The sequence below is a fragment of the Thunnus albacares genome, chromosome 5 (genome assembly GCF_914725855.1).
Source record: "Thunnus albacares chromosome 5, fThuAlb1.1, whole genome shotgun sequence".
NCBI classification, from domain to species: Eukaryota; Metazoa; Chordata; class Actinopteri; order Scombriformes; family Scombridae; genus Thunnus; species Thunnus albacares.
Window position 1 is genome coordinate 30,523,385 of NC_058110.1, and position 72,089 is coordinate 30,595,473.

Consider the following 72,089-nt stretch of genomic DNA (forward strand, 5'->3'; position numbering starts at 1 on the left):
TAACTGCGGTAATGGAAATATACTGTATAGATCTATTGCAAATTCTTTTTTTTAAATATCATTTGCATTATATAAGCAGGATAATTGTATTAATGAAATAAAAAACCTTCATCATCCACATCTATGAGTCAGATTTGCAACATTAAAGCAAAAGACAAAAACAAGATACAAGTAATATTTCACTATTCTGCACACCACACCCATTTCAAGTTCTTTACATTGTCTGTTCTTTCCAGAACTGTTACACATCACTGTTAATATAGTGATGTTTTATGATGTGACAACACTATGGTCAAGGTCTGGTAAGGTTTAGGGAAAGATGATGGGTTGGGTTAAAATAATCAGTTTGTTAAACATTGAAAACTGGTTCTAGGGACGTGGAACATCATCTCACTGGTAGGGAAGGAGGGATCAACTAGATATAGTTGGGCTCACCTCTATGCACAGCACCAGCTCTGGAACCAAACTCCTGCTGCTGGGCAGGGGTGGGGATACTCACAAGTCCCCAGCTGAGCACCACAGTGTTGGCGTTCTCACCGCGGAATGAAAGGGTCACCTCCTTGCGGCTACTGGATGGGGTGTGGTCTGGTGAATCCACAGTTCTGCTGGGGAACTTCAATGCTCACATGGGCAATAATGCCTAGGCCCAGAACCTTTGCCTCTACTTGAGTCGGGCTAATTTCATAGCTGGTGTCTGCTGCCAGAGCGACTTTAGCCTGTGCCGGACCTTTAGAGGCTGAAGCTCTGACCAGCTCTGCTTTGGCAAACACTCTGGCACTGTCAGACGACCCAGAGGCTGCGAATCCTACATTGGACCCTTTCACCTCAGCTTTAACATCAGCAACCTCATTGTGAGCATAAGGCTGAAGGCTGACTGTTGAGCCTCAAAAAGTTCAATTACTGATATATTCTGCTGGAGAACTTTTACTGAAGTGGCATATATATGAAACTGTCCCCCAGCCAGTGTGTGTGTGTGAGTGTGAGTGTGTGTGAGTGCAAAGTAAAAACTGAAAGTATGAAACCAACTGTAAGAACAAAGACCAGAGTGTCACAGAAAAAGGTGGATTTCCTCACCACATAGTTTAACGTTCAAAGATGCAGATTTTCTACTGTTATACTGACTTTATTATAAACTAGAGACTTAGTTTGTCAGGAATTTGCACAAGTAACACATTACGTTAAATAATAAAAAAGATGGTTCTGGTGAGATTAAAACAAGACTAAAAGAGTCTACAGCCATGCTGCTCACACACTCTGTGAGTCTGTACCCAGGGACATTGAGCTAAATGATAATGTCAGCATGTTAACATGCTAATCTTTAGCAATATAATGCTTACCAAGTTCACCATCTAAGTTTAGTGTTTTAGAATGCTAACATTTGCTAATTTAGTACAGCTGAGGCTGATGGGGATGCCATTTGTTTTGCAGGTATTTAGCCATACGGTTAAGGGCTCAACAAAGTTACAATTCATTCTATGGGGGGCATCAATGTCTGAATGTCTAATTCCCAAAGAAATATGGTACCTGTTTCTGAAATTAGGATTCCTGTTGGCCTCCCTGTTTATTATAACCTGTTCTGAAAGTTGTTCACTGAAGAGGTCATTGAAGAGGTCAAGTAAAAACTTCTATTAACATTTTATTCTTCCTCTGAAATATACAAACCAGGTTGAGACTCTTTTATTTCATTACATGTTTTATTTTATACCATTGTCAGTTATATTTTATATTATTATCACCACATTCCTTTCAAAAGTGTTGAAAAATCATGAAACAATCTGCCCCATTGTGCCAACAAAAGGTTGACATGGTTTTTTTAGTTGGGTATGCCTTTGTCATATCTCAACTAACATTAGATGAATTGTCATGAAAAACAACATTCTCATCAATCTCAACTGACTTCAAATAACAAAATGTCACGTGCTTTTCATTCTTTTTCTTATCTACATAGAAAGATATTTTTTCATTAAAACAAATACTCAACATTGCCCACACAACAAAGAAAAAAACTGTTGATCAGAAATAGCACATACATTACCTGTAACAACTAATCCAATGAGACTAAATATGAGGAAAAATGGACGAGCCCCCAATCCATGTTATGATCTGTCAGTTTTGCTTCATTGTCTGAGTTTTGTCCTCTTTTCTAGTTAATTGCAGTGAGGCCATACTGAGGGAGGCAGTTGTATATTTGTAATTAATGATCAGTTCTACACACAGACATAAGGGCTTGGTGGTGTGGTTCATATACGCTGTGATGTTGTTCTTTATAGTGTACATGTTGCAGTAGGAAATGTTTGGAGAGGTAAACATCACCTGAGTATGAGGTTTCAGTGGGTGGAACAGGAAGTTGTTGGCAGGAAATGGAACAATCATGGTGGACATGTTGGCCTCTGACAAGTAAAAGTACAGTCTTTATTTGTGCACTTTGCTCAATATGATAAAAGCTGGTATATGTGGTTCTAACATATTAATATGTTCACTCTCCATTATTTAAAAGCAGTAGACACAGAACATAGACACACATAAATACTGGAGAAAAGAAATATATCTCAGTGGAGGTTTAAAATGTCATGTTTTATTTATAATGCAGAAAACTTCAAACGCTACTAAAAAGGTGTCATTGTTGGAATAGAAGGAACAAGACAAAGTAAGAGAGAGCTGCATTTGGAATGAAGCCTCACTCTACCACAACTCAAATTGAAACCCAATCAGGAATTTGCACAAGTAACACATTACGTTAAATAATAATACCTCGCCTGGACGAGGGATGGAAGATGTCCCCTACTTCACTGTGAAGTCCATTCTCAGTGTTTATGCACTGGAGGCTTTAAGTTTTCACATCACACATTTATAAGTTTCAATTTAAGCAGAACTTTTCTTTTCACCTACACTGTATGACAGTAATACACACATGTCTGTATGTTTGTTTAAACACTTCAACATGACTTAAATGCAAGTAGAACAGGTGCCAAAAGTCCCACAGACATGGTCAGCGCCTGTCTGGAATCAGGATTCCTGTTGGCCTTCCTGTTTTTATAAGTTGCTCTGAAAGTTGTTTCCTGAAGTGGAAAGTTTTGATTTGAGTCACACGTCTTCACCCTGTTGAACAGAGAGAAAAAGTTAAAACTGCTGATTACACTCTATTCTTCCTCTGAAATATACAAACTAGGTTGAGACACTTTTATTTCATTACATTTTTTATTTTATACCATTGTCAGTTATATTTTATATTATTATCACCACATTCCTTTCAAAAGTGTTGAAAACTCATGAAACAATCTGCCCAAAATATCAACTTTAAAACAAAGGCAGGTCAAGGAGGAGAAGGGAGTTTGATGGTAACAACAACAATGAAACAAAAATAAAAAAAAACAAGCAAAAAACTGAACAAAACACAAATTCATTTAAGACAACTTTGCTATTGATAAAGTATTTTTTATGCAGTGCACATGTTTTTCTTGTGGCCTCTGTTTTTTCTCATAAAATATTAAAATGTATATATTTAAATACAAAATGTAAACTTTCAGTCATAAATCAGTATATTTTCTTTGTATTAAAAAAAACTATATTGTTTAAGACAGAAAATGTAACCTTTGGAGAAAAGAGAATTACATTGTAAAGTCATGTTTCAAAAGTGAAATTTTGAGAAAATGTTATTGTTTAGAAATTAATTACCAAAATATCCCACTTTATGACTTTATAAAAGGTTGCTCCTCTCCTTTTTCACTGGGTCCTGGTACCCAACATTACATGTGTTTTTTGTGTTAAATTACTCATTTCAATCCAATGTTTCTGTTAATTTATCAGCCGTATTACACAAATATTGGAATATTGGTTTCAGTTGAGTAGTTTTTTTTCACAATGTTATTATTGTTGAAGGACTTCAGTCCTGCTATGATGAGTTTCTGTTTTTGAAGGAGTTTTGTGATGGTTGAGCAGATTACTTCCTAAATCGGTGATAGTGACAACACGTGTGTGTGCTGTGTGAAGTTGAAATGGGAAGGATAAAACCGTTCTGTAGTAAATGACATTCTGTATAATTCGGTAGGTAATTGTGGCTGTCAGTCTGTTTTAAAAAACAGTGAAGTGAAGTTAGACATTTACTAAAAGCAACACAAGGCAATATAAAAAGGCATTTAAATACAGTTAAAAAAGTATTAGATTGGAAATAAATATAAGCTAAATTAGAATAAGACAGATAAAACAGGAGAATAAAAGTTACAGTGCAGTATAAGATATGAATCAAAAGTCTCAAATTTGACTGACATTGTTTTGATGAAATGAAGCAACTCTGGCTCCTAGAAATTACATTTATATACTATAAATTTGTTTTCCTTTCATATGTTTAAAATTTAACATAGGGAAACATTTGACTATCGTCACTGGCAATGTTTTTTCTTGTAAAAAAAAGTGCTATGTTTTTATACTCTGTGGAAGTCATAGGAAGGTGGTCAGGGTGGATCATGATCACACAAAGCAGGACTCCGACACTGGAGACCAAGATTTGCATTCTGAGATCCAAGTGTGATGGAAACTACCTTCCCATGATCAAACGGATGTGCCAGTGAGTGTGCAAAGATAACATTATGTCAATAAGAGAAAGTTCCCAGAGAGTTAGCAAGAAGGCTAATTTGTGGTGTAGCATTTTGGTTTTCTGTGTGAGATGATTTAAGGACGCCAGGTCGTTTTTATTTTGAGAAAAAGGCGAAAGTTGCTGAGACAGTATTATTTCCAACATAAATCATACTTGTATTATCACCAAAGCGTCAAGGTCACTCATGAACTCAGCAATAATGACCAAATGGTTGAATATGATTGAAAAAAACAAGGTGGAGTCTAAAAAATAAGCTACACAATATGAGGGGTTATGAAGTGTATATAATATCATGTTTTATGATTTTGCATTAGGTTTTTTATCCCAGGATAAAGGCCTCGTTTTGCTTTGTATTGCTCTTTATGCACAGTAAACCTTTTCACACTGAACTCTACCAGCTTCAAGTGTATTTTTTTTTAGTCTTTCTCTTATAAGTTTTGAGTTTAATGCTAAGTTGTGAGTGACCTGAAGATTTATTGGCCCATTTGAAGATTTTTCCACCACACAAGTGTGGTTAAAGGTTTAGGCTACAGAGACACTTTGGTTTACATCAGTGAAAAATTGTGGTTTTGGTGAAATGTTAATAAAGTAAACATATTGCGTCTCGTGACTGAGTTTTTTGGTAGTGCCGTGGCTCTGGTGATGTCAGACCAGACTGAAATATCTCAACAACTATTGGAAACATTGATATGAAATTTTGTTCAGACTTTCGTTGTGTCTAGACGATGAATCCCACTGCTTTTGGTGCTACCCTGTCATTTCCTCTAGTGCCAGCATGAATTTCACATGAAAGGTTTTGAGTGAAATGTCTCGTCAGCTATTGGATGGATTGCCATGGAATTTGGTGCACACAATCATGTGACCTACAGGATGAATTGTCACAACTTGGATGATCCCTTAAAGTGTAAGGCTGATGTTATTCTTAATTATTTTCAACAAATCCCATAAATAGACCAAAACCAACAATGCTGTGGTAGCAGTGAGTAGTAACAGTAGCAGGATGATGTGTCTGGGATTGATTCAAATAAACTACAGTGCCCATATTTGTGGTGATGAAGGAACACGCTGTGACTCACTGATGTGTTTTTAATAGTCTTTGGACAACAATGCAGTTCTGTGGTATAGAGATCATGGAGCCATAGGCATAGCACTTAGTAGAATTGATTGATTATTGATTTGGTATTTTCATGGGATTTTTTGATTATAGGAAAAACGTAGAGTAGGATGAGCTTTATCCTTGAACTTTTCCTCTAAGTACAGTCAGACAGAATCACTAGCAGGGATGTTGACTCTTTGTCTTGTTCAGTATTGAACCTATAGACCAGGATCTTTCTCTAATCTTAACCAAGTGCTGCAAGTGTGTAACCATAACCAAAAGTTCAATCATACTTTAGTTACTACAAGCGGATAGTGTAGGGAAAACAAATGTCAGTACATTGTCAGTGAATATTTTACAAATTTTGCAACCTGCCTGATACGTTTCCTTATAATGTTGATAAAAACATGACTCAAATGAACTGAAAACCTGTTAAAACATGACTTTAGATGTGTCTAAGATGTCATGTTAATATCACATCTTACATGTATCATTTTTTGCATAATTTATCTGCATTTTACATCATTACATTTTTTAAGATTCAAATATTATGCTTTAATATAATTTGCAGCAGGGCCATTCAACACCTTGTAGACAAATAGGAGGAATTTAAAGTCTATTCTAGCATTTAATGGAAGCCAATGCAAGGATTTAAGAACAGGTGTGATGTGTGCACTTTTCTTAGTCCTGGTCAAAATACGTACAGCAGCATTCTGTATAAGCTGCAGGAGAACTGCCTCTGTCTGTCTGATCAATCAGGAAGCTGAAGATGCCCAATTTAATGTATCCCTCCCCCTCTGAATTTGAGGGGTAGAAGTGTGTATCTTAATGTTTTTCCTACATATCTTTTTCCATAAAGACATGTTAGCACATAAATGACACCCTTTGTTTAGCATGAAATTTTAGTTATAGTATCTAAGGCTCAGAGAAGGAACTGGTCACAAAACGTAATTCTCTAGGATTTACTCTGAGCCAGCAGACTAAAAACCCTGTTATCTGTCTTAAAGCAACAGCCATATGTTTCCCTGTTGAGCTGCGGCGGAAGTGTAGTAACAAAAACAGGAACTTTGGCACTACAAAGATTGTAACGTTGAAAGATATCTACTTGATTTGACTCATTTGGATGACTAAGGCTTCATATTAGCTTTAGATAAAAGGGAATTTAAATGCATCCATCACTTACATTGAAACATTATGAAGGGATCTTCTAATGGCCAGTATGAACAGGAGGAATGAGTACAGCAAGAAAAACATATTTCAATGTTCATTTGACACCTGACTTGTTTTAAGGCTGACTTGAAAAACTGTGAACACGTCCTTCAGCCCTTACATACTGTTCAGGTCACATTTGACCCATTTTTCATTTGAGAGCAGTAAAAACACCCTTTTATTTTAGCCTGAAATGTTGTGAGTTTTCCTAAAGTGACCCAGAAACCTTTTTATCTTTGTGCATCTGATGCACATTTTTTTTACTGAACATTTATACAAAAATTCAAAATCAACATTAAATAACGCTGTTGCATTCATACAATAACATTCATTAAAAACATGACAGTTGATATGTTCTCCCGTTTTAGGTAACGAAGAACCAGAATGTTGTGTGATTGTAAATGTTTTTTCTCCATAAACACATAAAGAATGCTGCTCTCTAAAAGCTTCATTAAGGACTGATCAGCCATTTATTGGTGACTGATATGTGTGAAAGAATAATAGATTTGTGGTTCAGACGTTTGGTATAGAGACTAATTATGAGGGGATTCTGTGCAGGGTCAGAATATGAACAATATGTAAGAGTTAAAAAATGTGAACCAGTGGTTTAAATAGAGATGCAGGGGTTAGTCTTCATATTTTTTCCATCTTTACAAAAGCATAATTCTTACCTCGATGTGTCTTGTCCAACTATGTTTTTTAATTCTTCCCTTGTTGTTTGAAAAACTGTTATTGACTCCTCCTCTCTCCTCCTCTTCAGCCTCCCGAGCACACAGGAGCTGGACTTTATTCCATATTTGTACATCTTCTTTTGATGAAATTTGAGACGAAGAAGAAGTCAACTCAACAAAATGGTCTTGACAGCCAAAAGTGTTGCTAGAACAAACAAGTTTAGCTGCTGTCTTATCAGCAAATTTAACTCCTGGAGCAGATTTTCACAAAAAGAAAAAAAAAGCACATGTGCTCCGCGAGTCACAATCTTTATTTATAGGGAATTTTTTAAAACAAATGTTGCAAAGTGCCTCACAAGGCATTCAAAGTTATTTGTTATTTTATATAAAAAAAAAAATAAAAAATAAAAAATATATATATATATATATATATATATATATATATATATATAGCACTTGTCAGGTTACAAAGTGTGTTACAAAGATATAAAATGCCAGATTAACATACTATAAAGTAGTTCAACAAGACTTTCAAAATGTGTTTGCAACACAGAATAAAAATATAAAACAAAAAATAATTAAAGAAAATGCAGTTCTTAAAGAATGTGTTTTTTTTATAATAAAAATGAACTTTATTCATATTCATTTTCTTAACAAAGTTGCAACATGCTTTCATGTTTTGTACAAGCAGTTTTGTCAGTGGTGAAAGTATTTTAGATAAATAAAAGATATTTTACTTAAATAAAAGTAGCAATACCACCGTGTAGAAGTACTTTGTCACAAGTAAAAATCCTGCATTCAAAATGTTACATTAAATAAAAGAACAAGTGTATTAATCACACTGCATTGTTAAAGATCCCATCCAGATATGTTTTAGAACATACAAAAATCCTCTGCTTGGAATGATAATTTGTGTCTGACACGTTTTTTTCCACAAAAAAATGTTCAGTTACCACATGAAAATAAATAACATCTCCTCCTTCTCACTCAATGAAAAATCCAGAGTAAATGAATATGCAAATATATTTCATTTCACAAGTAACTGCTGGACACAAGATGTCTCCTACTTCACTGTAAAGTCCATTCTCAGTGTTTGTGTACTGGAGGCTTCAAGTTTCCACATCACACTTGTATAAATGAAATTGGACCAGGACTGGCTTCCAAACTAGTCGTGGTATCACAAATCCTGCACATAGGCCCGCCCCTTATAATCAGACTTTCAATGAGCACACAGAAACTTTCCTCTTTCAGCAGATGAATGTCAAAACATTCTTCTAGTGTCAAACTCTGGAAATACATCATTCTGCACAGTGAAGCTCAAACATCCAAGTGTAGGAACAAGAAGAAAAACATTTTTGAGTGGAGGGGGCCTTTAAAGTTACTAAGTCCTTAATATTAGGTGACCTTTGTTGTCATGGCTACAATAATAACCATGGGGTTAAGGTTAGGGGAAGATTGTAGTCACGTTGTTTTAAATACTGTCCCAACTTGTGGTTAGAAACGGGAAACGAAAGCGTTCCACTGTTGGGTTAATACCTCTCACCATCCCTCTTCCTCCCAGTGAGAGAAATTTGTTGATATATGTTGACATCATTTGAACTTCATCACTGCTCTGGGTCAAAACTACTTCGGCCACTAGATGGCATCTTTTACTCAAAAATGTTGTTTTTGGGCAACTGACATTATGACCTATTGTGTTGTTTTTCTTAGGAGGACAGACTCTAATCCAACCAACAGCTTTTCTACTTGATTTGCACAATTATATATTCTATATTACAGTATATTACTGTTATTGTACAGTGTAAATTCAATACAAAATAGAGTTACAGCAATAACCTTTGTCTCTGTTCTCAGTTTTGTTTTTATTTTACTCTATATTATATTTTTATATGGTATTTAAACCTGCAGTTTGGAGCTTTTGTCTCCTCCTTCTTGCAGTGAGAGTAAATACTTAAATACTCATGTTAGTGCAAGGCTAAACTGGGAGTGAGCCAACTCAGCCAGTGGAAGTCTCTGGTGCACATGCTCTATGAGCCCAGTATTTGTATTTGTATCTATATTTGTTGAGGCAGCAAAATTATTTATTTTTGTATTTTTATTCAAATAAAAGAGGAAATAGGTGTAAAAATCCTGTTTTTGATTTTATCACACTTTTAATTTTAGTGTTGCAGACAGACCTTTACTTATTTAGGCTATACACCCATAACACAGAGACAGCACAGTGTGTAACATGTAGAGAAGAACTTCAAAGGTGATTCTTGCTTTGTACGTGTCATTTATTGCCTATTTTCTACAACCTAACTTTGTGGAAAGAACAACAGGTTATGGAGAGTCCCTTGGGAGCACTTAGCGTGTGTCAGTAGCTCAGCTTTATCTCTGGAGAGCACCAGGAGTGATGTCCAAATAATGAAATGTGGTCATCTAGCAGGTGGATGTGACTCCCCTCGTTGAGACCTGCTGATAGACGTAACAGCAGAGCAGAGGAGAGAGTCTGAGATAGCGATTTAACCGACTTGCGTGCTGGTAATTAACTTTTTTTTCCTCACTCGAAAACAAGTAAATATTTGTACGAAATAAATGTTCATAAATAACCCACTATATGTGCTTTGCCGAATAACGTATTAGTATTCAGGCACACCCTATTAACCACAGTTCTAAATCACTGCTTATGATGTATTAGACAAACGACATGTAATCATAGAATGCATTTGAATTTAATAAATGAATTTAAATTTAACATGTTCATGATCATTTTCTGATTATTACTCCTTAAATTGTGTTTCAGCTAATCCAAGAAAAATAGCCAGTGCCCCATAATAAACCAGAACTATGTGGAAAAATAAGAATAAATAAACAAACACCTAAAAAGTAAATAATAATCTATTTCCATAGCTGTAGCCTATCTATCCTGGTGAACTCGTCACTGCTACAATAAACGGCAGGCTGTTTGTGTAAACAGAAAGGTGCAGAATTCTGGGAGAAGAGCAGGATGGATGTAGGCCGCACTATTCAACGATAGCGCATCTTTTCAAAGTCTTTGGTTGATTTTTACCTTCACCAGAGGAAAAGAATGTGTGCTTTTGTTGATTACAAAAAAGCATTTGATCTCGTAGACCAATCCTCTTCTGGTATTTTACTTTATGTCTGTTTCTTTTGTTTTTTCATGTGTAACTATATTCATATTCCTCCTTGATGGGTCATCGTGGAATGAAGTCCAAAGTCTAAAAAATAAAAAAAGAAAGAAAAAAGTCTTCTGTCTCTACACGGTACTACTCAGACTGGACGTCCACACTACATGTTGTTGACAGAGGTCATGTTCCAAGGCTTTGATTTTAGTTGTGTTGTGACAACATTAACGTCTACATCTACTGTATTTATTTATTTTTTCTTATTTCTGGAACAACCAAGAAGTTCCAGTTTCACTTTGGCCCCATTAATGGATATAATTTTTCTTTTGTACCTCACAGTTCAGGAGTGATGAGCAAAACTATAAAGTAATTTATACATGGCCACATGGTGACCATAAATACGTCACTTCTTCCTTGGCTTGGGTCCTAGAACAAACATCTTTTGATAGTTTTAAATGCAAGGCAATAGTTAAAAAAACATAAATGATGTGCATATGCGTGTGTGTGTGTGTATGTAAAGAAATACTTTTTCATATAAAGCAGTGTATCAATCTCAGGATGAAGAGTAGGGACACTGAACAGGAGTGAAGGAAACATTTTTTTAATACCAAGCCACAGTCCCATGAAATGCATGTGCATATCCATGTTTGGAACAAACATTTCGCCACTTTTATACTACCTACAGGGAGTTTGTGAGGAGAAGAAAGCTGCACTTTTAAAAACATTTTAGATTAAATCAGTTTATTATTTCCTGCTCTTCAGCCATTAAAAATGAATTGGACTGTTTCAGGGTATCCAAATCTAGTTCAGTGTAAGTTCCTGAAAAAGCATTGACTGTGACCTTTGAACTCTTGGTTGAACAGTGAAACATGTCAGGATTTCCATCTTTTTATTGGGTTTAGTCTTAATATGACACTTTTATTTTTAGTTCAGTTGATACCGAATCACATCTTTGTTCTTGAGTGGCATAAATCATAAACATACATTCATGAAATAAATGCTTTGATGACAAACAAAATTAAAACTAAATCAAAGACAAGTTATAATACAAACCAGTAAACCAGAGTGACCACAGAGAAGAAATGAGTAGATTCTGATGGAAATATTAATTCTACACCCAGTAAGTGGCGCCACATCAAAAGTAATCATCCATCAGAGGAGGGTGAGAACGTTTTCTATTCATGGATATCTCTGCAGAACAAAACACAACAAGTACGGTGGTTAAATGAGAATATAAATGTAAAGACACACTTAAATGACAGCATTTAATACTGTCAAATGTTAACGCACACTAAATATCTCTTAAGGCCATTTTCAAAAATATATGTGAAGAGAGAAAGAAGACGTACAACCATGATATGATGAGTGACTAAGCCTTACTAATCTACAGTAGAGCTCTACCTCAACAAATACAATGAGCTTAATCATTCATATAGATAAATGAGTGTGTAGGGGCTTCAGGAGTTTTTCTTTAGATTAACTGCCTGAATATGGGACCACTCAAAATTAGAATAAACTCTTAAAAAACTCTCTAACATGGCAACCAATTTTACTCAGATGATACAGTGGATTAGACCTCTCAGCTTCCTCTCTGACCTCAACTTCATGCGTTTGCTGCAAACTTTCTCTTTCCTCTTGGTTTTGTCTTTCAAGCTTTTCCTCTAATTCGTTTAACTTCTTCATCTCCCTTTCTTTCTCTTCTTTTTCTCTCTTTTTCTCTCCCTCCATCTCCTCCTTCTCCCTCTTCCTCTCCTCCTCAAGATCCTCCTTCTCTCTCTTCCTCTGCACTTCCATCTCCTCCTTCTCCCTCTTCCTCTGCTCTTCCATCTCCTCCCTCTCTCTCTTCCTCTCCTCCTCTCTCTGTTTCCTCTCCCTCTCTCTCTCAGCCTCAAATATGGCACGCATTTTCTTAATCTCTTTTTCAAGTTTTTCCTGTTGTTTTTTCTTCAGTTCCTCTTGTTCTCTGCGTATTTGTTCTTCTTTCTGTTTGAGGATCCGTTGTTTCTCTGCCTCGACTGCCCTCTCGGCCTCTTGGAACATCTCGTTGGTGTAGTGGCTTCCTCCGTTCTTCTGGACTATATTTCTGATCTTCTGGAGCAGCTCGGTGACCTGAGCGTCATCCTTCACCTTGTTATTGAAGACATGGTACTGGCCGTTACATCTGGCTACGAGTTCCTGCAGGTCTGGACTTTCTTCCAAGAACTCCTCAATAGTGGTATCGTCAAGGTCATCACCACGAGTAAAGAGCACCATGCTGTATTTGTCTGCAGCTTGGCCAAAGATTTCTTGAATCCTCTGCACTGAATTCATTTCCTCCTCTGTGAATCTTCCTATCCCGATGACCACCAGGAAGACATGGGGTCCAGGAGCAGCATAACAGATGCACTGGCTTATGTCTTTAGTTGTTTTATCCTTGTCGTATCTGGTGTCGCACAGGCCGGGGGTGTCGATAACAGCAACCTTTTGTCCGTGCACCACAGCAGCGACCTTAGAACAGTATTCAGTCATAGACTGAGCACTGCATTTTGATTCAAAGCACTTTTTTCCCAGGATGCTGTTTCCAGTGGCACTCTTTCCAATTCCAGTCTTTCCCACCATCACTATCCTCATCACCTCATGATTGTGTACTGTATGGAAGAATAAATAATATTACATGAGAATGGTATTCTAGGTATTCCAAAGCTTTCATAAACTGCATCAACATCAGGTTTTTTACAGTTTTCAGCCTGTGAATAAGAATGTATTATTTCACACATTGTTGGCAAAATATTCCTTCAACTCTCTGTTTCTCATTTCAAAAGTAATGGGTACTTTTCCCAGGAGCAGTAACTGAATGCATATTGTTGTGCACAGTACCTTACACTCTTAAAAAGGAAGTACACAAATTCATAATGATCTATCTTAGGTGCAGTGGGTGAAGTTAGTTCATATAAATACTTTATAATTCTATTTTTACACACTATGAATCTTAAGTTATTTGTCACTTTGCAGGTGCATTTTGTGTTTTTTTAAAATCATGGTTGTCAATTTTGTGTAATTTTGGAGAGGTGTAATGTATCTACACTAAGAATATAGTGTAGTAGTGAGTTATTGTAGTATTTCTTAGGTTTGATTGTGTAAAACCTAAAGCTAAGTTACACATACTGTCAGTCCCCATCAAGAAATAACGTCTCTAATAAAACTCAAAATTAGTTTCCTCATCAAATTTTGTCATGTATTAGATATGACAAATAATTTTACTATGAAATGGCAACCAGGTAGAAAACTAATGTTACAAAATGTGTTTTTAACCTCTTAAGCTGTTGGGTTAATACCTCTCACCATCCCTCTTCCTCCCAATGAGAGAAATTTGTTGATATATGTTGACATCATTTGAACTTCATCACTGCTCCGGGTCAAAACTACTTCGGCCACTAGATGGCATCTTTTACTCAAAAATGTTGTTTTTGGGCAACTGACATTATGATGATTGTGTAAACACTTATTGTAACATGTACATTTTCTAAAATTAAAAGTGTGATAAAATCAAAAACAGGATTTTTACACCTATTTCCTCTTTTATTTGAATAAAAATACAAATATAAATAATTTTGCTGCCTCAACAAATATAGATACAAATACAAATACTGGGCTCATAGAGCATGTGCACCAGAGACTTCCACTGGCTGAGTTGGCTCACTCTCAGTTTAGCCTTGCACTAACATGAGTATTTAAGTATTTACTCTCACTGCAAGAAGGAGGAGACAAAAGCTCCACACTGCAGGTTTAAATACCATATAGAAATACACAATGTGTTTTTAACCTCTTAAGCCCTAGGCCTCTGGCTCAGACCCCTGCTTGTTAATGGCATACTCATAATGAATACAGTATATCTCTGCAACTACAAGGTTTATATGAACACTTTCTATATCATAATAAAGGTAACACTTATGAGATTTCTGCAGAGGTGTAATCATCAGTATAGATGTTACTGGGTCAGAGTAAATGAAGATGGAACATGGCATAAATGAAAGATTTCATTTGAGCCTAAAAAAAATTAACAGTATTATTATATAAATATCCCCTTTGAAATTATGCAGTTGCAGCCCAAAACCTCTAGCAAACCATAAAATGACATCTGAACATTACTTGTCCCAAAAATTATTCTAACAAAGTGAAGCAGAGCAAAGTTAGAGAAGTTTTAGTGGAGAAAAAATTCTGAATTAGCTATTTGTAATTACATCAAATGTTATGTAATCCTAATGTAATCTGAGTAACGATCTCAGCTAACCTGAGAAATAATATCTCTGGAAACCATTGGTCGATTTGGATGCTTCAGGCCTCTAATCAAAGCTCACAAACTCTGCTATCGATTGCTTTTGACTAAATCTGGGTCAGTACTACGATTCGCATGGAAGGCTTAGACCATGGCTGACTCTTTAACATGAAAGTGGATACAGAAAGGCTGTAACTGACTCAAAATGACCCAGAGACATTGGACCAGCCATTACTAGTGGTTATATGTGGTCAGACGCAACTTTTGATTACAAAAACAGCAAAGGTCAGATGCAATTTGTAGTTGTAAATGTAAAAACGGAAGTTTGTTTCTATTTTTCTTCTACATTTTTTTCAGTGAGTCATTGAGAGCACACTTATAATGTTCATATGCATATTTTATGTCATATTATTAGTTAGCACAACTATACTAGATACTAACTACAACGTTTATAAATGTTTTACATGATCAGTAAAACAATGGTATTTGCCACCTTATGCTCTGCTTTACTTTAAAGATGCCTTGTGGAGTTGTCTTGTAAACATCCATATTTACTAACCGGTTACAGTATTGTAAGTTTCTGTTACATCAGCCAATACAGCAGAGAAAAAGTTAAGCTGAGAGCACAACTTCATTTTAAAGCACATCTTTTTAACCTCACTCCAAAAGGCATAAACAGCATGACAATACCAAAAAATATTAACGTTTCCTCAGATTCCATAGAGCTCAAATGGCAGTCATATGACTGAAAAATGCCACACATCTATAAATTTTCCTAGTGACTAAGAAATTGATAGTTAGAATTATTTTAACTGAACTAACTAAAAGTACTCCAGAATTTTCAGTCTGATTATAATCAAGGAACTAGAGGTTAGGTCAGAAATACAAACTAATAAATGTCTTAATGTCTTTGCAGTTCTATCCAGTATAAGTCTATAGAAGTATTAGTGTATTGGAGCTACAATAGTACACTACATAAAATTAGATTCAGCAGTGATCACTGTTATACCACCATCAAATAATGGTAGTATGTAAAACATGGATACAGTAGTATTATGACTTACTTAAGTTGCTGGTCATGTTTAGGTTCAAGTAGATGCTGCAGCTGAAGTGAAGATGCAGAGTTCAGATTGTATCTGCTGCAGCTGCTTATAAGTGTCGCTATGCACCAGACCACTCCCACAAGCTGCACTGGTGAAACTAAATCAAGTCAATGATTCACTCTGCATACAGTCATGATAATAGCTTAATATGTGTCAAACTGATCAGTAAAAAGTAAAGGTCTTTCCAATGGCAATGTCTGTGTTTCCTACTGCCGGGTGACAAATTAAAGGAAAAACCGCTACAGGTCTGAATACTTGACCCCTACAGTGAGGGGATCTGGTGGCTCTGTTATGCTTTGAGGGGCATTTTGCTGGCATGGTTTGGGTCCACATGTCCCCTTAAAGGGAAGGGTCACTGCAAATCAATACAAAGTTATTCTGACTGATCATCTTTATCCTATGATAAAACATTTCTATCCTGATGGGAGTGGTCTCTTCCAGGATGACAATGCCCCAACTCACAGGGCACGAGGGGTCAGTGAATGCTTTGATGAGTATGAAAATGATGTGAATCATATGCTATGGCCTTCACAGTCACCAGATGTCAACCCAATTTAACACTCTCCACCATCAAAACACCAAATGAGGGAATATCTTTTTGAAGAATGGTGTTCATCCCTCCAGAAAAGTTAAGAGACTTGAGTGTTGAAGCTGTTCTGGTGGCACATGGTGGCCCAACACCTTACTGAGACACTTAATGTTGGTTTTGTCCTTTAATTTGTCATCCATCTGTATTTCATTGTGTTAATTTTAATCTTCTGAGCTTTCTCGTGTAAGTTCCCACTGCTGTTTTACTTTTAGTTTCTGTTTGAATACAGCCCTGAGGTAAAATAGTCTGCCTGTTCAGCACTGTCAGTTGACATCAGTTTGTGTAGAGCTTATTAAACATTAACGTTTGTCCTTTGTTACATGTATGTCTTCTGTAACCACTCCCCTTCATTTCCAGATACTCCATATATTAACTGTAAACCTCAAACCTTGCTCTCCCCCCGGCCACTTACAAGAAATGGCAGCACTTTTTCAAAACTGCAGACAATGACTATTTGAATAAATGAGTAAATAGAATAAAATATATAAATGCACCAGAAATTGAAAACAATTCAATCGCTTGCTAAAACTCAACTTGTTGTGAAATGTTTATTCTTTTTTTTTTTTTTTCAATTTTCACTCTTCATGCATATTTTTTTTTTTTTTTTACCTCTTTCACACAATATAAGTTAGGCTGTAGTCTCCTGGTCGATTAGTTGGTCGATATGCTCTCGTCTGACTAAATTCTCATTGGTCGAATAATCTCCGTGTTACTTTCTTGAGGAGAGAAGCGCTACATCATTAGCCTTCCAGGATTAATCCATTATTCCCTGCGGCGGGAGGGACAGACTAACAAATTACCTGTTAAAACGTGGGTGTATTCAAAACCAACGCTGCTTGCAGCTTTAATTTTATTTTTTACTTTTATTTTAACCCAAACCATGATCTTTTCCTAATCCTAACCAAGTGGTCTTTGTGCCTAAACCTAACTAGACTTTCACCACGGCATTGTCACACCATAAAACATCATTATTCAACAGGTAGAAATGTTAATATGCTACGTTTGTAGAAATGTTGATATGATACATAATTAATGTGTTGAAACGTATATATTCAACGTTTCTGTGGTTTGCAGAAACATTCAATGCCAACGTTTTCTTCTGGCGACTGGGTTGGTTAAAGTCCATCAAATGATAACATTTATGTTTAACACTGTTTATGGTCCCAATTAATAAATAAGTCAAGCCTCTCATTGGAAACACAGTGAAACACCTTATTAGGGCCCGAGCATGAAAGTGCCAGGGACCAATATTATTTCCCCACACCATTGCATTTTTGAGGGTCTTAGGATGTTCAAAAAAGCCATGTCAACCGACCTCCAGTAGTGATTCCATGGCTGCTGCTCCCTTTGAAGCCTGTGAGGTGCGAGGGTCTGTTCATCGCTGCTTGCAGCTTTAATTTTCTTTTAAAATTCATAAAATTCCTATGAAACATGTCAAAATCACAATTACTCCATAAACATTTAGGCTTTTTATAGTGTGCACTACACATGTGGTTTGTATAACACAAAGTTACTTTAACGCTCCACATACTTTGTTAGATAAAACACAAAATCAGGTATTTTTGTTTCATCTGACAGCTTTTAGTTTCACATTCAGTCACTGAAGTTAGAAATTTACTAAAAGTTTATGAAAAAGGTAAACTGTCTCCTAGGACATCCTCAATATACAATTTTTATTTGAGGAAAATATTAACTGCTGCAGGACATTATTCCTCTAGATGGTGTTTGCCTACCTGACATCTTCAGGCCAACTGGTGCAATCTGAAAGAAAAAGGAAATGTAACCAGCAGATTAGGACTGATAATAAACCGTCTTGAGTGGAGTAAAAATAACTGCAGTAATGGAAATATACTGTATAGATCTATTGCAAATTCTTTTTTTTAAATATCATTTGCATTATATAAGCAGGATAATTGTATTAATGAAATAAAAAACCTCCATCATCCACATCTGTGAGTCAGATTTGCAACATTAAAGCAAAAGACAAAGACAAGATACAAGTAATATTTCACTATTCTGCACAGCACACCCATTTCAAGTTCTTTACATTGTCTGTTCTTTCCAGAACCGTTACACATCACTGTTAATATAGTGATGTTTTATGATGTGACAACACTATGGTCAAGGTCTGGTAAGGTTTAGGGAAAGATGATGGGTTGGGTTAAAATAATCAGTTTGTTAAACATTGAAAACTGGTTCTAGGGACGTGGAACATCATCTCACTGGTATGGAAGGAGGGACCAACTAGATATAGTTGGGCTCACCTCTATGCACAGCACCAGCTCTGGAACCAAACTCCTGCTGCTGGGCAGGGGTGGGGATACTCACGAGTCCCCAGCTGAGCACCACAGTGTTGGCGTTCTCACCGCGGAATGAGAGGGTCACCTCCTTGCGGCTACTGGATGGGGTGTGGTCTGGTGAGTCCACAGTTCTGCTGGGGAACTTCAATGCTCACATGGGCAATAATGCCTAGGCCCAGAACCTTTGCCTCTACTTGAGTCGGGCTAATTTCATAGCCGGTGTCTGCTGCCAGAGCGACTTTAGCCTGTGCCGGACCTTTAGAGGCTGAAGCTCTGACCAGCTCTGCTTTGGCAAACACTCTGGCACTGTCAGACGACCCAGAGGCTGCGAATCCTACATTGGACCCTTTCACCTCAGCTTTAACATCAGCAACCTCATTGTGAGCATAAGGCTGAAGGCTGACTGTTGAGCCTCAAAAAGTTCAATTACTGATATATTCTGCTGGAGAACTTTTACTGAGGTGGCATATATATGAAACTGTCCCCCAGCCAGTGTGTGTGTGAGTGTGAGTGTGTGCGAGTGCAAAGTAAAAACTGAAAGTATGAAACCAACTGTAAGAACAAAGACCAGAGTGTCACAGAAAAAGTGGGATTTCCTCACCACATAGTTTAACGTTCAAAGATGCAGATTTTCTACTGTTATACTGACTTTATTATAAACTAGAGACTTAGTTTGTCAGGAATTTGCACAAGTAACACATTACGTTAAATAATAAAAAAGATGGTTCTGGTGAGATTAAAACAAGACTAAAAGAGTCTACAGCCATGCTGCTCACGCACTCTGTGAGTCTGTACTCAGGGACATTGAGCTAAATGATAATGTCAGCATGTTAACATGCTAATCTTTAGCAATATAATGCTTACCAAGTTCACCATCTAAGTTTAGTGTTTTAGAATGCTAACATTTGCTAATTTAGTACAGCTGAGGCTGATGGGGATGTCATTTGTTTTGCAGGTATTTAGCCATACGGTTAAGGGATCAACAAAGTTACAATTCATTCTATGGGGGGCATCAATGTCTGAATGTCTAATTCCCAAAGAAATATGGTACCTGTTTCTGAAATTAAGATTCCTGTTTGCCTCCCTGTTTATTATAACCTGTTCTGAAAGTTGTTCACTGAAGAGGTCATTGAAGAGGTCAAGTAAAAACTTCTAATAACATTTTATTCTTCCTCTGACATATACAAACCAGGTTGAGACTCTTTTATTTCATTACATGTTTTATTTTATACCATTGTCAGTTATATTTTATATTATTATCACCACATTCCTTTCAAATGTGTTGAAAAATCATGAAACAATCTGCCCCATTGTGCCAACAAAAGGTTGACATGGTTTTTTTAGTTTGGTATGCTTTTGTCATATCTCTCAACTAACATTAGATGAATTGTCATGAAAAACAACATTCTCATCAGTCTCAACTGACTTCAAATAACAAAATGTCACGTGCTTTTCATTCTTTTTCTTATCTACATAGAAAGATATTTTTTCATTAAAACAAATACTCAACATTGCCCACACAACAAAGAAAAAAACTGTTAATCAGAAATAGCACATACATTACCTGTAACAACTAATCCAATGAGACTAAATATGAGGAAAAACGGATGAGCCCCCAATCCATGTTATGATCTGTCAGTTTTGCTTCATTGTCTGAGTTTTGTCCTCTTTTCTGGTTAATTGCAGTGAGGCCATACTGAGGGAGGTGGTTGTATATTTGTAATTAATAATCAGTTCTACACACAGACATAAGGGCTTGGTGGTGTGGTTCATATACGCTGTGATGTTGTTCTTTATAGTGTACATGTTGCAGTAGGAAGTGTTCAGAGAGATAAACATCACTTGAGTATGAGGTTTCAGTGGGTGGAACAGGAAGTTGTTGGCAGGAAATGGAACAATCATGGTGGACATGTTGGCCTCTGACAAGTAAAAGTACAGTCTTTATTTGTGCACTTTGCTCAATATGATAAAAGCTGGTATATGTGGTTCTAACATATTAATATGTTCACTCTCCATTATTTAAAAGCAGTAGACACAGAACATAGACACACATAAATACTGGAGAAAAGAAATATATCTCAGTGGAGGTTTAAAATGTCATGTTTTATTTATAATGCAGAAAACTTCAAATGCTACTAAAAAGGTGTCATTGTTGGAATAGAAGGAACAAGACAAAGTAAGAGAGAGCTGCATTTGGCTTGAAGCCTCACTCTACCACAACTCAAATTGAAACCCAATCAGGAATTTGTACAAGTAACACATTACGTTAAATAATAATACCTCGCCTGGACGAGGGATGGAAGATGTCCCCTACTTCACTGTGAAGTCCATTCTCAGTGTTTGTGCACTGGAGGCTTTAAGTTTTCACATCACACATTTATAAGTTTCAATTTAAGCAGAACTTTTCTTTTCTCCTACACTGTATGACAGTAATACACACATTTCCATATGTCTGTATGTTTGTTTAAACACTTCAACATGACTTAAATGCAAGTAGAACAGGCGCCAAAAGTCCCACAGGGATGGTCGGTACCTGTCTGGAATCAGGATTCCTGTTGGCCTTCCTGTTTTTATAACTTGCTCTGAAAGTTGTTTCCTGAAGTGGAAAGTTTCGATTTGAGTCACACGTCTCTACCTTGTTGAACAGAAAGAAAAAGTTAAAACTGCTGATTACACTCTATTCTTCCTCTGAAATATACAAACTAGGTTGAGACACTTTTATTTCATTACATTTTTTATTTTATACCATTGTCAGTTATATTTTATATTATTATCACCACATTCCTTTCAAAAGTGTTGAAAACTCATGAAACAATCTGCCCAAAATATCAACTTTAAAACAAAGGCAGGTCAAGGAGGAGGAGGGAGTTTGATGGTAACAACAATGAAAGAAAAATAAAAAAACAAGCAAAAACTGAACAAAACACAAATTCATTTAATACAACTTTGCTATTGATAAAGTATTTTTTATGCAGTGCACATGTTTTTCTTGTGGCCTCTGTTTTTTCTCATAAAATATTAAAATGTATATATTTAAATACAAAATGTAAACTTGGTTTCAGTCATAAATCAGTATATTTTCCTTGTATTAAAAAAACTATATTGTTTAAGACAGAAAATGTAACCTTTGGAGAAAAGAGAATTACATTGTAAAGTCATGTTTCAAAAGTGAAATTTTGAGAAAATGTTATTGTTTAGAAATTAATTACCAAAATATCCCACTTTATGACTTTATAAAAAGTTGCTCCTCTCCTTTTTCACTGGGTCCTGGTACCCAACATTACATGTGTTTTTTGTGTTAAATTACTCATTTCAATCCAATGTTTCTGTTAATTTATCAGCCGTATTACACAAATATTGGAATATTGGTTTCAGTTGAGTAGTTTTTTTTCACAATGTTATTATTGTTGAAGGACTTCAGTCCTGCTATGATGAGTTTCTGTTTTTGAAGGAGTTTTGTGATGGTTGAGCAGATTACTTCCTAAATCGGTGATAGTGACAACACGTGTGTGTGCTGTGTGAAGTTGAAATGGGAAGGATAAAACCGTTCTGTAGTAAATGACATTCTGTATAATTCGGTAGGTAATTGTGGCTGTCAGTCTGTTTTAAAAAACAGTCAAGTGAAGTTAGACATTTACTAAAAGCAACACAAGGCAATATAAAAAGGCATTTAAATACAGTTAAAAAAGTATTAAATTGGAAATAAATATAAGCTAAATTAGAATAAGACAGATAAAACAGGAGAATGAAAGTTACAGTGCAATATAAGATATGAATCAAAAGTCTCAAATTTGACTGACATTGTTTTGATGAAATGAAGCAACTCTGGCTCCTAGAAATTACATTTATATACTATAAATTTTTCTTGTAAAAAAAAGTGCTATGTTTTTATTCTCTGTGGAAGTCATAGGAAGGTGGTCGGGGTGGATCATGATCACACAAAGTAGGACTCCGACACTGGAGACCAAGATTTGCATTCTGAGATCCAAGTGTGATGGAAAATGCCTTCCCATGATCAAACGGATGTGCCAGTGAGTGTGCAAAGATAACATTTTGTCAATAAGAGAAAGTTCCCAGAGAGTTAGCAAGAAGGCTAATTTGTGGTGTAGCATTTTGGTTTTCTGTGTGAGATGATTTAAGGTCGCCAGGTCGTTTTTATTTTGAGAAAAAGGCGAAAGATGCTGAGACAGTATTATTTCCAACATAAATCATACTTGTATTATCACCAAAGCGTCAAGGTCGCTCATGAACTCAGCAATAATGACCAAATGGTTGAATATGATTGAAAAAAACAAGGTGGAGTCTAAAAAATAAGCTACACAGTATGAGGGGTTATGAAGGGTATATAATATCATGTTTTATGATTTTGCATTAGGTTTTTTATCCCAGGATAAAGGCCTCGTTTTGCTTTGTATTGCTCTTTATGCACAGTAAACCTTTTCACACTGAACTCTACCAGCTTCAAGTGTATTTTTTTTTAGTCTTTCTCTTATAAGTTTTGAGTTTAATGCTAAGTTGTGGGCGACCTGAAGATTTATTGGCCCATTTGAAGATTTTTCCACCACACAAGTGTGGTTAAAGTTTTAGGCTACAGAGACACTTTGGTTTACATCAGTAAGATTGTGGCTTTGGTGAAATGTTAATAAAGTAAACATATTGCGTCTCGTGACTGAGTTTTTTGGTAGTGCCGTGGCTCTGGTGATGTCAGTCTGTCAGTCCAGACTGAAATATCTCAACAACTATTGGAAACATTGATATGAAATTTTGTTCAGACTTTCGTTGTGTCTAGACGATGAATCCCACTGATTTTGGTGCTCCCCTGTCATTTCCTCTTGTGCCAGCATGAATTTCACATGAAAGGTTTGGAGTGAAATATCTCGTGGAATTTGGTGCACACAATCATGTGACCTACAGGATGAATTGTCACAACTTGGATGATCCCTTAAAGTGTAAGGCTGATGTTATTCTTAATTATTTTCAACAAATCCCATAAATAGACCAAACCAACAATGCTGTGGTAGCAGTGAGTAATAACAGTAGCAGGACGATGTGTCTGGGATTGATTCAAATAAACTACAGTGCCCATATTTGTGGTGATGAAGGAACACGCTGTGACTCACTGATGTGTTTTTAATAGTCTTTGGACAACAATGCAGTTCTGTGGTATAGAGATCATGGAGTCATAGGCATAGCACTTAGTAGAATTGATTGATTATTGATTTGGTCTTTTCATGGGATTTTTTGAGTATAGGAAAAACGTAGAGTAGGATGAGCTTTATCCTTTAACTTTTCCTCTAAGTACAGTCAGACAGAATCACTAGCAGGGATGTTGACTCTTTGTCTTGTTCAGTATTGAACCTATAGACCAGGATCTTTCCCTGATCTTAACCAAGTGCTGCAAGTGCGTAACCATAACCAAAAGTTCAATCATACTTTAGTTACTACAAGCAGATAGTGTAGGGAAAACAAATGTCAGTACATTGTCAGTGAATATTTTACAAATTTTGCAACCTGCCTGATACGTTTCCTTATAATGTTGATAAAAACATGACTCAAATGAACTGAAAACCTGTTAAAACATGACTTTAGATGTGTCTAAGATGTCATGTTAATATCACATCTTACATGTATCATTTATTTTTGCATAATTTATCTGCATTTTACATCATTACGTTTTTTAAGATTCAAATATTATGCTTTAATATAATTTGCAGCAGGGCCATTCAGCACCTTGTAGACAAATAGGAGGATTTTAAAGTCTATTCTAGCATCTACTGGGAGCCAATGCAAGGATTTAAGAACAGGTGTGATGTGTGTGCTTTTCTTAGTCCTGGTTTAAATATGTACAGCAGCATTCTGCAGTCTCTTAACAGTTTTTTGGGGGCATCCAGAAAAGAGACCTTTGCAATAGTTGAGTCTGCTTGTGACAAATACATGTACTAGCTTTTCATCGTCTGAATTAGACAGAAAGCCTCTGATTTTTGAGATATTTTTGAGGTGATAGAAAGCTGATCGTGTGGTATTATTGATAGTATAGTGAAAGTTAAGATTATTATCTATGATAACACCAAGATTTCTGGCATGTTATTTGCTCTCAAGTGAAAAGGAACTGAGTTGGGCTGCAATTTCCTTTCTCTTTGCTTTTGCACCTATAATAATAACTTTTTTATCCTGTTGTTTTACCATCATTTAATATAATTAAAATATTTTAATAACATAAGTTCAAAGTATATTTTTGCAAAATACATTTAAGTAAAAGATGAAATTTAAAAATTTTCACTGCAAAAAAATAAAAGATTAGAGGTTACAGTAGATTTTGTCCTGATTCCTGCTGGATGCATCTACAGCTGGAGAAGTGGAGTTTGCACATTCATCATTGGTGGAAAACTGGGTCAAGTATTTTATCATGGAGACAAAGACAGTACACATGAATCTGGATCCAAAAGGTGAAGGCCTGATGTAAGTCGCCCTCATGTTTCTGTTGTAAGACTGCCCCCCTATGTTCAAATCTGTGAAGCACAAACTACAATGATCATGTTTCTTTTTTTCCTTGTTTTTCCCCCTGCAGCATAGTGACACAGAACATCAGAAAACAATCAGATATTTAAACAAGAAGCAACAGAACAGTCAGGATCAACACTTCAAAGATTTGTGACAGTGCAGTAATCAGTCCTCAACTGATAAGAAGCAGAAGACGAAAGCATGGTGGATATTCATACTGGATTTGATTCTGATGGAGAAAAACCATTAAACTGCAGGAGAACTGCCTCTGTCTGTCTGATCAATCAGGAAGCTGAAGATGCCCAATTTAATGTATCCCTCCCCCTCTGTGTTTTGGACAGTGTATAGCTTTATCTACACCCACAATATGATGATGATGATGATGAATTTGAGGGGTGGAAGTGTGTGAACTTGTTTGAACATCAATAGCATCATGATATTGCTGTAAGCCTCTTTGAAACTAACTGCACTGAAGTGCTAAAGAAATAAACATGATTTCAGTCACTTCCTTTTAACCAGAACAGTCTTTTTACACTGAGGAAGACACAACATTTTACACAAAAATTTGTTATTGGCCTGATGCATTTTCCTCAGTTGTAAACCTAAACTGGCCGAGGTTGTTGACATTCACTGAACTTTCACATTGCTTTTCAATTTAAAATGACTGAAGATTTAGGATCTTAAAGCATTTTGAAAGTTTTTAAGGATTTTCAAACACACTGACAACGGCTATTACACCCATTGTATGAATAGTAACAACGGAATCTCAAGTTTATCTAAGAACAAAATATATTTTTATTTGAAAACAAATATAATCCAGTAAACAGTAAACACCTCCCTCTTCAGGATGAACGTCTCCAAATCTCCCCCTCTCTTTGACAAACATACTTTCTCAGTTCCCACAGGTTAAAGGAGGAGAGGCCGGATGATTCATTTCGATTAAATGTGCTGCAATTTTTTTGCATCTCATGGTACTTTTATGTTCCACTATTCTTTGTTTGAGATCTCTTAATGTTTTTCCTGCATATCTCTTTCCATAAAGACATGTTAGCACATAAATGACAACCTTTGTTTAGCATGAAATTTTAGTTTTAGTATCTAAGGCTCAGAGAAGGAACTGGTCACAAAATGTAATTCTCTAGGATTTACTCTGAGCCAGCAGACTAAAAACCTTGTTATCTGTCTTAAAGCAACAGCCATATGAACTCTGAGAGAGGTCCTCCTCGCTGTAATCATTCCTGTTCATATTGACTATTAAAAGATTCCCTTCAAATATGCTTTCAATGTAAGTGATGTGGGCCAAAATCCACAGTGTGTCCAAACAGTCATTTTGTGCATTTAAAAGTTGATCTGAAGCTTATATGAGGCTTCAGCAGTCTGAGTTAGTCATATCAAGTAGATATCTGCCACATTTACAGTCTTTTTAGCATCAAATTCCCTCTTTGTGTTTACTCAGACAGTGTTTCCCTGTTGAGCTGTGGTGGAAGTATAGTAACAAAAAGAGGAACTTTGGCACTAAAAAGACTGTAACGTTGAAAGATATCTACTTGATTTGACTCATTTGGACGACTGAGGCTTCATATTAGCTTCAGATAAAAGGGAATTTAAATGCATCCATCACTTACATTGAAAGCATTATGAAGGGATCTTCTAATGGCCAGTATGAACAGGAGGAAGAAGAAAGACATATTTCAATGTTCATTTGACACCTGACTGTTGTTTTAAGGCTGACTTAAAAAACTGTGAACACGTCCTTCAGCCCTTACATACTGTTCAGGTCACATTTGACCCATTTTTCATTTGAGAGCAGTAAAAACACCCTTTTATTTTAGCCTGAAATGTTATGAGTTTTCCTAAAGTGACTCAGAAACCTTTTTATCTTTGTGCATCTGATGCACATTTTTTTTTACTGAACATAAACACAAAGCATTCCAGGTTACATTTGACCCTTATTTATACAAAAATTCAAAATCAACATTAAATAACGCTGTTGCATTCATACAATAACATTCATTAAAAACATGACAGTTGATATGTTCTCCCGTTTAGGTAACGAAGAACCAAAATGTAGTGTGATTGTAAATGTTTTTTCTCCATAAACACATAAAGAATGCTGCTCTCTAAAAGCTTCATTAAGGACTGATCAGCCATTTGTTGGTGACTGATATGTGTGAAAGAATAATAGATTTGTGGTTCAGACGTTTGGTATAGAGACTAATTATGAGGGGATTCTGTGCAGGGTCAGAATATGAACAATATGTAAGAGTTAAAAAATGTGAACCAGTGGTTTAAATAGAGATGCAGGGGTTAGTCTTCATATTTTTTCCATCTTTACAAAAGCATAATTCTCACCTTGATATGTCTTGTCCAACTATGTCTTTTAATTCTTCCCTTGTTGTTTGAAAAACTGTTATTGACTCTTCCTCTCTCCTCCTCTTCAGCCTCCTGAGCACACAGGAGCTGGACTTTATTCCATATTTGTACATCTTCTTTTGATGAAATGAGACGAAGAAGAAGTCAACTCAACAAAATGGTCTTGACAACCAAAAGTGTTGCTAGAACAAACAAGTTTAGCTGCTGTCTTATCAGCAAATTTAACTCCTGGAGCAGATTTTCACAAAAAGAAAAAAAGAGCATATGTGTTCCACGAGTCACAATCTTTATTTATAGGGAATTTTTTAAAACAAATGTTGCAAAGTGCCTCACAAGGCATTCAAAGTTATTTGTTATTTTATATTTAAAAAAAAAAAAAAAAAAAAAAAAAAAATATATATATATATATATATATATATATATATATATATATAGCACTTGTCAGGTTACAAAGTGTGTTACAAAGATATAAAATGCCAGATTAACATACTATAAAGTAGTTCAACAAGACTTTCAAAATGTGTTTGCAACACAGAATAAAAATATAAAACAAAAAATAATTCAAGAAAATGCAGTTCTTAAATAATGTTTTTTTTTTTTTTATAATAAAAATGAACTTTATTCATATTCATTTTCTTAACAAAGTTGCAACATGCTTTCATGTTTTGTACAAGCAGTTTTGTCAGTAGTGAAAGTATTTTAGATAAATAAAAGATATTTTACTTAAATAAAAGTAGCAATACCACCGTGTAGAAGTACTTTGTCACAAGTAAAAATCCTGCATTCAAAATGTTACATTAAATAAAAGAACAAGTGTATTAATCACACTGCATTGTTAAAGATCCCATCCAGACATGTTTTAGAACATACAAAAATCCTCTGCTTGGAATAATAATTTGTGTCTGACACGTTTTTTTTCCACTAAAAAATGTTCAGTTACCACATTAAAATAAATAACATCTCCTCCTTCTCACTCAATGAAAAATCCAGAGTAAATGAATATGCAAATATATTTCATTTCACAAGTAACTGCTGGACACAAGATGTCTCCTACTTCACTGTAAAGTCCTCTCAGTGTTTGTGTACTGGAGGCTTCAAGTTTCCACATCACACTTGTATAAATTAAATATTGGACCAGGACTGGCTTCCAAACTAGTCGTGGTATCACAAATCCTGCACATAGGCCCGCTCCTTATAATCAGACTTTCAATGAGCACACAGAAACTTTTCTCTTTCAGCAGATGAAAGTCAAAACATTCTTCTAGTGTCAAACTCTGGAAATACATCATTCTGCACAGTGAAGCTCAAACATGCAAGTGTAGGAACAAGAAGAAAAACATTTTTGAGTGGAGGGGGCCTTTAAAGTTACTAAGTCCTTAAAATTAGGTGACCTTTGTTGTCATGGCTACAATAATAACCATGGGGTTAAGGTTAGGGGAAGATTGTAGTTACGTTATTTTAAAAACTGTCCCAACTTGTGGTTAGAAACGGGAAACGAAAGCGTTCCACTGTTGGGTTAATACCTCTCACCATCTTTCTTCCTCCCAATGAGAGAAATTTGTTGATATATGTTGACATCATTTGAACTTCATCACTGCTCCGGGTCAAAACTACTACGGCCACTAGATGGCATCTTTTACTCAAAAATGTTGTTTTTGGGCAACTGACATTATGATCTATTGTGTTGTTTTTCTTAGGAGGACAGACTCTAATCCAACCAACAGCTTTTCTACTTGATTTGCACAATTATATATTCTATATTACAGTATATTACTGTTATTGTACAGTGTAAATTCAATACATAATAGAGTTATAGTGATAACCTTTGTCTCTGTTCTCAGTTTTGTTTTTATTTTACTCTATATTATATTTTTATATGGTATTTAATGGTGCAGTGTGGAGCTTTTGTCTCCTCCTTCTTGCAGTGAGAGTAAATACTTAAATACTAATGTTAGTGCAAGGCTAAACTGGGAGTGAGCCAACTCAGCCAGTGGAAGTCTCTGGTGCACATGCTCTATGAGCCCAGTATTTGTATTTGTATCTATATTTGTTGAGGCAGCAAAATTATTTATATTTGTATTTTTATTCAAATAAAAGAGGAAATAGGTGTAAAAATCCTGTTTTTGATTATATCACACTTTTAATTTTAGTGTTACAATAAGTGTTTATGAATAAACTACCTTACGAAGGAGGTCCCCACATCGGGTCTCCAACTGGAGTCTCCCAGATCATAGATGACTGCGCTGACTACTGAACTAAAACAGAGTGTATCACAGACGCGCAGACAGACCTTTACTTATTTATACACCCATAACACAGAGACAGCACAGTGTGTAACATGTAGAGAAGAACTTCAAAGGCGATTCTTGCTTTGTACGTGTCATTTATTGCCTATTTTCTACAACCTTACTTTGTGGAAAGAACAACAGGTTATGGAGAGTCCCTTGGGAGCACTTAGCGTGTGTCAGTAGCTCAGCTTTATCTCTGGAGAGCACCGGGAGTGATGTCCAAATAATGAAATGTGGTCATCTAGCAGGTGGATGTGACTCCCCTCGTTGAGACCTGCCGATAGACGTAACAGCAGAGCAGAGGAGAGAGTCTGAGATAGCGATTTAACTGACTTGCGTGCTGGTAATTAACTTTTTTTTCTCACTCGAAAACAAGTAAATATTTGTACGAAATAAATGTTCATAAAAAACCCACTGTATGTGCTTTGCCGAATAACGTATTAGTATTCAGGCACACCCTATTAACCACAGTTCTAAATCACTGCTTATGATGTATTAGACAAACGACATGTAATCATAGAATGCATTTGAATTTAATAAATGAATTTAAATTTAACGTGTTCATGATCATTTTCTGATTATTACTCCTTAAATTGTGTTTCAGCTAATCCAAGAAAAATAGCCAGTGCCTCATAATAAACCAGAACTATGTGGAAAAATAAGAATAAATAAACAAACACCTAAAAAGTAAATAATAATCTATTTCCATAGCTGTAGCCTATCTATCCTGGTGACCTCGTCCCTGCTACAATAAACGGCAGGCTGTTTGTGTAAACAGAAAGGTGCAGAATTCTGGGAGAAGAGCAGGATGGATGTAGGCAGCACTATTCAACGATAGCGCATCTTTTCAAAGTCTTTGGTTGATTTTTACCTTCACCAGAGGAAAAGAATGTGTGCTTTTGTTGATTACAAAAAAGCATTTGATCTCGTAGACCAATCCTCTTCTGGTATTTTACTTTAGGTCTGTTTCTTTTGTTTTTTCATGTGTAACTATATTCATATTCCTCCTTGATGGGTCATCGTGGAATGAAGTCCAAAGTTTAAAAAATAGAAAAAGAGGGAAAAAAGTCTTCTGTCTCTACACAGTACTACTCAGACTGGACGTCCACACTACATGTTGTTGACAGAGGTCATGTTCCAAGGCTTTGATTTTAGTTGTGTTGTGACAACATTAACGTCTACATCTACTGTATTTATTTATTTTTTCTTATTTCTGGAACAACCAAGAAGTTCCAGTTTCACTTTGGCCCCATTAATGGATATAATTTTTCTTTTGTACCTCACAGTTCAGGAGTGATGAGCAAAACTATAAAGTAATTTATACATGGCCACATGGTGACCATAAATACGTCACTTCTTCCTTGGCTTGCATCCTAGAACAAACATCTTTTGATAGTTTTAAATGCATGGCAATAGTTAAAAAAACATAAATGACGTGCATATGCGTGTGTGTGTGTGTGTGTGTGTGTGTGTGTGTGTGTGTGTGTGTGTGTGTGTGTGTGTGTGTGTAAAGAAATACTTTTTCATATAAAGCAGTGTATCAATCTCAGGATGAAGAGTAGGGACACTGAACAGGAGTGAAGGAAACATTTTTTTAATACCAAGCCACGGTCCCATGAAATGCATGTGCATATCCATGTTTGGAACAAACATTTCGCCACTTTTATACTCCCTACAGGGAGTTTGTGAGGAGAAGAAAGCTGCACTTTTAAAAACATTTTAGATTAAATCAGTTTATTATTTCCTGCTCTTCAGCCATTAAAAATGAATTGGACTGTTTCAGGGTATCCAAATCTAGTTCAGTGTAAGTTCCTGAAAAAGCATTGACTGTGACCTTTGAACTCTTGATTGAACAGTGAAACATGTCAGGATTTCCATCTTTTTATTGGGTTTAGTCTTAATATGACACTTTTATTTTTAGTTCAGTTGGTACAGAATCACATCTTTGTTCTTGAGTGGTATAAATCATAACATACATTCATGAAATAAATGCTTTGATGACAAACAAAATTAAAACTAAATCAAAGACAAGTTATAATACAAACCAGTGAACCAGAGTGACCACAGAGAAGAAATGAATAGATTCTGATGGAAATATTAATTCTACACCCACTAAGTGGCGCCACATCAAAAGTAATCATCCATCAGAGGAGTGTGAGAACGTTTTCTATTCATGGATATCTCTGCAGAACAAAACACAACAAGTACGGTGGTTAAATGAGAATATAAATGTAAAGACACACTTAAATGACAGCATTTAATACTGTCAAATGTTAACGCACACTAAATATCTCTTAAGGCCATTTTCAAAAATATATGTGAAGAGAGAAAGAAGACGTACAACCATGATATGATGAGTGACTAAGCCTTACTAATCTACAGTAGAGCTCTACCTCAACAAATACAATGAGCTTAATCATTCATATAGATAAATGAGTGTGTAAGGGCTTCAGGAGTTTTTCTTTAGATTAACTGCCTGAATATGGGACCACTCCAAATTAGAATAAGCTCTTAAAAAACCCTACAACATGGTGACCAATTTTATTCAAATGATACAGTGGATTAGACTTCTCAGCTTCCTCTCTGGCCTCAGCTTCATGCTTTTGCTGCAACCTTTCTCTTTCCTCTTTGTTTTGTCTTTCAAGCTTTTCCTCTAATTCTTTTATCTTCTTCATCTCCCTTTCTTTCTCTTCTTTTTCTCTCTTTTTCTCTGCCTCCCTCTCCTCCTTATCCCTCTTCCTCTCCTCCTCTCTCTGTTTACTCTCCCTCTTCCTCTGCACTTCCATCTCCTCCCTCTCTCTCTTCCTCTCCTCCCTCTCTCTCTTCCTCTCCTCCTCTCTCTGTTTACTCTCCCTCTTCCTCTGCACTTCCATCTCCTCCTCCTTCCTCCTCCACTCCTCCCTCTCCTTCTTCCTCTGCTCTTCCATCTCCTCCTTCTCTCTCTTCCTCTGCACTTCCATCTCCTCCTTCTCCCTCTTCCTCTGCTCTTCCATCTCCTCCCTCTCTCTCTTCCTCTCCTCCTCTCTCTGTTTCCTCTCCCTCTCTCTCTCAGCCTCAAATATGGCACGCATTTTCTTAATCTCTTTTTCAAGTTTTTCCTGTTGTTTTTTCTCCAGTTCCTCTTGTTCTCTGCGTATTTGTTCTTCTTTCTCTTTGAGGATCCGTTGTTTCTCTGCCTCGACTGCCCTCTCGGCCTCTTGGAACATCTCGTTGGTGTAGTGGCTTCCTCCGTTCTTCTGGACTATATTTCTGATCTTCTGGAGCAGCTCGGTGACCTGGGCGTCATCCTTCACCTTGTTATTGAAGACATGGTACTGGCCGTTACATCTGGCTACGAGTTCCTGCAGGTCTGGACTTTCATCCAAGAACTTTTCAATAGTATCGTCAAGGTCATCACCACGAGTGAAGAGCACCATGCTGTATTTGTCTGCAGCTTGGCCAAAGATTTCTTGAATCCTCTGCACTGTATTCATTTCCTCCTCTGTGAATCTTCCTATCCTGATGACCACCAGGAAGACATGGGGTCCAGGAGCAGCATAAGAGATGCACTGGCTTATGTCTTTAGTTGTTTTATCCTTGTCGTATCTGGTGTCGCACAGGCCGGGGGTGTCGATAACAGCAACCTGTTGTCCGTGCACAACAGCAGTGACCTTAGAACAGTATTCAGTCATAGACTGAGCACTGCATTTTGATTCAAAGCACTTTTTTCCCAGGATGCTGTTTCCAGTGGCACTCTTTCCAATTCCAGTCTTTCCCACCATCACTATCCTCATCACCTCATTATTGTGTACTGTATGGAAGAATAAATAACATTACATGAGAATGGTATTCTAGGTATTCCAAAGCTTTCGTAAACTGCATCAACATCAGGTTTTCTACGGTTTTCAGCCTGTGAATAAGAATGTATTATCTCACACATTGTTGGCAAAATATTCCTGCAACTCTCTGTTTCTCATTTCAAAAGTAATGGGTACTTTTCCCAAGAGCAGTAACTGAATGCATATTGTTGTGCACAGTACCTTACACTCTTAAAAAGAAAGTGCACAAATTCATAATGATCTATCTTAGGTGCAGTGGGTGAAGTTAGTTCATATAAATACTTTATAATTCCATTTTTATACACTATGAATCTTAAGTTATTTGTCATTTTGCAGGTACATTTTGTGTTTTTTTAAAATCATGGTTGTCAATTTTGTGTAATTTTGGAGAGGTGTAATGTATCTACACTAAGAATATAGTGTAGTAGTGAGTTATCGTAGTATTTTTAGGTTTGATTGTGTAAACCATAAAGCTAAGTTACACATACTGTCAGTCCCCATCAAGAAATAACGTCTCTAATAAAACTCAAAATTAGTTTCCTCATCAAATTTTGTCATGTATTAGATATGACATATAATTCTACTATTAAATGGCACCCAGGTAGAAAACTAATGTTACAAAATGTGTTTTTAACCTCTTAAGCCCCAGGCCTCTGGCTCAGACCCCTGCTTGTTAATGGCATACTCATAATGAATACAGTATATCCCTGCAACTACAAGGTTTATATGAACACTTTCTATATCATAATAAAGGTAACACTTATGAGATTTCTGCAGAGGTGTAATCATCAGTATAGATGTTACTGGGTCAGAGTAAATGAAGATGGAACATAGCATAAATGAAAGATTTCATTTGAGCCTAAAAAAAACTTAACAGTATTATTATATAAATATCCCCTTTGAAATTATGCAGTTGCAGCCCAAAACCTCTAGCAAACCATAAAATGACATCTGAACATTACTTGTCCCAAAAATTATTCTAACAAAGTGAAGCAGTGCAAAGTTAGAGAAGTTTTAGTGGAGAAAAAATTCTGAATTAGCTATTTGTAATTACATCAAATGTTATGTAATCCTAATGTAATCTGAGTAACGATCTCAGCTAACCTGAGAAATAATATCTCCGGAAACCATTGGTTGATTTGGATGCTTCAGGCCTCTAATCAAAGCTCACAAACTCTGCTATCGATTGCTTTTGACTAAATCTGGGTCAGTACTACGATTTGCATGGAAGGCTTAGACCATGGCTGACTTCAATCTGTCCTCTTTAATGTGAAAGTGGATACAGAAAGGCTGTAACTGACTCAAAATGACCCAGAGACATTGGACCAGCCATTACTAGTGGTTATATGTGGTCAGATGCAACTTTTGATTACAAAAACAGCAAAGGTTAGATGCAATTTGTAGTCGTAAATGTAAAAACGGAAGTTTGTTTCTATTTTTCTTCTACATTTTTTTCAGTGAGTCATTGAGAGCACACTTATAATGTTCATATCCATATTTTATGTCATATTATTAGTTAGCACAACTATAATAGATACTAACTGCAACGTTTATAAACGTTTTACATGATCAGTAAAAAATGGTATTTGCCACCTTATGGTCTGCTTTACTTTAAAGATGCCTTGTGGAGTTGTCTTGTAAACATCCATATTTACTAACCGGTTACAGTATTGTAAGTTTCTGTTACATCAGCCAATACAGCAGAGAAAAAGTTAAGCTGAGAGCATCTTTTTAACCTCACTCCAAAAGGCATAAACAGCATGACAATACCAAAAAATATTAACGTTTCCTCAGATTCCATAGAGCTCAAATGGCAGTCATATGACTGAAAAATGCCACACATCTATAAATTTTCCTAGTGACTAAGAAATTGATAGTTAGAATTATTTTAACTGAACTAACTAAAAGTACTCCAGAATTTTCAGTCTGATTATAATCAAGGAACTAGAGGTTAGGTCAGAAATACAAACTAATAAATGTCTTAATGTCTTTGCAGTTCTATCCAGTATAAGTCTATAGAAGTATTAGTGTATTGGAGCTACAATAGTACACTACATAAAATTAGATTCAGCAGTGATCACTGTTATACCACCATCAAATAATGGTAGTATGTAAAACATGGATACAGTAGTATTATGACTTACTTAAGTTGCTGGTCATGTTTAGGTTCAAGTAGATGCTGCAGCTGAAGTGAAGATGCAGAGTTCAGATTGTATCTGCTGCAGCTGCTTATAAGTGTCGCTATGCACCAGACCACTCCCACAAGCTGCACTGGTGAAACTAAATCAAGTCAATGATTCACTCTGCATACAGTCATGATAATAGCTTAATATGTGTCAAACTGATCAGTAAAAAGTAAAGGTCTTTCCAATGGCAATGTCTGTGTTTCCTACTGCCGGGTGACAAATTAAAGGAAAAACCGCTACAGGTCTGAATGCTTGACCCCTACAGTGAGGGGATCTGGTGGCTCTGTTATGCTTTGAGGGGCATTTTGCTGGCATGGTTTGGGTCCACATGTCCCCTTAAAGGGAAGGGTCACTGCAAATCAATACAAAGTTATTCTGACTGATCATCTTTATCCTATGATAAAACATTTCTATCCTGATGGGAGTGGTCTCTTCCAGGATGACAATGCCCCAACTCACAGGGCACGAGGGGTCAGTGAATGCTTTGATGAGTATGAAAATGATGTGAATCATATGCTATGGCCTTCACAGTCACCAGATGTCAACCCAATTTAACACTCTCCACCATCAAAACACCAAATGAGGGAATATCTTTTTGAAGAATGGTGTTCATCCCTCCAGAAAAGTTAAGAGACTTGAGTGTTGAAGTTGTTCTGGTGGCACATGGTGGCCCAACACCTTACTGAGACACTTAATGTTGGTTTTGTCCTTTAATTTGTCATCCATCTGTATTTCATTGTGTTAATTTTAATCTTCTGAGCTTTCTCATGTAAGTTCCCACTGCTGTTTTACTTTTAGTTTCTGTTTGAATACAGCCCTGAGGTAAAATAGTCTGCCTGTTCAGCACTGTCAGTTGACATCAGTTTGTGTAGAGCTTATTAAACATTAACGTTTGTCCTTTGTTACATGTATGTCTTCTGTAACCACTCCCCTTCATTTCCAGATACTCCATATATTAACTGTAAACCTCAAACCTTGCTCTCCCCCCGGCCACTTACAAGAAATGGCAGCACTTTTTCAAAACTGCAGACAATGACTATTTGAATAAATGAGTAAATAGAATAAAATATATAAATGCACCAGAAATTGAAAACAATTCAATCGCTTGCTAAAACTCAACTTGTTGTGAAATTTTTATTCTTTTTTTTTTTTTTCAATTTTCACTCTTCATGCATATTTTTTTTTTTTTTTACCTCTTTCACACAATATAAGTTAGGCTGTAGTCTCCTGGTCGATTAGTTGGTCGATATGCTCTCGTCTGACTAAATTCTCATTGGTCGAATAATCTCCGTGTTACTTTCTTGAGGAGAGAAGCGCTACATCATTAGCCTTCCAGGATTAATCCATTATTCCCTGCGGCGGGAGGGACAGACTAACAAATTACCTGTTAAAACGTGGGTGTATTCAAAACCAACGCTGCTTGCAGCTTTAATTTTATTTTTTACTTTTATTTTAACCCAAACCATGATCTTTTCCTAATCCTAACCAAGTGGTCTTTGTGCCTAAACCTAACTAGACTTTCACCACGGCATTGTCACACCATAAAACATCATTATTCAACAGGTAGAAATGTTAATATGCTACGTTTGTAGAAATGTTGATATGATACATAATTAATGTGTTGAAACGTATATATTCAACGTTTCTGTGGTTTGCAGAAACATTCAATGCCAACGTTTTCTTCTGGCGACTGGGTTGTTTAAGTCCATCAAATGATAACATTTATGTTTAACACTGTTTATGGTCCCAATTAATAAATAAGTCAAGCCTCTCATTGGAAACACAGTGAAACACCTTATTAGGGCCCGAGCATGAAAGTGCCAGGGACCAATATTATTTCCCCACACCATTGCATTTTTGAGGGTCTTAGGATGTTCAAAAAAGCCATGTCAACTGACCTCCAGTAGTGATTCCATGGCTGCTGCTCCCTTTGAAGCCTGTGAGGTGCGAGGGTCTGTTCATCGCTGCTTGCAGCTTTAATTTTCTTTTAAAATTCATAAAATTCCTATGAAACATGTCAAAATCACAATTACTCCATAAACATTTAGGCTTTTTATAGTGTGCACTACACATGTGGTTTGTATAACACAAAGTTACTTTAACGCTCCACATACTTTGTTAGATAAAACACAAAATCAGGTATTTTTGTTTCATCTGACAGCTTTTAGTTTCACATTCAGTCACTGAAGTTAGAAATTTACTAAAAGTTTATGAAAAGGGTAAACTGTCTCCTAGGACGTCCTCAATATACAATTTTTATTTGAGGAAAATATTAACTGCTGCAGGACATTATTCCTCTAGATGGTGTTTGCCTACCTGACATCTTCAGGCCAACTGGTGCAATCTGAAAGAAAAAGGAAATGTAACCAGCAGATTAGGACTGATAATAAACCGTCTCAAGTGGAGTAAAAATAACGGCGGTAATGGAAATATACTGTATAGATCTATTGCAAATTCTTTTTTTTAAATATCATTTGCATTATATAAGCAGGATAATTGTATTAATGAAATAAAAAACCTCCATCATCCACATCTATGAGTCAGATTTGCAACATTAAAGCAAAAGACAAAGACAAGATACAAGTAATATTTCACTATTCTGCACACCACACCCATTTCAAGTTCTTTACATTGTCTGTTCTTTCCAGAACCGTTACACATCACTGTTAATATAGTGATGTTTTATGATGTGACAACACTGTGGTCAAGGTCTGGTAAGGTTTAGGGAAAGATGATGGGTTGGGTTAAAATAACCAGTTTGTTAAACATTGAAAACTGGTTCTAGGGACGTGGAACATCATCTCACTGGTAGGGAAGGAGGGACCAACTAGATATAGTTGGGCTCACCTCTATGCACAGCACCAGCTCTGGAACCAAACTCCTGCTGCTGGGCAGGGGTGGGGATACTCACGAGTCCCCAGCTGAGCACCACAGTGTTGGCGTTCTCACCGCGGAATGAGAGGGTCACCTCCTTGTGGCTACTGGATGGGGTGTGGTCTGGTGAGTCCACAGTTCTGCTGGGGAACTTCAATGCTCACATGGGCAATAATGCCTAGGCCCAGAACCTTTGCCTCTACTTGAGTCGGGCTAATTTCATAGCCGGTGTCTGCTGCCAGAGCGACTTTAGCCTGTGCCGGACCTTTAGAGGCTGAAGCTCTGACCAGCTCTGCTTTGGCAAACACTCTGGCACTGTCAGACGACCCAGAGGCTGCGAATCCTACATTGGACCCTTTCACCTCAGCTTTAACATCAGCAACCTCATTGTGAGCATAAGGCTGAAGGCTGACTGTTGAGCCTCAAAAAGTTCAATTACTGATATATTCTGCTGGAGAACTTTTACTGAGGTGGCATATATATGAAACTGTCCCCCAGCCAGTGTGTGTGTGAGTGTGAGTGTGTGTGAGTGCAAAGTAAAAACTGAAAGTATGAAACCAACTGTAAGAACAAAGACCAGAGTGTCACAGAAAAAGTGGGATTTCCTCACCACATAGTTTAACGTTCAAAGATGCAGATTTTCTACTGTTATACTGACTTTATTATAAACTAGAGACTTAGTTTGTCAGGAATTTGCACAAGTAACACATTACGTTAAATAATAAAAAAGATGGTTCTGGTGAGATTAAAACAAGACTAAAAGAGTCTACAGCCATGCTGCTCACGCACTCTGTGAGTCTGTACTCAGGGACATTGAGCTAAATGATAATGTCAGCATGTTAACATGCTAATCTTTAGCAATATAATGCTTACCAAGTTCACCATCTAAGTTTAGTGTTTTAGAATGCTAACATTTGCTAATTTAGTACAGCTGAGGCTGATGGGGATTTCATTTGTTTTGCAGGTATTTAGCCATACGGTTAAGGGATCAACAAAGTTACAATTCATTCTATGGGGGGCATCAATGTCTGAATGTCTAATTCCCAAAGAAATATGGTACCTGTTTCTGAAATTAGGATTCCTGTTTGCCTCCCTGTTTATTATAACCTGTTCTGAAAGTTGTTCACTGAAGAGGTCATTGAAGAGGTCAAGTAAAAACTTCTAATAACATTTTATTCTTCCTCTGAAATATACAAACCAGGTTGAGACTCTTTTATTTCATTACATGTTTTATTTTATACCATTGTCAGTTATATTTTATATTATTATCACCACATTCCTTTCAAAAGTGTTGAAAAATCATGAAACAATCTGCCCCATTGTGCCAACAAAAGGTTGACATGGTTTTTTTTAGTTTGGTATGCTTTTGTCATATCTCTCAACTAACATTAGATGAATTGTCATGAAAAACAACATTCTCATCAGTCTCAACTGACTTCAAATAACAAAACGTGCTTTTCATTCTTTTTCTTATCTACATAGAAAAATATTTTTTCATTAAAACAAATACTCAACATTGCCCACACAACAAAGAAAAAAACTGTTAATCAGAAATAGCACATACATTACCTGTAACAACTAATCCAATGAGACTAAATATGAGGAAAAATGGACGAGCCCCCAATCCATGTTATGATCTGTCAGTTTTGCTTCATTGTCTGAGTTTTGTCCTCTTTTCTAGTTAATTGCAGTGAGGCCATACTGAGGGAGGCAGTTGTATATTTGTAATTAATAATCAGTTCTACACACAGACATAAGGGCTTGGTGGTGTGGTTCATATACGCTGTGATGTTGTTCTTTATAGTGTACATGTTGCAGTAGGAAATGTTCGGAGAGGTAAACATCACTTGAGTATGAGGTTTCAGTGGGTGGAACAGGAAGTTGTTGGCAGGAAATGGCGCAATCATGGTGGACATGTTGGCCTCTGACAAGTAAAAGTACAGTCTTTATTTGTGCACTTTGCTCAATATGATAAAAGCTGGTATATGTGGTTCTAACATATTAATATGTTCACTCTCCATTATTTAAAAGCAGTAGACACAGAACATAGACACACATAAATACTGGAGAAAAGAAATATATCTCAGTGGAGGTTTAAAATGTCATGTTTTATTTATAATGCAGAAAACTTCAAACGCATTTGGAATGAAGCCTCACTCTACCACAACTCAAATTGAAACCTAATCAGGAATTTGCACAAGTAACACATTATGTTAAATAATAATACCTCGCCTGGACGAGGGATGGAAGATGTCCCCTACTTCACTGTGAAGTCCATTCTCAGTGTTTGTGCACTGGAGGCTTTAAGTTTTCACATCACACATTTATAAGTTTCAATTTAAGCAGAACTTTTCTTTTCTCCTACACTGTATGACAGTAATACACACATTTCCATATGTCTGTATGTTTGTTTAAACACTTCAACATGACTTAAATGCAAGTAGAACAGGTGCCAAAAGTCCCACAGACCTGGTCGGCGCCTTTCTGGAATCAGGATTCCTGTTGGCCTTCCTGTTTTTATAACTTGCTCTGAAAGTTGTTTCCTGAAGTGGAAAGTTTCGATTTGAGTCACACGTCTCCACCTTGTTGAACAGAAAGAAAAAGTTAAAACTGCTGATTACACTCTATTCTTCCTCTGAAATATACAAACTAGGTTGAGACACTTTTATTTCATTACATTTTTTATTTTATACCATTGTCAGTTATATTTTACATTATTATCACCACATTCCTTTCAAAAGTGTTGAAAACTCATGAAACAATCTGCCCCAAAATATCAACTTTAAAACAAAGGCAGGTCAAGGAGGAGGAGGGAGTTTGATGGTAACAACAACAATGAAACAAAAATAAAAAAAACAAGCAAAAAACTGAACAAAACACAAATTCATTTAATACAACTTTGCTATTGATAAAGTATTTTTTATGCAGTGCACATGTTTTTTCTTGTGGCCTCTGTTTTTTCTCATAAAATATTAAAATGTATATATTTAAATACAAAATGTAAACTTGGTTTCAGTCATAAATCAGTATATTTTCCTTGTATTTCCCACTGAACTGCTTGACTCAGTATGCAGACATGGGAGTACAAGAAGCCAAAATCTTATATCTTACAATCTTACAAATCCACTGTTTTTACATGTTGAAGCCAATGAGTCTATTTAAATTGGATTTCAGAGGAATGTTGATGAGGAATAATTCCATGTAAAAGAAGAAAGAAGAAGACAAAAGTAAATACTTTGGTCTAATACGTATCATAAGTTTTTAGCCACACCAGGGATCCACCACTTTGATCCAGACTGAGATATCTCCTCAATCTGCAGGATGAATTTACAGGAAATGTTGTACAAACATTCATATTTGGCAGACGATGAATCCAAATGACCTTGGTGATCCCCTGACTTTCTCTGTTGTGCCAACAAAAGGTTGACATAGTTTTTTTAGTTTGGTATGCTTTTGTCATATCTCTCAACTAACATTAGATGAATTGTCATGAAAAACAACATTCTCATCAGTCTCAACTGACTTCAAATAACAAAATGTCACGTGCTTTTCATTCTTTTTCTTATCTACATAGAAAGATATTTTTCATTAAAACAAATACTCAACATTGCCCACACAACAAAGAAAAAAAACTGTTGATCAGAAATAGCACATACATTACCTGTAACAACTAATCCAATGAGACTAAATATGAGGAAAAACGGACGAGCCCCCAATCCATGTTATGATCTGTCAGTTTTGCTTCATTGTCTGAGTTTTGTCCTCTTTTCTAGTTAATTGCAGTGAGGCCATACTGAGGGAGGCAGTTGTATATTTGTAATTAATAATCAGTTCTACACACAGACATAAGGGCTTGGTGGTGTGGTTCATATACGCTGTGATGTTGTTCTTTATAGTGTACATGTTGCAGTAGGAAATGTTCGGAGAGGTAAACATCACTTGAGTATGAGGTTTCAGTGGGTGGAACAGGAAGTTGTTGGCAGGAAATGGAACAATCGTGGTGGACATGTTGGCCTCTGACAAGTAAAAGTACAGTCTTTATTTGTGCACTTTGCTCAATATGATAAAAGCTGGTATATGTGGTTCTAACATATTAATATGTTCACTCTCCATTATTTAAAAGCAGTAGACACAGAACATAGACACACATAAATACTGGAGAAAAGAAATATATCTCAGTGGAGGTTTAAAATGTCATGTTTTATTTATAATGCAGAAAACTTCAAACGCTACTAAAAAGGTGTCATTGTTGGAATAGAAGGAACAAGACAAAGTAAGAGAGAGCTGCATTTGGAATGAAGCCTCACTCTACCACAACTCAAATTGAAACCCAATCAGGAATTTGCACAAGTAACACATTACGTTAAATAATAATACCTCGCCTGGACAAGGGATGGAAGATGTCCCCTACTTCACTGTGAAGTCCATTCTCAGTGTTTGTGCACTGGAGGCTTTAAGTTTTCACATCACACATTTATAAGTTTCAATTTAAGCAGAACTTTTCTTTTCTCCTACACTGTATGACAGTAATACGCACATTTCCATATGTCTGTATGTTTGTTTAAACACTTCAACATGACTTAAATGCAAGTAGAACAGGCACCAGAAGTCCCACAGGGATGGTCGGTACCTGTCTGGAATCAGGATTCCTGTTGGCCCTCCTGTTTTTATAACTTGCTCTGAAAGTTGTTTCCTGAAGTGGAAAGTTTCGATTTGAGTCACACGTCTCCACCTTGTTGAACAGAAAGAAAAAGTTAAAACTGCTGATTACACTCTATTCTTCCTCTGAAATATACAAACTAGGTTGAGACACTTTTATTTCATTACATTTTTTATTTTATACCATTGTCAGTTATATTTTATATTAATATCACCACATTCCTTTCAAAAGTGTTGAAAACTCATGAAACAATCTGCTCAAAATATCAACTTTAAAACAAAGGCAGGTCACAACAACAATGAAACAAAAATAAAAAAAACAAGCAAAAAACTGAACAAAACACAAATTTATTTAATACAACTTTGCTATTGATAAAGTATTTCTTATGCAGTGCACATGTTTTTTCTTGTGGCCTCTGTTTTTTCTCATAAAATATTAAAATGTATATATTTAAATACAAAATGTAAACTTGGTTTCAGTCATAAATCAGTATATTTTCCTTGTATTAAAAAAACTAAAAAACTAGAAAATATAACCTTTGGAGAAAAGAGAATTACATTGTAAAGTCATGTTTCAAAAGTGAAATTTTGAGAAAATGTTATTGTTTAGAAATTAATTACCAAAATATCCCACTTTATGATTTTATAAAAGGTTGCTCCTCTCCTTTTTCACTGGGTCCTGGTACCCAACATTACATGTGTTTTTTGTGTTAAATTACTCATTTCAATCCAATGTTTCTGTTAATTTATCAGCCGTATTACACAAATATTGGAATATTGGTTTCAGTTGAGTAGTTTTTTTTTCACAATGTTATTATTGTTGAAGGGTTTCAGTCCTGCTATGATGAGTTTCTGTTTTTGAAGGAGTTTTGTGATGGTTGAGCAGATTACTTCCTAAATCGGTGATAGTGACAACACGTGTGTGTGCTGTGTGAAGTTGAAGTGGGAAGGATAAAACCGTTCTGTAGTAAATGACATTCTGTATAATTCGGTAGGTAATTGTGGCTGTCAGTCTGTTTTAAAAAACAGTCAAGTGAAGTTAGACATTTACTAAAAGCAACACAAGGCAATATAAAAAGGCATTTAAATACAGTTAAAAAAGTATTAGATTGGAAATAAATATAAGCTAAATTAGAATAAGACAGATAAAACAGAAGAATAAAAGTTACAGTGCAGTATAAGATATGAATCAAAAGTCTCAAATTTGACTGACATTGTTTTGATGAAATGAAGCAACTCTGGCTCCTAGAAATTACATTTATATACTATAAATTTGTTTTCCTTTCATATGTTTAACATTTAACATAGGGAAACATTTGACTATCTTCACTGGCAATGTTTTTTCTTGTAAAAAAAAGTGCTATGTTTTTATACTCTGTGGAAGTCATAGGAAGGTGGTCGGGGTGGATGATGATCACACAAAGTAGGACTCCGACACTGGAGACCAAGATTTGCATTCTGAGATCCAAGTGTGATGGAAACTGCCTTCCCATGATCAAACGAATGTGCCAGTGAGTGTGCAAAGATAACATTATGTCAATAAGAGAAAGTTCCAAGAGAGTTAGCAAGAAGGCTAATTTGTGGTGTAGCATTTTGGTTTTCTGTGTGAGATGATTTAAGGACGCCAGGTCGTTTTTATTTTGAGAAAAAGGCGAAAGCTGCTGAGACAGTATTATTTCCAACATAAATCATACTTGTATTATCACCAAAGCGTCAAGGTCGCTCATGAACTCAGCAATAATGACCAAATGGTTGAATATGATTGAAAAAAACGAGGTGGAGTCTAAAAAATAAGCTACACAATATGAGGGGTTATGAAGGATATATAATATCATGTTTTATGATTTTGCATTAGGTTTTTTATCCCAGGATAAAGGCCCCGTTTTGCTTTGTATTGCTCTTTATGCACAGTAAACTTTTTCACACTGAACTCTACCAGCTTCAAGTGTATTTTTTTTTTTAGTCTTTCTCTTATAAGTTTTGAGTTTGATGCTAAGTTGTGAGCGACCTGAAGATTTATTGGCCCATTTGAAGATTTTTCCACCACACAAGTGTGGTTAAAGTTTTAGGCTACAGAGACACTTTGGTTTACATCAGTGAAAGATTGTGGTTTTGGTGAAATGTTAATAAAGTAAACATATTGCGTCTCGTGACTGAGTTTTTTGGTAGTGCCGTGGCTCTGGTGATGTCAATCCAGACTGAAATATCTCAACAACTATTGGAAACATTGATATGAAATTTTGTTCAGACTTTCGTTGTGTCTAGACGATGAATCCCACTGCTTTTGGTGCTACCCTGTCATTTCCTCTAGTGCCAGCATGAATTTCACATGAAAGGTTTTGAGTGAAATGTCTCGTCAGCTATTGGATGGATTGCCATGGAATTTGGTGCACACAATCATGTGACCTACAGGATGAATTGTCACAACTTGGATGATCCCTTAAAGTGTAAGGCTGATGTTATTCTTAATTATTTTCAACAAATCCCATAAATAGACCAAACCAACAATGCTGTGGTAGCAGTGAGTAATAACAGTAGGAGGACGATGTGTCTGGGATTGACTCAAATAAACTACAGTGCCCATATTTGTGGTGAAGAAAGAACACGCTGTGACCCACTGATGTGTTTTTAATAGTCTTTGGACAACAATGCAGTTCTGTGGTATAGAGATCATGGAGCCATAGGCATAGCACTTAGTAGAATTGATTGATTATTGATTTGGTCTTTTCATGGGATTTTTTGAGTATAGGAAAAACGTAGAGTAGGATGAGCTTTATCCTTGAACTTTTCCTCTAAGTACAGTCAGACAGAATCACTAGCAGGGATGTTGACTCTTTGTCTTGTTCAATATTGAACCTATAGACCAGGATCTTTCTCTAATCTTAACCAAGTGCTGCATGTGTGTAACCATAACCAAAAGTTCAATCATACTTTAGTTACTACAAGCGGATAGTGTAGGGAAAACAAATGTCAGTACATTGTCAGTGAATATTTTACAAATTTTGCAACCTGCCTGATACGTTTCCTTATAATGTTGATAAAAACATGACTCAAATGAACTGAAAACCTGTTAAAACATGACTTTAGATGTGTCTAAGATGTCATGTTAATATCACATCTTACATGTATCATTTATTTTTGCATAATTTATCTGCATTTTACATCATTACGTTTGTTAAGATTCAAATATTATGCTTTAATATAATTTGCAGCAGGGCCATTCAGCACCTTGTAGACAAATAGGAGGATTTTAAAGTCTATTCTAGCATCTACTGGGAGCCAATGCAAGGTTTTAAGAACAGGTGTGATATGTGCACTTTTCTTAGTCCTGGTTTAAATACGTACAGCAGCATTCTGCAGTCTCTTAACAGTTTTTTGGGGGCATCCAGAGAAGAGACCTTTGCAATAGTTGAGTCTGCTTGTGACAAATACATGTACCAGCTTTTCATCGTCTGAATTAGACAGAAAGCCTCTGATTTTTGAGATATTTTTGAGGTAATAGAAAGCTGATCGTGTAGTATTATTGATATTATAGTGAAAGTTAAGATTATTATCTTTGATAACACCAAGATTTCTGGCATGTTATTTGCTCTCAAGTGAAAAGGAACTGAGTTGGGCTGCAATTTCCTTTCTCTTTGCTTTTGCACCTATAATAATAACTTTTTTATCCTGTTGTTTTACCATCATTTAATATAATTAAAATATTTTAATAACATAAGTTCAAAGTAAATTTTTGCAAAATACATTTAAGTAAAAGATGAAATTTAAAGATTTTCACTGCAAAAAAATAAAAGATTAGAGGTTACAGTAGATTTTGTCCTGATTCCTGCTGGATGCATCTACAGCTGGAGAAGTGGAGTTTGCATATTTATCATTGGTGGAAAACTGGGTCAAGTATTTTATCATGGTGACAAAGACAGCACTCATGAATCTGGATCCAAAAGGTGAAGGTCTGAAGTAAGTCACCCTCATGTTTCTGTTGTAAGACTGCCCCCCTATGTTCAAATCTGTGAAGCACAAACTACAATGATCATGTTTCTTTTTTTCGTTGTTTTCCCCCTGCAGCATAGTGACACAGAACATCAGAAAACAATCAGATATTTAAACAGGAAGCAACAGAACAGTCACGATCAACACTTCAAAGATTTGTGACAGTGCAGTAATTAGTCCGCACCTGATAAGAAGCAGAAGAAGAAAGCATGGTGGATATTCATACTGGATTTGATTCTGATGGAGCAAAACCATTAAACTGCAGGAGAACTGCCTCTGTCTGTCTGATCAATCAGGAAGCTGAAGATGCCCAATTTAATGTATCCCTCCCCCTCTGTGGTTTGGACAGTGCATAGCTTTATATACACCCACAATATGATGATGATGATGATGATGATGAATTTGAGGGGTAGAAGTGTGTGAACTTGTTTGAACATCAATAGCATCATGATATTGCTGTAAGCCTCTTTGAAACTAACTGCACTGAAGTGCTAAAGAAATAAACATGATTTCAGTCACTTCCTTTTAACCAGAACAGTCTTTTTACACTGAGGAAAACACAACATTTTACACAAAAGTGATGTCTTTTATTGGCCTGATGCATTTTCCTCAGTTGTAAACTGAAACTGGCCGAGGTTGCTGACATTCACTGAACTTTCAAATTGCTTTTCAATTTAAAATGACTGAAGATTTAGGATCTTAAAGCATTTTGTAGGGTTTTAAGGATTTTTAAACACACTGACAACGGCTATTACACCCACTGTATGAATAGTAACAATCGATTCCCAAGTTCATCTATGAACAAAATATATTTTTATTTGAAAACAAATATAATCCAGTAAACAGTAAACACCTCCTTCTTCAGGATGAACGTCTCCAAATCTCCCCCTCTCTTTGACAAACATACTTTCTCAGTTCCCACAGGTTAAAGGAGGAGAGGCCGGATGATTCATTTCGATTAAATGTGCTGCAATTTTTTTGCATCTCATGGTACTTTTATGTTCCACTATTCTTTGTTTGAGATCTCTTAATGTTTTTCCTGCATATCTCTTTCCATAAAGACATGTTGACACATAAATGACACCCTTTGTTTAGCATGAAATTTTAGTTTTAGTGTCTAAGGCTCAGAGAAGGAACTGGTCACAAAATGTAATTCTCTAGGATTTACTCTGAGCCAGCAGGCCAAAAACCTTGTTATCTGTCTTAAAGCCATATGAACTCTGAAAGAGGTTTTCCTTGCTGTAATCATTCCTGTTCATACTGACTATTAAAAGATTCCCTTCAAATATGCTTTCAATGTAGAGAGTGCGAAGAAGTCAACTCAACAAAATGGTCTTGACAATCAAAAGTGTTGCTATAACAAACAAGTTTAGCTGCTGTCTTATCAGCAAATTTAACTCCTGGAGCAGATTTTCAGAAAAAGAAAAAAAGAGCATATGTGCTCCGTGAGTCACAACCTTTATTTATAGGGAATTTTTTAAAACAAATGTTACAAAGTGCCTCACAGGGCATTCAAAGTTATGTGTTGTTTTATAATAATAATAAAAAAAGTATTTATATAGCATCTGTCAGGTTACAAAGTGTGTTACAAAGATATAAAATGCCAGATTAACATACTATAAAGTAGTTAAACAAGACTTTCAAAATGTGTTTGCAACACAGAATAAAAATATAAAACAAAAAATAATTCAAGAAAAGGCAGTTCTTAAAGAATGTGTTTTTTTTATAATAACAATGAACTTTATTCATATTCATTTTCTTAACAAAGTTGCAACATGCTTTCATGTTTTGTACAAGCAGTTTTGTCAGTGGTGAAAGTATTTTAGATAAATTAAAGATATTTTACTTAAATAAAAGTAGCAATACCACTGTGTAGAAGTACTTTGTCAAAACATTCTTCTAGTGTCAAACTCTGGAAATACATCATTCTGCACAGTGAAGCTCAAACATGCAAGTGTAGGAACAAGAAGAAAAACATTTTTGAGTGGAGGGGGCCTTTAAAGTTACTACGTCCTTAATATTAGGTGACCTTTGTTGTCATGGCTACAATAATAACCATGGGGTTAAGGTTAGGGGAAGATTGTAGTCACGTTGTTTTAAATACTGTCCCAACTTGTGGTTAGAAACGGGAAACGAAAGCGTTCCACTGTTGGGTTAATACCTCTCACCATCCCTCTTCCTCCCAATGAGAGAAATTTGTTGATATATGTTGACATCATTTGAACTTCATCACTGCTCCGGGTCAAAACTACTTCGGCCACTAGATGGCATCTTTTACTCAAAAATGTTGTTTTTGGGCAACTGACATTATGACCTATTGTGTTGTTTTTCTTAGGAGGACAGACTCTAATCCAACCAACAGCTTTTCTACTTGATTTGCACAATTATATATTCTATATTACAGTATATTACTGTTATTGTACAGTGTAAATTCAATACATAATAGAGTTATAGCGATAACCTTTGTCTCTGTTCCCAGTTTTGTTTTTATTTTTCTCTATATTATATTTTTATATGGTATTTAAACCTGCAGTGTGGAGCTTTTGTCTCCTCCTTCTTGCAGTGAGAGTAAATACTTAAATACTCATGTTAGTGCAAGGCTAAACTGGGAGTGAGCCAACTCAGCCAGTGGAAGTCTCTGGTGCACATGCTCTATGAGCCCAGTATTTGTATTTGTATCTATATTTGTTGAGGCAGCAAAATTATTTATATTTGTATTTTTATTCAAATAAAAGAGGAAATAGGTGTAAAAATCCTGTTTTTGATTTGATCACACTTTTAATTTTAGTGTTACAATAAGTGTTTATGAATAAACTACCTTACGAAGGAGGTCCCCACATCGGGTCTCCAACTGGAGTCTCCCAGATCATAGATGACTGCGCTGACTACTGAACTAAAACAAAGTGTATCACAGACGCGCAGACAGACCTTTACTTATTTATACACCCATAACACAGAGACAGCACAGTGTGTAACATGTAGAGAAGAACTTCAAAGGCGATTCTTGCTTTGTACGTGTCATTTATTGCCTATTTTCTACAATCTAACTTTGTGGAAAGAACAACGGGTTATGGAGAGTCCCTTGGGAGCACTTAGCGTGTGTCAGTAGCTCAGCTTTATCTCTGGAGAGCACCGGGAGTGATGTCCAAATAATGAAATGTGGTCATCTAGCAGGTGGATGTGACTCCCCTCGTTGAGACCTGCTGATAGACGTAACAGCAGAGCAGAGGAGAGAGTCTGAGATAGCGATTTAACCGACTTGCGTGCTGGTAATTAACTTTTTTTTTCTCACTCGAAAACAAGTAAATATTTGTACGAAATAAATGTTCATAAAAAACCCACTATATGTGCTTTGCCGAATAACGTATTAGTATTCAGGCACACCCTATTAATCACAGTTCTAAATCACTGCTTATGATGTATTAGACAAACGACATGTAATCATAGAATGCATTTGAATTTAATAAATGAATTTAAATTTAACGTGTTCATGATCATTACTCCTTAAATTGTGTTTCAGCTAATCCAAGAAAAATAGCCAGAACCTCATAATAAACCAGAACTATGTGGAAAAATAAGAATAAACACCTAAAAAGTAAATAATAATCTATTTCCATAGCTGTAGCCTATCTATCCTGGTGACCTCGTCCCTGCTACAATAAACGGCAGGCTGTTTGTGTAAACAGAAAGGTGCAGAATTCTGGGAGAAGAGCAGGATGGATGTAGGCAGCACTATTCAACAATAGCGCATCTTTTCAAAGTCTTTGGTTGATTTTTACCTTCACCAGAGGAAAAGAATGTGTGCTTTTGTAGATTACAAAAAAGCATTTGATCTCGTAGACCAATCCTCTTCTGGTATTTTACTTTATGTCTGTTTCTTTTGTTTTTTCATGTGTAACTATATTCATATTCCTCCTTGATGGGTCATCGTGGAATGAAGTCCAAAGTTTAAAAAATAAAAAAAGAGGGAAAAAAGTCTTCTGTCTCTACACAGTACTACTCAGACTGGATGTCCACACTACATGTTGTTGACAGAGGTCATGTTCCAAGGCTTTGATTTTAGTTGTGTTGTGACAACATTAACGTCTACATCTACTGTATTTATTTATTTTTTCTTATTTCTGGAACAACCAAGAAGTTCCAGTTTCACTTTGGCCCCATTAATGGATATAATTTTTCTTTTGTACCTCACAGTTCAGGAGTGATGAGCAAAACTATAAAGTAATTTATACATGGCCACATGGTGACCATAAATACGTCACTTCTTCCTTGGCTTGCGTCCTAGAACAAACATCTTTTGATAGTTTTAAATGCAAGGCAATAGTTAAAAAAACATAAATGATGTGCATATGCGTGTGTGTGTGTGTGTGTGTGTGTGTGTGTGTGTGTGTGTGTGTGTGTGTGTAAAGAAATACTTTTTCATATAAAGCAGTGTATCAATCTCAGGATGAAGAGTAGGAACACTGAACAGGAGTGAAGGAAACATTTTTTTAATACCAAGCCACGGTCCCATGAAATGCATGTGCATATCCATGTTTGGAACAAACATTTCGCCACTTTTATACTCCCTACAGGGAGTTTGTGAGGAGAAGAAAGCTGCACTTTTAAAAACATTTTAGATTAAATCAGTTTATTATTTCCTGCTCTTCAGCCATTAAAAATGAATTGGACTGTTTCAGGGTATCCAAATCTAGTTCAATGTAAGTTCCTGAAAAAGCATTGACTGTGACCTTTGAACTCTTGATTGAACAGTGAAACATGTCAGGATTTCCATCTTTTATTGGGTTTAGTCTTAATATGACACTTTTATTTTTAGTTCAGTTGGTACAGAATCACATCTTTGTTCTTGAGTGGCATAAATCATAAACATACATTCATGAAATAAATGCTTTGATGACAAACAAAATTAAAACTAAATCAAAGACAAGTTATAATACAAACCAGTAAACCAGAGTGACCACAGAGAAGAAATGAATAGATTCTGATGGAAATATTAATTCTACACCCAGTAAGTGGCGCCACATCAAAAGTAATCATCCATCAGAGGAGGGTGAGAACGTTTTCTATTCATGGATATCTCTGCAGAACAAAACACAACAAGTACGGTGGTTAAATGAGAATATAAATGTAAAGACACACTTAAATGACAGCATTTAATACTGTCAAATGTTAACGCACACTAAATATCTCTTAAGGCCATTTTCAAAAATATATGTGAAGAGAGAAAGAAGACGTACAACCATGATATGATGAGTGACTAAGCCTTACTAATCTACAGTAGAGCTCAACCTCAACAAATACAATGAGCTTAATCATTCATATAGATAAATGAGTGTGTAGGGGCTTCAGGAGTTTTTCTTTAGATTAACTGCCTGAATATGGGACCACTCCAAATTAGAATAAGCTCTTAAAAAACTCTCCAACATGGTGGACAATTTTACCCAGATAATACAGTAGATTAGAGTTCTCAGCTTCCTGTCTGGCCTCAACTTCATGCTTTTGCTGCAACCTTTCTCTTTCCTCTTTGTTTTCTCTTTCAAGCTTTTCCTTTAATTCGTTTATCTTCATCTCCCTTTCTTTCTCTTCTTTTCCTCTCTTTTTCTCTGCCTCCTTCACCTCATTCTCCCTCTTCCTTTCCTCCTCTCTCTGTATATGCTCCCACCTCCTCTGCTCTTCCATCTCCTCCCTCTCTCTCTTCCTCTCCTCCCTCTCTCTCTTCCTATCCTTCCTCTCTCTCTTCATCTGCTCTTCTGTCTCCTCCCTCTCTCTCTTCCTCTCCTCTTCTCTCTGTTTCCTCTCCCTCTCTCTCTCAGCCTCAAGTAAGGCACGCATTTTCTTCATCTCTTTTTCAAGTTTTTCCTGTTGTTTTTTCTCCAGTTCCTCTTGTTCTCTGCGTATTTGTTCTTCTTTCTCTTTGAGGATGCGTTGTTTCTCTGCCTCGACTGCCCTCTCGGCCTCTTGGAACATCTCGTTGGTGTAGTGGCTTCCTCCGTTCTTCTGGACTATATTTCTGATCTTCTGGAGCAGCTCGGTGACCTGAGCGTCATCCTTCAGCTTGTTATTGAAGACATGGTACTGGCCGTTACATCTGCCAGTATTCAGTCATAGACTGAGCACTGCATTTTGATTCAAAGCACTTTTTTCCCAGGATGGTGTTTCCAGTGGCACTCTTTCCAATTCCAGTCTTTCCCACCATCACTATCTTCATCACCTCATGATTGTGTACTGTATGGAAGAATAAATAACATTACATGAGAATGGTATTCTAGGTATTCCAAAGCTTTCGTAAACTGCATCAACATCAGGTTTTCTACGGTTTTCAGCCCGTGAATAAGAATGTATTATCTCACACATTGTTGGCAAAATATTCCTTCAACTCTCTGTTTCTCATTTCAAAAGTAATGGGTACTTTTCCCAGGAGCAGTAACTGAATGCATATTGTTGTGCACAGTCTCTTACACTCTTAAAAAGGAAGTGCACAAATTCATAATGATCTATCTTAGGTGCAGTGGGTGAAGTTAGTTCATATAAATACTTTATAATTCTATTTTTACACACTATGAATCTTAAGTTATTTGTCACTTTGCAGGTGCATTTTGTGTTTTTTTTAAATCATGGTGTTCAATTTTGTGTAATTTTGGAGAGGTGTAATGTATCTACACTAAGAATATAGTGTAGTAGTGAGTTATTGTAGTATTTTTTAGGTTTGATTGTGTAAAACATAAAGCTAAGTTACACATACTGTCAGTCCCCATCAAGAAATAACGTCTCTAATAAAACTCAAAATTAGTTTCCTCATCAAATTTTGTCATGTATTAGATATGACATATAATTCTACTATTAAATGGCACCCAGGTATAAAACTAATGTTACAAAATGTGTTTTTAACCTCTTAAGCTGTTGGGTTAATACCTCTCACCATCCCTCTTCCTCCCAATGAGAGAAATTTGTTGATATATGTTGACATCATTTGAACTTCATCACTGCTCCGGGTCAAAACTACTTTGGCCAGTAGATGGCATCTTTTACTCAAAAATGTTGTTTTTGGGCAACTGACATTATGATGATTGTGTAAACACTTATTGTAACATGTACATTTTCTAAAATTAAAAGTGTGATAAAATCAAAAACAGGATTTTTACACCTATTTCCTCTTTTATTTGAATAAAAATATTTGATTACAAAAACAGCAAAGGTTAGATGCAATTTGTAGTCGTAAATGTAAAAACGGAAGTTTGTTTCTATTTTTCTTCTACATTTTTTTCAGTGAGTCATTGAGAGCACACTTATAATGTTCATATGCATATTTTATGTCATATTATTAGTTAGCACAACTATACTAGATACTAACTACAACGTTTATGAACGTTTTACATGATCAGTAAAAAAATGGTATTTGCCACCTTATGCTCTGCTTTACTTTAAAGATGCCCTGTGGAGTTTTCTTGTAAACATCCATATTTACTAACCGGTTACAGTATTGTAAGTTTCTGTAACATCAGCCAATACAGCAGAGAAAAAGTTAAGCTGAGAGCACAACTTCATTTTAAAGCACATCTTTTTAACCTCACTCCAAAAGGCATAAACGGCATGACAATACCAAAAAATATTAACGTTTCCTCAGATTCCATAGAGCTCAAATGGCAGTCATATGACTGAAAAATGCCACACATCTATAAATTTTCCTAGTGACTAAGAAATTGATAGTTAGAATTATTTTAACTGCACTAACTAAAAGTACTCCAGAATTTTCAGTCTGATTATAATCAAGGAACTAGAGGTTAGGTCAGAAATACAAACTAATAAATGTCTTAATGTCTTTGCAGTTCTATCCAGTATAAGTCTACAGAGGTATTAGTGTATTGGAGCTACAATAGTACACTACATAAAATTAGATTCAGCAGTGATCACTGTTATACCACCATCAAATAATGGTAGTATGTAAAACATGGATACAGTAGTATTATGACTTACTTAAGTTGCTGGTCATGTTTAGGTTCAAGTAGATGCTGCAGCTGAAGTGAAGATGCAGAGTTCAGATTGTATCTGCTGCAGCTGCTTATAAGTGTCGCTATGCACCAGACCACTCCCACAAGCTGCACTAGTGAAACTAAATCAAGTCAATGATTCACTCTGCATACAGTCATGATAATAGCTTAATATGTGTCAAACTGATCAGTAAAAAGTAAAGGTCTTTCCAATGGCAATGTCTGTGTTTCCTAGTGCCGGGTGACAAATTAAAGGAAAAACCGGTACAGGTCTGAATGCTTGACCCCTACAGTGAGGGGATCTGGTGGCTCTGTTATGCTTTGAGGGGCATTTTGCTGGCATGGTTTGGGTCCACATGTCCCCTTAAAGGGAAGGGTCACTGCAAATCAATACAAAGTTATTGTGACTGATCATCTTTATCCTATGATAAAACATTTCTATCCTGATGGGAGTGGTCTCTGCCAGAATGACAATGCCCCAACTCACAGGGCACGAGGGGTCACTGAATGCTTTGATGAGTATGAAAATGATGTGAATCATATGCTATGGCCTTCACAGTCACCAGATGTCAACCCAATTTTACACTCTCCACCATCAAAACACCAAATGAGGGAATATCTTTTTGAAGAATGGTGTTCATCCCTCCAGAAAAGTTAAGAGACTTGAGTGTTGAAGCTGTTCTGGTGGCACATGGTGGCCCAACACCTTACTAAGACACTTAATGTTGGTTTTATCCTTTAATTTGTCATCCATCTGTATTTCATTGTGTTAATTTTAATCTTCTGAGCTTTCTCGTGTAAGTTCCCACTGCTGTTTTACTTTTAGTTTCTGTTTGAATACAGCCCTGAGGTAAAATAGTCTGCCTGTTCAGCACTGTCAGTTGACATCAGTTTGTGTAGAGCTTACCAGCATTAACGTTTGTCCTTTGTTACATGTATGTCTTCTGTAACCACTCCCCTTCATTTCCAGATACTCCATATATTAACTGTAAACGTCAAACCTTGCTCTCCCCCCGGTCACTTACAAGAAATGGCAGCACTTTTTCAAAACTGCAGACAATGACTATTTGAATAAATGAGTAAATAGAATAAAATATATAAATGCACCAGAAATTGAAAACAATTCAATCGCTTGCTAAAACTCAACTTGTTGTGAAATGTTTATTCTTTTTTTTTTTTCAATTTTCACTCTTCATGCATATATTTTTTTTTTACCTCTTTCACACAATATAATTTAGGCTGTAGTCTCCTGGTCGATTAGTTGGTCGATATGCTCTCGTCTGACTAAATTCTCATTGGTCGAATAATCTCCGTGTTACTTTCTTGAGGAGAGAAGCGCTACATCATTAGCCTTCCAGGATTAATCCATTATTCCCTGCGGCGGGAGGGACAGACTAACAAATTACCTGTTAAAACGTGGGTGTATTCAAAACCAACGCTGCTTGCAGCTTTAATTTTATTTTTTACTTTTATTTTAACCCAAACCATGATCTTTTCCTAATCCTAACCAAGTGGTCTTTGTGCCTAAACCTAACTAGACCTTCACCACGGCATTGTCACACCATAAAACATCATTATTCAACAGGTAGAAATGTTAATATGCTACGTTTGTAGAAATGTTGATATGATACATAATTAATGTGTTGAAACGTATATATTCAACGTTTCTGTTGTTGGGACTACATGTGGACCACAGTTTACCACATGTTTCAAGACTCCAAGAAACCTGAGCCCTGGGGGTTCGCACCCAAAGTGTGAAGCTCCACCCATGGATCCAGGTTATCAAAACTAGAGATTCCCCTCTTATCTCTCTCTTTTCTCCACGAGCTGCAGCAGGAGCAGCTCCTTGCTCTCTTTCACACCTCCAGCAGCTGCTGGAGCAGCTCTCTGCTCTCTTGTGTGGCCTGCTCACAGCAGACACACACAGTCTTCTTTACGGCAGAAGACGCGAGAGCCTGCCTAAGACTCAGAAACTAAGTTTCCTTGTGCCAGCAGCTAACACACAAGTCTGCTGGCCAGTTTAACAAGTACAGGAGCCGCGAAATTGAGTTAGCTTGCTGCTAACTCTACACCAAGGAGTGACCTGGGCCCTCTGCGCGACTGGAGTGCTGTCTGCCCAGCAACGCCTGCATCTTCAGCTTCAGAGCCAAAGCCTTCTCAGCCTGACTCACCCACGGATTCACCGGCTACAAAGCAGGACACCACAAAGCATCTCTTCCTTCATGGACTGGTAACAACTGGGCATAGCCTAGCAACACAGTGAAGCATAGTACGGCTAAGCAAGAATGTTTAACTCAAACAATGTACTGTACGTGTATTGATTTGGTTAAGGTTACACATTGAACTGTTGTTGTGATGTCCTTGTTGCCTATAGTCAGGTTACTGCATAGCCACACCGCTAGGTTAATGTTAGCATGCTTAACACATGTTACATCCAGTAACTAGGCCTTGCATGCAACTAACGTCGTTTTAACCTGGCACCTTTAGCATACACCAATTGGCCTTGAATAGAGAACCACACAGTTAAGAGGTTAAAACCTAGTTTGGCAAACTTTGGTTCAGGCAGCACATGTGGTTCAAGACACCACATGGTCTGGCCTTTTATCGCTGTAGTTCCCTTTATCAGCCAAAGTGTCGGCATGCCATGTGCTCAGTCACCAGGTGACTGCAGCCATCTTGCTATTGTCTTCCCTATACACACACACACACACACACACACACTCACACATTCACACTTGTATATAGATACACTTAGCTAGATTGGTATTGTGTGTTGCTTTTACCCTTTTGTTAAATAAATGCTTTTGGATATACCTGTTGTCTGTTTTAATGTTGCACAAGAATGAGTTTTGCCAACCTCTGCTCTGTAAAGAACTCCAAATCCTTCAACCTTAACTAGCTATTGATATGGTGATTTTGTTAATAGTTATTAAATTAATTATTAATCAAAGTCCCAAATTCATAGATTAGTACACTTTGAGACTGAATTGACTATCTTTTTCCCTGAGTCCAGGGTGGTGCCCCGTTATTATTAATTTTTATTAATAATTTTATTGATTTTAATAATTAACGATTATCTTTGATAATCGTTCATTATTGCTGATAGCCAAACTTGTAGCCATGGCCCAACAAAATGGCGCCCCGCGTGAGGCAGAGTATTGTTGGCAATTATTCATAATTGTGCAATATTAATTTCAGCATAATTTTGGCCAGTACCAAAATTCTGGAATCTAAAACCTTTAGACTATCCAAAAGTCTTTATATTTAACACGACCAGTCTGCCATAGGAGAAGATATCTAGCTGTACTTACAAACAAGTCAAGTGTTGGGAGAATTGATTTTTTCAAATGAATTTTCGCTAAAGCAATTGGTAACCCAAATCTTGAGTTGTTGATAACTACCACCTTAAGCCCTCGTAGTGTTAAACTAAGAGATTGCTGTTGCTGCTAGCCACTCAGGTCGAACCTACTCTGTAGGAAGTGTAAGAATTTTGGTTCAGCATTCGAATAGTACACATTCAATGCCATCCAGTTAAGCTGTCAGAATTAGTTGTTAATTCAAGTGCTCCCCTTGTTAATTAAACCACAGTGTGCCACCGGCCCTGTGACACATAGAGAGCTTGTACCTGGCTGTTACTGCCATGCATTCCAGCCTGAGTAAGAAATAGAGCCTGTGAGATAGAGCCACAGTGTGCTACCAGCCCTGTGAAACTTAGAAGTCCTCTAGCTGTTACTGCCATGCATTCCAGCCTGAGTCAACTTTAAGAAACAATCCTCTAGCTGTTACTGCGCTGCATCTCAGTTAGTGCATGTTGAAATCTGTTGTGCCCACTAGAGCCACTAGACGGTGTCGTAGCTACCCCTCCTAGTGTAAGCCACAAAATTGTTTGGTTAGGCTAGTGTACTACCCAAACTACACTACAAAGTGTCTGCCACGCAACACCATAGCCAACCACATTGTTTTGTTGTACTAGTCAACTGTTAATCTAATCCTCCGTTCCGGATACAACAATGGAGAACCCCTGTGTAGAACAGTTTATTTCTTCCCTAGCACAGAGCCTAGAACCTGGCTACCCAGAATTCATCAGCAGGTTGAATTTCAGTGAGTGCAGGAAAGAGATAGACTCACTACTCAAGGACAGGAATGATGCACAGACCTCATCCAAAGATCCATTGTTATGCTTGCTTCTGAACTTCCACAGGCAAACCAGCCTTGCCTGTCAGAGCAGAGCAGCCCTAGAAAAGGAGGTAGATTTCCTTAGAGTGCAAAATGCTTGCCTCCTCCATGAGGTTCAGACGGCCAATAAGAAAGCCATGCGCTATTTAGAAGACCTGCACTCAGCAGAGTTAAATCTCTGCTCACACAAGGAGGAATTGTTAAGGCTTAGGTCAGAATGTCCTGCCCCACTACAGTCACTCAGCCAATGTGATTCCGATTATTCCGATTCACACTCCTCCCATAATGAAAGGTTAACTCCCTCTCCACTCAGAACATTGGAACAATTCCCAACTGACCCTAAGTTCTTGGGAATGAAGTCAGCTTCTCAACCTCCACTGAGACACAGAGCTAACAGCTACCTGAGTTCCCATCTCTCTGAAACAGACACTGAAGAGACATGTAGTTTATCCTCTAGAAGATATTCTGCCCAGTGTTTTTCTCAGCCACCGATACATGACACATTCATCCGTGCTCATCCTTCCGAAGGGGGGACTAGATCATCCCAGAACTGTTCAGCCTCTCCTCAGCACTATCAGGAAAGTGATAACAGTTGTTCAGCCCCTGCCCTTCAACCAGAAAGAACTGTAGTACGTGATGCACATGTCCATGATAGTGCTAGTTTAGTCTTGTCTTCACCAGAAATGACTTCACAGTGTCCCCGCCTTAAAGTGCTTGAGCTTATAGCTAAGGACATTGATCATTTTGACCCAGACAGCTGTAATCACCACATTGAAGATTACTTTAGAGAACTAGAATACAATTTAGTTGACCTGCCCCATGCAACCCAAAGTGAGAAAGTGAAACTTGTGTGGAAAACCAGCTCTAAAGCTGTACACAAGTTTATACAATCACAACCTTCCAGAGTCAGAAATGACTACCAAGAGCTCTGTCAAGCACTAGTAGAAGAATTCTCTTTTACTGCTGACGAGACCACATCAATGGTTGCAGCCCTCCAAGTTAAACATTCCCGTCGTGAGCATCCCAGGGATTATTACCAACGTTTGAGGCATGTGTACTTCCAGGGCAAGAATGCACCAGGCTTAGAAGAAAACCCCACCTTCAAGTCTATATTCTTGCAGAACCTTCATCCATGCGTACGCACTCATGTTGTACTTATGACGTACCAAGGTAACCCCTCACTGCGTGAGATAAGAAAGATGACACAGGTGGCCTGGGAAACTGCTGTCACTTCCAAAGCAGGAGGGAAAACAATTGAGCCTGCCAGCTCAAACACTGAAGCGTCATACAGGTCTGCCGCCTCAAAAGATCACCCTCATAACAGTCCAAAGGGGGGTGACAAAAGGCAGCATAGGGACACTGAGCGTAAGCGCCATGTCCACCAACTGCGTCGAGATAGGCATTCACACAGTAGAAGCTTTAGAAGGCCATACGCAGAGATTCTGGCCCAGAAGTGTGACCAGACAATGGACAGATCAGATGATGACCACAGCATCTCTGACCACAGTTCAGTACATGGTCACCATCTATCAGACAGTGACAATGCCTCTGAATGTCTCTCTCCCTCTGGCTACACGGAGCGTTACAGCCCTGAGCCACAAGTTAGAAACTTAAGGCACAAGAGCCCTAGAGTTCGCTTCTTACAATTCTAGACAGCAACACAGTCCACCCCTGTACTGACAGTAAGACAGATACCAGTGCCTTACTTTTCCTGCAGTTACATAGATACACTTGGGTTTGTTAGCAACAGTAGCAACCTCAGTTATTCTAAACTCAGTAATAGCCAGACAGCCTGCTATTAGTTGAGGAAAGCCTAAATTCTGATTCAGCTCAGACACCACTGTCCTACTTTGCAAGTACAATTGGATCAACTCCTTGGTAGTATTTTGTCAATAGGATCACTTTGCAAAACACTAGCTTAGGACACTCCATTATGTACTTTCAGAAGTAGTTACACATGTCTTCATCCATCACAAGTTTAGGACATAGTGCCAAACAAACAATGATACAGCCATTAGGACTTTGGGATTTTTGGAAATATGATGACATCCTTCTGCAGCTACACTTGCCTGAAGGACAAAATTGTAAAGTCTGCCAAGATCAGACTGAGTACTACATTGAGTAGTCAGTATTGTCATCAGATCCAATGAGTGAAACAACAAACACTCTTGGACACTCCAGAAATGGCTTTATCATTTTAGGTGCCACTCTCTCTGCATCTCACCTTAACAAAGTTACACCACTAACATTCCTGTTCTCACTAACCCAAAGAGTAATGAGAAACCCAGGTTATGTTATTTAGGACTATGCCTTTGTTGTTGTCTGTCATGCTTTTGTTTTGCAACTCTGACTGTTCTTGCTTAGCCAAGATAGATAGTGTTAACCACTGCCCAGATGTTACAAACTTGAATGAACTGACAAATGAAATCTTGAAATCAACTGTGGACCATACAGTACATGTATGTTTGTGCTCCCAGGATCACACATCAGGTGCAATCCTAGGACCAAAGGGGGGATGTTGGGACTACATGTGGACCACAGTTTACCACATGTTTCAAGACTCCAAGAAACCTGAGCCCTGGGGGTTCGCACCCAAAGTGTGAAGCTCCACCCATGGATCCAGGTTATCAAAACTAGAGATTCCCCTCTTATCTCTCTCTTTTCTCCACGAGCTGCAGCAGGAGCAGCTCCTTGCTCTCTTTCACACCTCCAGCAGCTGCTGGAGCAGCTCTCTGCTCTCTTGTGTGGCCTGCTCACAGCAGACACACACAGTCTTCTTTACGGCAGAAGACGCGAGAGCCTGCCTAAGACTCAGAAACTAAGTTTCCTTGTGCCAGCAGCTAACACACAAGTCTGCTGGCCAGTTTAACAAGTACAGGAGCCGCGAAATTGAGTTAGCTTGCTGCTAACTCTACACCAAGGAGTGACCTGGGCCCTCTGCGCGACTGGAGTGCTGTCTGCCCAGCAACGCCTGCATCTTCAGCTTCAGAGCCAAAGCCTTCTCAGCCTGACTCACCCACGGATTCACCAGCTACAAAGCAGGACACCACAAAGCATCTCTTCCTTCATGGACTGGTAACAACTGGGCATAGCCTAGCAACACAGTGAAGCATAGTACGGCTAAGCAAGAATGTTTAACTCAAACAATGTACTGTACGTGTATTGATTTGGTTAAGGTTATACATTGAACTGTTGTTGTGATGTCCTTGTTGCCTATAGTCAGGTTACTGCATAGCCACACCGCTAGGTTAATGTTAGCATGCTTAACACATGTTACATCCAGTAACTAGGCCTTGCATGCAACTAACGTCGTTTTAACCTGGCACCTTTAGCATACACCAATTGGCCTTGAATAGAGAACCACACAGTTAAGAGGTTAAAACCTAGTTTGGCAAACTTTGGTTCAGGCAGCACATGTGGTTCAAGACACCACATGGTCTGGCCTTTTATCGCTGTAGTTCCCTTTATCAGCCAAAGTGTCGGCATGTCATGTGCTCAGTCACCAGGTGACTGCAGCCATCTTGCTATTGTCTTCCCTATACACACACACACACACACACACACACACACACTCACACATTCACACTTGTATATAGATACACTTAGCTAGATTAGTATTGTGTGTTGCTTTTACCCTTTTGTTAAATAAATGCTTTACCTGTTGTCTGTTTTAATGTTGCACAAGAATGAGTTTTGCCAACCTCTGCTCTGTAAAGAACTCCAAATCCTTCAACCTTAACTAGCTATTGATATGGTGATTTTGTTAATAGTTATTAAATTAATTATTAATCAAAGTCCCAAATTCATAGATTAGTACACTTTGAGACTGAATTGGCTATCTTTTTCCCTGAGTCCAGGGTGGTGCCCCGTTATTATTAATTCTTATTAATAATTCTATTGATTTTAATAATTAACGATTATCTTTGATAATCGTTCATTATTGCTGATAGCCAAACTTGTAGCCATGGCCCAACACTGTGGTTTGCAGAAACATTCAATGCCAACGTTTTCTTCTGGCGACTGGGTTGGTCAAAGTCCATCAAATGATAACATTTATGTTTAACACTGTTTAGGGTCCCAATTAATAAATAAGTCAAGCCTCTCATTGGAAACACAGTGAAACACCTTATTAGGGCCCGAGCATGAAAGTGCCAGGGACCAATATTATTTCCCCACACCATTGCATTTTTGAGGGTCTTAGGATGTTCAAAAAAGCCATGTCAACCGACCTCCAGTAGTGATTCCATGGCTGCTGCTCCCTTTGAAGCCTGTGAGGTGCGAGGGTCTGTTCATCGCTGCTTGCAGCTTTAATTTTCTTTTAAAATTCATAAAATTCCTATGAAACATGTCAAAATCACAATTACTCCATAAACATTTAGGCTTTTTATAGTGTGCACTACACATGTGGTTTGTATAACACAAAGTTACTTTAACGCTCCACATACTTTGTTAGATAAAACACAAAATCAGGCGTTTTTGTTTCATCTGACAGCTTTTAGTTTCACATTCAGTCACTGAAGTTAGAAATTTACTAAAAGTTTATGAAAAAGGTAAACTGTCTCCTAGGACATCCTCAATATACAATTTTTATTTGAGGAAAATATTAACTGCTGCAGGACATTATTCCTCTAGATGGTGTTTGCCTACCTGACATCTTCAGGCCAACTGGTGCAATCTGAAAGAAAAAGGAAATGTAACCAGCAGATTAGGACTGATAATAAACCGTCTCAAGTGGAGTAAAAATAACTGCGGTAATGGAAATATACTGTATAGATCTATTGCAAATTCTTTTTTTTAAATATCATTTGCATTATATAAGCAGGATAATTGTATTAATGAAATAAAAAACCTCCATCATCCACATCTATGAGTCAGATTTGCAACATTAAAGCAAAAGACAAAGACAAGATACAAGTAATATTTCACTATTCTGCACACCACACCCATTTCAAGTTCTTTACATTGTCTGTTCTTTCCAGAACCGTTACACATCACTGTTAATATAGTGATGTTTTATGATGTGACAACACTATGGTCAAGGTCTGGTAAGGTTTAGGGAAAGATGATGGGTTGGGTTAAAATAATCAGTTTGTTAAACATTGAAAACTGGTTCTAGGGATGTGGAACATCATCTCACTGGTAGGGAAGGAGGGACCAACTAGATATAGTTGGGCTCACCTCTATGCACAGCACCAGCTCTGGAACCAAACTCCTGCTGCTGGGCAGGGGTGGGGATACTCACAAGTCCCCAGCTGAGCACCACAGTGTTGGCGTTCTCACCGCGGAATGAGAGGGTCACCTCCTTGCGGCTACTGGATGGGGTGTGGTCTGTTGAGTCCACAGTTCTGCTGGGGAACTTCAATGCTCACATGGGCAATAATGCCTAGGCCCAGAACCTTTGCCTCTACTTGAGTCGGGCTAATTTCATAGCTGGTGTCTGCTGCCAGAGCGACTTTAGCCTGTGCCGGACCTTTAGAGGCTGAAGCTCTGACCAGCTCTGCTTTGGCAAACACTCTGGCACTGTCAGACGACCCAGAGGCTGCGAATCCTACATTGGACCCTTTCACCTCAGCTTTAACATCAGCAACCTCATTGTGAGCATAAGGCTGAAGGCTGACTGTTGAGCCTCAAAAAGTTCAATTACTGATATATTCTGCTGGAGAACTTTTACTGAGGTGGCATATATATGAAACTGTCCCCCAGCCAGTGTGTGTGTGAGTGTGAGTGTGTGTGAGTGCAAAGTAAAAACTGAAAGTATGAACAAAGACCAGAGTGTCACAGAAAAAGGGGGATTTCCTCACCACATAGTTTAACGTTCAAAGATGCAGATTTTCTACTGTTATACTGACTTTATTATAAACTAGAGACTTAGTTTGTCAGGAATTTGCACAAGTAACACATTACGTTAAATAATAAAAAAGATGGTTCTGGTGAGATTAAAACAAGACTAAAAGAGTCTACAGCCATGCTGCTCACGCACTCTGTGAGTCTGTACTCAGGGACATTGAGCTAAATGATAATGTCAGCATGTTAACATGCTAATCTTTAGCAATATAATGCTTACCAAGTTCACCATCTAAGTTTAGTGTTTTAGAATGCTAACATTTGCTAATTTAGTACAGCTGAGGCTGATGGGGATGTCATTTGTTTTGCAAGTATTTAGCCATATGGTTAAGGGATCAACAAACTTACAATTCATTCTATGGGGGGCATCAATGTCTGAATGTCTAATTCCCAAAGAAATATGGTACCTGTTTCTGAAATTAGGATTCCTGTTGGCCTCCCTGTTTATTATAACCTGTTCTGAAAGTTGTTCACTGAAGAGGTCATTGAAGAGGTCAAGTAAAAACTTCTAATAACATTTTATTCTTCCTCTGAAATATACAAACCAGGTTGAGACTCTTTTATTTCATTACATGTTTTATTTTATACCATTGTCAGTTATATTTTATATTATTATCACCACATTCCTTTCAAAAGTGTTGAAAAATCATGAAACAATCTGCCCCATTGTGCCAACAAAAGGTTGACATGGTTTTTTTAGTTTGGTTTGCTTTTGTCATATCTCTCAACTAACATTAGATGAATTGTCATGAAAAACAACATTCTCATCAATCTCAACTGACTTCAAATAACAAAATGTCACGTGCTTTTCATTCTTTTTCTTATCTACATAGAAAAATATTTTTTCATTAAAACAAATACTCAACATTGCCCACACAACAAAGAAAAAAACTGTTAATCAGAAATAGCACATACATTACCTGTAACAACTAATCCAATGAGACTAAATATGAGGAAAAATGGACGAGCCCCCAATCCATGTTATGATCTGTCAGTTTTGCTTCATTGTCTGAGTTTTGTCCTCTTTTCTAGTTAATTGCAGTGAGGCCATACTGAGGGAGGCAGTTGTATATTTGTAATTAATAATCAGTTCTACACACAGACATAAGGGCTTGGTGGTGTGGTTCATATACGCTGTGATGTTGTTCTTTATAGTGTACATGTTGCAGAAGGAAATGTTCGGAGAGGTAAACATCACTTGAGTATGAGGTTTCAGTGGGTGGAACAGGAAGTTGTTGGCAGGAAATGGAGCAATCATTGTGGACATGTTGGCCTCTGACAAGTAAAAGTACAGTCTTATTTGTGCACTTTGCTCAATATGATAAAAGCTGGTATATGTGGTTCTAACATATTAATATGTTCACTCTCCATTATTTAAAAGCAGTAGACACAGAACATAGACACACATAAATACTGGAGAAAAGAAATATATACCTATATATAGGTTTAAAATGTTATGTTTTATTTATAATGCAGAAAACTTCAAACGCTACTAAAAAGGTGTCATTGTTGGAATAGAAGGAACAAGACAAAGTAAGAGAGAGCTGCATTTGGAATGAAGCCTCACTCTACCACAACTCAAATTGAAACCCAATCAGGAATTTGTACAAGTAACACATTACGATAAATAATAATACCTCGCCTGGACGAGGGATGGAAGATGTCCCCTACTTCACTGTGAAGTCCATTCTCAGTGTTTGTGCACTGGAGGCTTTAAGTTTTCACATCACACATTTATAAGTTTCAATTTAAGCAGAACTTTTCTTTTCTCCTACACTGTATGACAGTAATACACACATTTCCATATGTCTGTATGTTTGTTTAAACACTTCAACATGACTTAAATGCAAGTAGAACAGGTGCCAAAAGTCCCACAGGGATGGTCGGTACCTGTCTGGGATCAGGATTCCCTCCTGTTTTTATAACTTGCTCTGAACGTTGTTTCCTGAAGTGGTGAAAGTTTCGATTCGAGTCACACGTCTCCATCTTGTTGAACAGAAAGAAAAAGTTAAAACTGCTGATTACACTCTATTCTTCCTCTGAAATATACAAACTAGGTTGAGACACTTTTATTTCATTACATTTTTTATTTTATACCATTGTCAGTTATATTTTATATTATTATCACCACATTCCTTTCAAAAGTGTTGAAAACTCATGAAACAATCTGCCCAAAATATCAACTTTAAAACAAAGGCAGGTCAAGGAGGAGGAGGGAGTTTGATGGTAACAACAACAATGAAACAAAAATAAAAAAAAACAAGCAAAAAACTGAACAAAACACAAATTCATTTAATACAACTTTGCTATTGATAAAGTATTTTTTATGCAGTGCACATGTTTTTTCTTGTGGCCTCTGTTTTTTCTCATAAAATATTAAAATGTATATATTTAAATACAAAATGTAAACTTGGTTTCAGTCATAAATCAGTATATTTTCCTTGTATTTCCCACTGAACTGCTTGACTCAGTATGCAGACATGGGAGTACAATAAGCCAAAATCTTATATCTTACAATCTTACAAATCCACTGTTTTTACATGTTGAAGCCAATGAGTCTATTTAAATTGGATTTCAGAGGAATGTTGATGAGGAATAATTCCATGTAAAAGAAGAAAGAAGAAGACAAAAGTAAATACTTTGGTCTAATACGTATCATAAGTTTTTAGCCACACCAGGGATCCACCACTTTGATCCAGACTGAGATATCTCCTCAATCTGCAGGATGAATTTACAGGAAATGTTGTACAAACATTCATATTTGGCAGACGATGAATCCAAATGACCTTGGTGATCCCCTGACTTTCTCTGTTGTGCCAACAAAAGGTTGACATGGTTTTTTTAGTTTGGTATGCTTTTGTCATATCTCTCAACTAACATTAGATGAATTGTCATGAAAAACAACATTCTCATCAGTCTCAACTGACTTCAAATAACATAATGTCACGTGCTTTTCATTCTTTTTCTTATCTACATAGAAAGATATTTTTTCATTAAAACAAATACTCAACATTGCCCACACAACAAAGAAAAAAACTGTTAATCAGAAATAGCACATACATTACCTGTAACAACTAATCCAATGAGACTAAATATGAGGAAAAACGGACGAGCCCCCAATCCATGTTATGATCTGTCAGTTTTGCTTCATTGTCTGAGTTTTGTCCTCTTTTCTAGTTAATTGCAGTGAGGCCATACTGAGGGAGGCAGTTGTATATTTGTAATTAATAATCAGTTCTACACACAGACATAAGGGCTTGGTGGTGTGGTTCATATACGCTGTGATGTTGTTCTTTATAGTGTACATGTTGCAGTAGGAAATGTTCAGAGAGGTAAACATCACTTGAGTATGAGGTTTCAGTGGGTGGAACAGGAAGTTGTTGGCAGGAAATGGAGCAATCATTGTGGACATGTTGGCCTCTGACAAGTAAAAGTACAGTCTTATTTGTGCACTTTGCTCAATATGATAAAAGCTGGTATATGTGGTTCTAACATATTAATATGTTCACTCTCCATTATTTAAAAGCAGTAGACACAGAACATAGACACACATAAATACTGGAGAAAAGAAATATATACCTATATATAGGTTTAAAATGTCATGTTTTATTTATAATGCAGAAAACTTCAAACGCTACTAAAAAGGTGTCATTGTTGGAATAGAAGGAACAAGACAAAGTAAGAGAGAGCGGCATTTGGAATGAAGCCTCACTCTACCACAACTCAAATTGAAACCCAATCAGGAATTTGTACAAGTAACACATTACGATAAATAATAATACCTCGCCTGGACGAGGGATGGAAGATGTCCCCTACTTCACTGTGAAGTCCATTCTCAGTGTTTGTGCACTGGAGGCTTTAAGTTTTCACATCACACATTTATAAGTTTCATAAGTTATAAATGTGTGATGTGTCCATTCTCAGTGTTTGTGCACTGGAGGCTTTAAGTTTTCACATCACACATTTATAAGTTTCAATTTAAGCAGAACTTTTCTTTTCTCCTACACGGTATGACAGTAATACACACATTTCCATATGTCTGTATGTTTGTTTAAACACTTCAACATGACTTAAATGCAAGTAGAACAGGCACCAAAAGTCCCACAGAGCAACTCTGGCTCCTAGAAATTACATTTATATACTATAAATTTGTTTTCCTTTCATATGTTTAACATTTAACATAGGGAAACATTTGACTATCTTCACTGGCAATGTTTTTTCTTGTAAAAAAAAGTGCTATGTTTTTATACTCTGTGGAAGTCATAGGAAGGTGGTCGGGGTGGATGATGATCACACAAAGTAGGACTCCGACACTGGAGACCAGGATTTGTATTCTGAGATCCAAGTGTGATGGAAAATGCCTTCCCATGATCAAACGAATGTGCCAGTGAGTGTGCAAAGATAACATTATGTCAATAAGAGACAGTTCCCAGAGAGTTAGCAAGAAGGCTAATTTGTGGTGTAGCATTTTGGTTTTCTGTGTGAGATGATTTAAGGCCGCCAGGTCGTTTTTATTTTGAGAAAAAGGCGAAAGCTGCTGAGACAGTATTATTTCCAACATAAATCATACTTGTATTATCACCAAAGTGTCAAGGTCACTCATGAACTCAGCAATAATGACCAAATGGTTCAATATGATTAAAAAAAACGAGGTGGAGTCTAAAAAATAAGCTACACAATATGAGGGGTTATGAAGGGTATATAATATCATGTTTTATGATTTTGCATTAGGTTTTTTATCCCAGGATAAAGGCCTCGTTTTGCTTTGTATTGCTCTTTATGCACAGTAAACCTTTTCACACTGAACTCTACCAGCTTCAAGTGTATTTTTTTTTAGTCTTTCTCTTATAAGTTTTGAGTTTAATGCTAAGTTGTAAGCGACCTGAAGATTTATTGGCCCATTTGAAGATTTTTCCACCACACAAGTGTGGTTAAAGGTTTAGGCTACAGAGACACTTTGGTTTACATCAGTGAAAGATTGTGGTTTTGGTGAAATGTTAATAAAGTAAACATATTGCATCTCGTGACTGAGTTTTTTGGTAGTGCCGTGGCTCTGGTGATGTCAGTCTGTCAGTCCAGACTGAAATATCTCAACAACTATTGGAAACATTGATATGAAATTTTGTTCAGACTTTCGTTGTGTCTAGACGATGAATCCCACTGATTTTGGTGCTCCCCTGTCATTTCCTCTAGTGCCAGCATGAATTTCACATGAAAGGTTTTGAGTGAAATGTCTCGTCAGCTATTGGATGGATTGCCATGGAATTTGGTGCACACAATCATGTGACCTACAGGATGAATTGTCACAACTTGGATGATCCCTTAAAGTGTAAGGCTGATGTTATTCTTAATTATTTTCAACAAATCCCATAAATAGACCAAAACCAACAGAAAGAAAGAAAGAACACGCTGTGACCCACTGATGTGTTTTTAATAGTCTTTGGACAACAATGCAGTTCTGTGGTATAGAGATCATGGAGCCATAGGCATAGCACTTAGTAGAATTGATTGATTATTGATTTGGTCTTTTCATGGGATTTTTTGAGTATAGGAAAAACATAGAGTAGGATGAGCTTTATCCTTGAACTTTTCCTCTAAGTACAGTCAGACAGAATCACTAGCAGGGATGTTGACTCTTTGTCTTGTTCAGTATTGAACCTATAGACCAGGATCTTTCTCTAATCTTAACTAAGTGCTGCAAGTGCGTAACCATAACCAAAAGTTCAATCATACTTTAGTTACTACAAGCGGATAGTGTAGGGAAAACAAATGTCAGTACATTGTCAGTGAATATTTTACAAATTTTGCAACCTGCCTGATACGTTTCCTTATAATGTTGATAAAAACATGACTCAAATGAACTGAAAACCTGTTAAAACATGACTTTAGATGTTCTACGATGTCATGTTAATATCACATCTTACATGTATCATTTATTTTTGCATAATTTATCTGCATTTTACATCATTACGTTTTTTAAGATTCAAATATTATGCTTTAATATAATTTGCAGCAGGGCCATTCAACACCTTGTAGACAAATAGGAGGATTTTAAAGTCTATTCTAGTACTTACTGGGAGCCAATGCAAGGATATAAGAAGAGGTGTGATATGTGCACTTTTCTTAGTCCTGGTTTAAATACGTACAGCAGCATTCTGCAGTCTCTTAACAGTTTTTTGGGGGCATCCAGAAAAGAGACCATTGCAATAGTTGAGTCTGATTGTGACAAATACATGTACTAGCTTTTCATCGTCTGAATTAGACAGAAAGCCTCTGATTTTTGAGATATTTTTGAGGTGATAGAAAGCTGATCGTGTGGTATTATTGATATTACAGTGAAAGTTAAGATTATTATCTTTGATAACATCAAGATTTCTGGCATGTTCTTTGCTTTCAAGTGAAAAGGAACTGAGTTGGGCTGCAATTTCCTTTCTCTTTGCTTTTGCA

General features: G+C 36.9%; 2 protein-coding genes across 2 annotated transcripts; both read right to left on the reverse strand.

Annotated features, from left to right (window-relative positions):
- Positions 1-566: 566 nt before the first annotated feature.
- LOC122982307 (GTPase IMAP family member 4-like) lies at positions 567-16,107 on the reverse strand. Its single transcript, XM_044351493.1, has 3 exons — positions 16,018-16,107; positions 12,321-13,325; positions 567-874 (listed from the first exon to the last, which is right to left on the reverse strand). Exons 1-3 carry the CDS (start codon positions 16,031-16,033, stop codon positions 567-569), a joined length of 1,329 nt encoding a protein of 442 aa, XP_044207428.1. The 5' UTR covers positions 16,034-16,107.
- A 2,933-nt stretch (positions 16,108-19,040) lies between these two features.
- Positions 19,041-36,159, reverse strand: LOC122982308 (GTPase IMAP family member 9-like). The gene is made up of 3 exons (XM_044351494.1): positions 36,070-36,159; positions 33,090-33,897; positions 19,041-19,251 (listed from the first exon to the last, which is right to left on the reverse strand). The coding sequence occupies exons 1-3, from the start codon at positions 36,083-36,085 to the stop codon at positions 19,041-19,043; spliced, it is 1,035 nt and encodes a 344-aa protein (XP_044207429.1). The 5' UTR covers positions 36,086-36,159.
- Between the last annotated feature and the right edge of the window lie 35,930 nt (positions 36,160-72,089).

Bases quoted from the DNA above. Each gene is read 5' to 3' on its own strand.
- LOC122982307 (XM_044351493.1), bottom strand. The intron at 875-12,320 runs GTTTGCAGCAAA...GAGGCTCAACAG, and splicing joins AAACCAAGAGGAAAGAGAAA to TCAGCCTTCAGCCTTATGCT.
- LOC122982308 (XM_044351494.1), bottom strand. The intron at 19,252-33,089 runs GAGGAAGAGGGA...GTCGTCTGACAG, and splicing joins AGGGAGGAGATGGAAGAGCA to TGCCAGAGTGTTTGCCAAAG.